This window comes from Papaver somniferum, chromosome 3, assembly GCF_003573695.1.
Source record: "Papaver somniferum cultivar HN1 chromosome 3, ASM357369v1, whole genome shotgun sequence".
NCBI lineage: Eukaryota > Viridiplantae > Streptophyta > Magnoliopsida > Ranunculales > Papaveraceae > Papaver > Papaver somniferum.
In genome coordinates, this window is record NC_039360.1 from 147,512,468 (window position 1) to 147,584,556 (window position 72,089).

The 72,089-nt window shown below is 37.1% G+C and overlaps 2 protein-coding genes and 1 pseudogene across 3 annotated transcripts; all 3 read left to right on the plus strand.

Annotated features, from left to right (window-relative positions):
- The first annotated feature begins 11,037 nt into the window (after positions 1-11,037).
- LOC113360083 lies at positions 11,038-12,992 on the plus strand (annotated as a pseudogene).
- Positions 12,993-26,332: 13,340 nt separating this feature from the next.
- Positions 26,333-29,310, plus strand: LOC113357644 (transcription initiation factor TFIID subunit 14b-like). 2 transcript variants are annotated; one of them, XR_003363745.1, is made up of 8 exons: positions 26,333-26,598; positions 26,771-26,859; positions 26,990-27,211; positions 27,294-27,484; positions 27,585-27,709; positions 27,861-27,939; positions 28,840-29,037; positions 29,126-29,310. XR_003363745.1 is itself a non-coding variant. In XM_026601085.1 (7 exons), the coding sequence occupies exons 1-7, from the start codon at positions 26,479-26,481 to the stop codon at positions 28,878-28,880; spliced, it is 867 nt and encodes a 288-aa protein (XP_026456870.1). In that variant the 5' UTR covers positions 26,333-26,478; the 3' UTR covers positions 28,881-29,310. The 2 variants fall into 2 exon arrangements, 1 of the variants encoding a protein (XP_026456870.1); XM_026601085.1 differs by having other exon boundaries at positions 28,840-29,310.
- A 2,396-nt stretch (positions 29,311-31,706) lies between these two features.
- LOC113357645 (auxin-responsive protein SAUR50-like) lies at positions 31,707-32,559 on the plus strand. The gene has a single exon (XM_026601086.1). The coding sequence runs from the start codon at positions 31,842-31,844 to the stop codon at positions 32,163-32,165; it is 324 nt and encodes a 107-aa protein (XP_026456871.1). The 5' UTR covers positions 31,707-31,841; the 3' UTR covers positions 32,166-32,559.
- Positions 32,560-72,089: the final 39,530 nt, after the last annotated feature.

The following is a 72,089-nucleotide window of genomic DNA, read 5'->3' on the forward strand; positions in this document are numbered from 1 at the left end:
TGATGTAACCCTTGTGGTTATGAGGATATCCTAAAAAAACACCAGGCTTAGCCCGCGGGTCAAATTTAGAATGAATCTTTGTGTTTCTAGCATAACAGAGACGACCAATAACACGGAGATGACGATAATTAGGGACAGTACCAAGAAGAACTTCATGTGGAGTTTTATGTTTCAAAATAGGAGTTGGCATTTTATTAATAAGATAACATGTCGTGAGTAAACATTCGCCCCAATAAGTAAGTGGTAAATGAGATTGAAAACGAAGAGCACGAGCTACGCTGAAAAGATGACGATGTTTGCGTTCCACAACACCATTTTGTTGAGGGGTGGAAACACAACTTCGTTGGTGATGGATGCCATGGGCTTTGAACCAGGATTGCATGTCTTGAGATAAAAACTCAGAACCATTATCAGATTGTACCCTTTGCAATATGGAAAGAAAAGGAATGGAATTACCAGTTGATATGGTATCTATTTTGTGAGAATATTGGGTGATAACAAAATTAAAAAAATATTTGAGAAATTTAAAAGTTTCACTCTTGATGTGCATGAGATAAACCCACGTACAACGGGAATAGTCATCGACTATGGTTAAAAAATACTTCGCACCAGTGAGTGAAGGTGTCATAAATGGACCCCAGATATCACAATGAATAAGCTCAAAACAGCGTTTTGAAGACACTGAATTTTTATTAAAAGACAAACGACTTTGTTTAGCCAATGGACAGACATCACAAAAGGGAGTAGAACTAGATTTAATGTAATCAAAAGTACGACAAAGAAATTTAAAACGATCAAAACTAGGATGACTTAGTCTGCAGTGCCAAACATCGGCAGTTGTTTTATTACATAAGACTCTATTGAATGACTTGTGCGGATGGGCTTGTAGATGATACAAGCCAGAGATAAAATCAGCCCGACCAATCACTGCTTTCGTTACACGGTCCTGAAAGAAACAAACATGTTCGAAGAAATAAGAAATGCAATTAGTTTGGCGAGTTAATTGACTCACAGAGATGAGATTGAATTTGAAATTAGGAATGTGATGTACATTCGACAGTTTTAGTGTAGGCGAAAAAACAACCTCGCCAATATGCTTAACCACGGAGAATGAGCCATCCGGGAGTTGCATGAGAATAGATGATTGAACAGGTATGTAAGATGTAAAGTAATGCAGTGAGTTGCAGATGTGGTGCGTTGCACCACTGTCCACAAACCATGGGTCAACAATGGAGGTGGATAGAATGTTACCTGCAAAATTGGCACGAGCATCAGGTTGTGCAGAGTCTGGAGCAGGGTTGATCAAGGCCAAAAGGCGAGCATACTGATCAGCAGACAGGGAGGGAAGAGCATGTGGTGCAGCAGATGTGTCAGGTGACAGAGATGCAGCAGCAGCAATCATGTGCAGATTTGCATTAGCCAAAGGTTGCTGTGGAGAACTGTTGGCAGGGGGAAAACCATGGAGCCTGTAGCACTTGTCCCGAACATGGCCTAGTCTGTTACAATAGTCGCAAAAAGGAAGCTGGCGCTTGTTCTGATTGGATGGCGGACGAGAGCTGGACTGGAAATTTCGAGTCGAAGCAAGAGCAGCAGCATCAACAGTTGGCAGAGGAGTATGAGTTATATGCTGCTGTTCCTCCTCCTGCTGGACAAGATTGAAGATACGAAGTGCACTGGGGAAGGGATCCATAGTGAGTATCTGACTACGAAGGTTGGAAAACCTGTCGTGTAATCCCTGCAGAAACTCCATGGCACGTTCTCTTTCGAGTCTTTCAAGCATGTGCTTGCCAGCACCACAGATACATGCTTCCGTAGAAGCAACCAGGGAGTCATATTGATCCCAAAGAGTTTTTATTTTGGTATAGTAAAGAGACACAGGCATTGATTCCTGTTTGATTGAAGCAATTGAAGATTTTAAACGAAACAGAATAGGGGCATTAGAGACACAAAACCTGATTTGCAGATCTTTCCAGATAGCATGAGAGTTGGCAGCATACAGGCAGCTAGCCCTGATATCTGGTTGACAAGAGTTTAGAAGCCAACTTCCCACGAGATCATCACATCTCTTCCAGCATTGAAACTGCAGCGGATCTGTTGGAGGAGGAAGGGAGCCATCAACAAAACCAAGCTTTCCCTTGGCATTCAGAGACTTGGTGATTCCCCTAACCCATGAACCGTAGTTGTCTCCTTGTAAAAGAGGAGAGGATAGCACAGTTGCAGGGTTATCACTGGGATGAATGATATAAGGGTCTAGAGTTCTAGGAAGAGCTGAAGAATTGAGTAGAGGTTCAGTGTTTTGGGAAGAGATGTTATCATGCACAGGAGAGTTGGGAGAAGATGGATTAGATCCAGACATGATGAAAAAAAAAATATGAAGGATAAAAGGAGACGGCAGCAGAGATGAAGCGGAAGAGAAGATATGTTTCTTAGGATCTACAAGGATACCATCTTAAAGTTTGAAAGATCTCTGTGAAGAATATATTTAGAATAGATATCTTGTTTTTGTTCTTTACATGTGATATATATATAGAGAATTATGAATACAGAATATCTCAAAGATATGTTTCCTAATCTAAACAAACTCTAACTAGAATACAGGGAAGTTTTAACAACAACATAAGACTCGGATTGTGAGTTGAAGACTTGTTCTGGTGGTTGTGTTGCCACTGCCGTGGCACACAATGTGTACACGTCCAATAGCACTTTCATTTTGGTTTCGTTTCATCATCTTGGTCATGGTGTCGACTGTTAGTGTTGAAGAGAAATCAAAGAACTGGAATAATTGAAGGTGGCATCGATGGGCAGTTGGTTGGAGAACAAGAAGGTGCCAACGGTGGTTGCATGGAACTTCAGATGCAAACTGGGTACATTTGAAGCGTTCTTGATGACTGAAATAACAATCAGTGATATGGTGCTTGGCCGGACTTGAGAACGAGCTTGGCAGTAAGCATTTTGAGATCGAGATGGAGTTTATCTTCTCATCGGTTCAGGGAAGCAAGGAATTCAGTCGAAGGTCAGTTGAAGAAGGTATATATGGCGAGAACACAGCAAGCAACAGTAGATGGAAGATTGGCTGTCGAATGGAGACCCGAATGAAGAAAGATCAAGAGTTATGAAATGTCAAGGAGCTGGTGATGCAAGGATAACAAGTGGTGATTGTTGGGTGTCGAATTCTTGAACTGGTGGTAAGTTCTGTTGTTCGATGGAGCAAGTGCAGGTGTGGACGGAGTCAGGTGCAGATGTATGCGAACACAGAGAAATAAGATGAACTGGGATTTGTATGGTGCAGTGAGTTAAGGCATGGACTCTGTGATGCATTCAAATGGATTTTATATGGGATTTTCCATCGAGAAGATGTGGTTCGAGCATCTGCAGTTGAGACAAAATTTCAGTTGACAGCAGAAGCAAAAGGATGGATTATTATCGAGTTGCCAAATCAGTGGAAGTGCCATCGTATCATGGCTGTAGGAGAACTGAAATGGTGTTGGTAGTGGTGATTGAACTGGTGATAGTCGGGCAGCTTGGGTTTGCTGGTGTTGTCTCGAGTGTGTTACAAAGGAAGGTGAAGGTGCTAGTGAGATCGACCAAAGCTGGCCGTGATTCAGAAGACTTGAGGGGAATAGAAAGAAGCGTTTGCAGTTGGAGACTTGGAGTTTCGTAGTTGACTGAGTTTGGAAAATGGGTTCTGTTTGCCGGACTGGGCCGTGTCTTGCTAGGCCCAATGTGAACTTCTTCGCATCACTCGTATAAAAACTACGAGAAGAACATAAGAGGGGGGAGGCCGGCTAGAGAGCCGAAACCAGTGAGAAGAAAAGAGTGGAGGCGCAGAGCAGACAAAACAAGAGAAGGGGAAGAAGAACCGCACCGGGGTGACAACGGTGATATCGGTTTATTATTTCTTACTTTTATAATTTATTTTCATGGATTTTGAGAAATTCATTTTCATATTTCGCTAAGATTTGTAATTAGAATTTATGGAGAAAACTACTTGGAGCATTAAACTATTTGATATCTTTTGAAATTATTTTGGTATTAGGCTATGAGAAATGAATAGAAAATTCTTTAATTATGTTTATTGATTATTTTAGAACATCTGTTGTTACTCCACTGGCTTTGTACGACACAATATCCTAAGTTCATTAATTCATGTAGGTTGCAATTTTATGTGTTAGTATTTGATAATCCATGCTTAGGTTGAATCATTTGATGGGTTACGCTTAGACGAAGCAAATAACAATTGTGAATCTATAAATTATGTTTTTGATAATACTCTCGTCATTATAATTTGATAGGTCATGCTTAGCGAATTTGATGGGCTATACTTAGGAGATGCGAGTTTATGATCGAAAATCATATCGATAATAGGTGTTGCAACAGAACTGAGATATATACATAATTGGAATTTAAATTCTTTTTGGTGCAGAATTATAAGTAGTGGAATCTGTAAACTCTGGTTACTCTCTTTGTGCATTTATATTACTCATTTAGTTTATTTTATGTTATTGTTCTTTCAAAAATCCAAAAACATCTTTATTGGTCAGTAAATTAGATATATTGATTATGTATTTTCACCGCTCCCTGTGGGTTCGAACCGTACTTGCCTCTGTCTACTAGTTAGACACCGTGCGATTGCGGTTATTATATATAGGGTTCTTCTAGAATCCCATCAAGAAGTGTGTGTGAGATCAATGGTGATCGAAGATTTATGGATGTGTTTAAGATTTCTGCAAGTGAACTGTTGAGTTCGAGTAAGTTCTGATTGATTGATTGACTGATTGATTGATTGATTGAATTCTGCTCTGTTGAGATTTCTTGTTCATATGAGAATTCATATTGCAAGAATAGTAGACACATTGATCCCAGTAAGTGTGACGGTTGCTTGAGTGAAAGAGTGGGAAAGTGGGAAATCGTGATCAAACCAGTTCCATGTGCGTGGGAGAATTGGTTGATTGTCCATCCACTACTTTGCTGACTCCTTAAACTGCTTGCACGACTTACTCACATTTCTCATTGTGGGTGTACACATGTGTCATAGACGGCCAGACCAAAACCCTAATGAATATCCCCCCATATGACATGATTAATGTCTCATGAATGTGGAGTCTGCGAGGCAGACATGTATTTAATTGGTCAATTGTTGACTAGACATGAGTCTTAGCCTTGATGAATAGAGCATATATAAGGTGTCTGCTGAAACAGAATAATGGAAAGATATTGAGTCTTGATGAATTGTGATATATCATTTTACCAGTTGAGGTAAAATAATGTACAGACGCTGAGTGTTAATGGATTGTGATACATCATTTTACCAGCTGAGGTAATAATGATGTTTTTATAAGTTGAATCGACGAGCGTCCAATGAGATTGCTCGATCATGGTCTTGTTGATAGGAAATGTTGTTGAGCATTCGTTTGTGTTATGAGTTGTCGAAGAAGAAAGATTATAATGGTCGACTGACGAACCAAATATTGGTTGATGAAATAATGAAATATTAATATCTGGACAGTGGAATTCTCGAATGTTGATAGTTGAATCAACATGAGGAATATTGATCGGTCGAGCAATTAAATATTGATAGTTGAATCAATATTGCTAGAAGTGAGTTCTGAACCCAGTTGATTGTATATTTTGCTAACTTAAGCAATTTAGTGTTGATAGATGAGCAAAGCAAATATTACTAGTTTAAACAAATATTGCTCGTTGGAGCAAATATTGCTCAATTAATGAATTATTGGTAGCGGGACCAAATGAAATATTAATTAAAAATACTGGTAGCTGGCCTGAATATTGTATAATTAATTAGAATGTTGATTACTGGATGAACATAAAAATATTAGTGTTTGAACCTGTTTAGAATTATGCCTTGTAGAGCATTTGGTTCGAAACCCTAATTTTGATTAATTGTTGATCAATGGATGATTTACTGAAAATAAACCATGAGTGAGATAGGGACCGACTGCATGAGATGGTGGGACGACCATGTAGTACCCAGATGCTTGAATGAGCATGCACCAAAGTACTTTGTAGACTAGTTGGTGAAAGGATGATTAAATGTTGGTTTAATCATTATTAAAAAATAGTGCTTTTCTGAGCATCAGGTAATAAAACCTAATTATGGAGAGATGAGGGACCGACTAAGTGGTAGAAAACCGTCCCTTGGTGGTCGTGGGACCAGTTGATGGTTAATTGATCAAATTTCAAGTTGTTTGGAAAGAGTTTGAACCCAATATGAACTGTAGAAGATTAATTAGGTCAAAATCATAAAAGGTATGGGATCGTCTTTTGCAAGCCAAATGACCGACCTTGGTCGATCAAGGTAGCATGCCCGTGTCACCATGTAGCTCGTGGCTCAATTCTAAGAATTTTGATATTTTTTGGTGCGCGTTCGAGCAATATTTTGGATTTTCAGAAGAGTCTGATCTTGACTGAAACTCTCGATTTTGCTTGAATGAGCAAGTAGGACTTTGCTTGTGCGACCAACATTTTAAGAATATTAAAATAATGATATTTTAATAGTTACAGTGAGAAGCCGGGACGTTCATGTGACCATTTGACTTTTTGGCTTTTTTGGGTAGTTTGAGCAATATTTGAAAAATATGGAAAAATTATGTTTTTTGCTCAAACGAGAGAATTTCATGAGATGAGAGAAGAAATAATAAAATATGTAATTGGAGAAGCATGGGACCGACCAAGGCATGGCCATCCGGCCAGTGTGCCCGGTGCCGTGACGCTCTTTCCTATTTTGTGTTATTATTTTTCATCTTTGGTGAGAAAATATGGAGAAACTAGGAGTTTTGCTCAAACAAGGGAGTTTTCATGAGATGAGGAAAATAATAAAATAAGATAAAAAAATAAAAGGGGGAGGCCGTGGGACCGGCCACGGCGGCATGACCGGCCCGCCGGTGGGACCGGTCCCGTGCACGCATCTCTTTATTTTTTATTTTATTATTTTCCTTTTCTATTTTGCATAGGTTTTCTCGTTCGTCCATATTTTTTGAATGCTGATTTATGCATTTGAGTGCTAGTTCGTGCATTATTGTTAAGTACGCACGCACCATTTTCTCGGGGCTTACTCGGTGCTGGCCTAAATGCCCGAAAAGTGAATATCTATTACTAATTCATGGAATTCAGCTGGGAAAAGCCATGAAACGGAGTGATGAGATAAAATATATTATTTTCTGGGAATTCAATCGATGAATGTTGCGTTAGAATTAATCTATGAATGGCTCTATACTAGCATGCAATATGTTTAGGAGCGTTATGTTTATTCGAGAATCGAGGTATGAGATGGTAGAGACATCATACTCGTTCTGAATATTAATTCTGTATAGTCAGGGAACACTGAGACATCCTGAAGACGTTAACGCTCTATAATAGCATGCATATGTCTAGGAACCATCCAATCACCATCGATTCTATACAGAAGTGTTGATGAAATATGCAAAGTATTGAAAGCTCAGTTGAGAGCCTTTAAGGATCAAATATTCATGCATGCTCTGAGAGGTTGTTCAGTAAGTCAGAGATTGTGAAATGAGCTTTCACGAATCCTAAGAAATGAGTTTGACATACGTGTCTGAAGCCACATCAGGAATATGCAAGATCATGATTTTACGATTTTAGCCTATGTCCAAAATCCACCATCAACAACTATGTATCTTTTATATTCCGTGTACAAAAAGGAATATCTATTGAAATTGTTTATATATAAATATCAAAGAAGATAGCTTGCCTGTGCTTTACGATCCCCAAGTAAAATCTTCAAAAACTCAATCTTATTTGTGAAGAACAAAGATGTGGAAAACAATCTTATGCAACTCATTTTCCAAGGGATTGTATGTGGGGTTACATGAAACATTTATTTACGGTGAATGATCAAGGTTAGGTTGCTTGGAAACAAAGATACCATGTCTAGGTTATGAAACACCAAGTACTTGACTAAAATAAGCATTTAGTCACATATTTAGGGTTTTAGATCGCGAACTATTGCTAAAATTTCTTGTACAATTTCTTATTCACGAATTCAAACTTAGTCTGCTTTAATAAATCACTCATAACTTCTTCAGTATAACTAAGAATCGAGTGATTCTTAGCTCGTTGGATTCATATTTTCATTCACTAAAATATGAGGACCTTTCCAAGGATAAAGGTCATCCTCACGAAATTCTTGGTATCCAATACCCTCGAGTTTATACATAAATGTATATTTACCGTCACAAGAATTATTCTATGTAGTGAGTACTTGTTTTGATAAATATAGAGATAGATTAAAAAAAGAGAATCAAGTATTTGTTACTAAACTTTAATGAAGTTATCCCTATATTTCTTCGGGAGTCTTTAATCTTCAGTCCTCAAGTATAACTTTGATTCTATACTCTACTTCTTAAACCTAATCTAGTCTGAAACTGACTTAGGAGACTAAATCAAGAATGTGTTTTGTCATCTAAAATTGACAACTAACTTAACATACCAACGTCAGTGTGTTCACCCGAGCAATACTCTAACAACTTTTTTTCCAATAAATTGCCCACGACAACATTCTCTCAAGTACATACACTATGTTCTACATTTATATCATACACCACTTTACGATTTTATGAAGTATATATAACAATTACGGTCTTTGCCTCAAATCTGTGATTACTTTTCTCCCACGACACCCATGTTTTTTCATGAATGGTAGTGTTATCTATTTGGTTACAAGAAATAACAAGTGAATTTTACCTCTATCTAGTTGTTTACCTATTTCTTTCTCATTTTGACTATCATCGTACATCTGAACGCTCGGCCATGGATCGTTCTCATCTGGGGTGAGTTTACTTTATGTTGGGAAATGTAGACTGAAAGTACGCCCAAGACCAAAGCTGCAAAATAACTGTCTCTTCTATGTTAGAAGTTCGGTGTGCTGGATATTTGGGAGACCTTACGAAACCATACTTTTGTAAGGAAAGATGTTATTCCTATCCTTACTTAGAATAACAAGAAAACAAACATATTATGACGGTTATCTTGGAGATAATCCAACCTAGGATGGGATACTAAAGGTGTTTAAGAAATTTTGGAGAGTGAGAAATATTCATCCCAAGATACTTATGTGGAGGTTGCTCAAGAATGGCTAGTTGTAGCTAGTAGGTGAATGATGATCTCAGACTATGCTACAAAGATGTTGAAACTGCAAAACACTTATTTATCTGTTGTCAAGAAATTCAAGTTGCTCTCTTTGCATCATCGTTGTGTCTTAGAACTGGTAAAGTGTCGGCTGATACAACACATTACTACGCCGCTAGATGGTTGGATGAAGGAGGTGGCTTTGCAAGACTGAAAACGAGAGCGTGTATGTTTTGGGATATATGAAAATCCAGGAATAATATAATATTGTTTTTGAGAATGGGAAGTTTAATGTCCGGTTTATCATCCAAGAGGCAATGTACTGGTTCAATATGAAGGTAAGTGTTTGAGAGAATGAAGACAGTCTCACTGAAAATAAGTTATTGGAGGGCCATATGGATAATTAGGAGCCACCTAGTGCAGATAACATCAAGATCAATTTTGATAGAGTCGTTGGACCAAATGGTTATGCATGCAGTGTCATTGCTAGGGATAGATGTGCTCATTTCTAGGAATGTCAAAATAAGATACTAAACTTGAATTTTGTAGTATAGGCAGAAGTTTATGGAGTTTTGCTTGTTATGGGGTTGGCCACGGGTAAAGGGTTTAGGGATATTGTGTTTTTAAGGGAAATCTCTTATCATCAATTAACACACTCAAATAGAGATGTAAAACGACCCGGCACAGCCCAGCACAGCCTATTAAGAGGCGAGCCCATCGTGCTACGTGTCGTGCTTTGTTGTGCCAGAATTAAGACGTGTTGTGTTGTGCCATGTTCGAGGGTGTGTGTCGTGATGTGTTGTGCCTGACACATTATTTTACATTTTTCGAAGTATATATTTTCAACATATTTAGATATTATATGTGTTGTTATTATTCGACATAACAAAGATAGAATGTCAAAAACCTGGTTAGAATAAACAATCTTTTGTGAAATATACAAAAGAAAATGTGTCGTATTATACCGTATTGTGTAGTGTTTTATATATGTTATGACGTGCTTTGTTAGCATAATATGTCATGTTGTGCCACGTGCTTATCCGTGCCATATGATGTGATGTGCCACTATGCCGATTAGCCCGCCTTAGCACAACACATTAAGCTAACATGTGGAGCCGTGTTGGGCTAACTCATATGCTGGAATAGACTGTGCTCGTGCTGGCGTTCTGAGAACACAATATCAGAATTAGGGATAATCTGAAAAAATTCTGTGGAGTTCCAACAACGTGGCTCATACTTAAGCAGCCTATGATGTAAGCTGTAACTACAAGGTGTGGTTGGTCCAAGAGCATAGCTCAGTGGTATCCCATCAACTCCAATAAGGAGAAAGTCAGGGGTTCAATCCCCGTCGCCATAAAAATTTGTAGTTGATTAATTGTATAGTGGGTTGAGCGGTGTTGGGTCTGGCAGTGGGGCCAGTCCAACTAACTGGATTCGGGTAGGGGTGTGGGTCCGGCTTTCGTCGTATTAAAAAAAAGTGTGGTTAATACCCCTCCTTGTATTTCTCAGCTCATTCCGAGTGAGAACTCTGCCCCGAAGAATTGGAAAAAGAACTCTAGCTCATATAATCTCCTTCGATGTCCACTCAAAAATCAAACGAACGAGTACTCTCCTTGTACTGCAATTCAAACGCGCCAAATTTGCTCACACGGCTTTTGCACTACTGTTTCCACACCAAAAATCTCAAAACTACTAAAATTCTTCATTCTCAGTTAGTCATCTCAGGCTTGCTATTTACTTCCCCAAATCTTTACAACAACCTCATCTTAACCTATGCTCCACACCTAGATAACAACCTCCAAACCCTAACAAATCTTCTTAATTCCATTAAGTCCACGAATCCTATACCCTTCAATTCAATTATATCCAATCTCTCTCAGCATGGTTTCCCTTTTTTCTCAATTTTGACAACTTCGTTTATGCAAGCCAAAAATGTTCCTTTTGATAATTACACTCTCTGTAGTTCTTTTAACTGCTTCATCTTCAATCAGGACATTAAATATAGGCAAGCAGTTACACACCCATGTCGTGAAGTCGGGTTGGATATCAAATGTGTATGTTGGCAGTTCTCTGGTTGATTTCTACGTGAAATTATCCATCATCAATGATGCGGTGATTCGGTGAATGCGTTTGATGAAATTCCTCTTAAGAATATTGTGTGTGTTAACGCCCTTCTTTCAGGTTTAGCTGATGCTAAAATGTGGGCTCAAGGTCTAGATTTGGTTCAGAAGTTATATGCGTTAGGACTTGATTATGATCGGTTCACACTGTCAGCCATACTACGTGTATGTGCAGGATTATCTGCAATTGAATTGGGTAAACAAGTGCTCGTTTAATCCGTAAAAATGTTGATATCAAATATGATGTGTTTTTACAGAGTTCACTGATTGAGATGTATGGGAAATGTGGCCTTGTAGAGAAAGCTAAGAATGTTTTTGATTTAACGGAAACTGCTAGAGTCGGAGAAAGAAACAGAGATGTTGTTGTTTGGACTTCAATGTTAAGCTGTTATGGTAGAAACGGTCAGTTCAAAGATGTTATCCGAGCGTATGAACTGATGGTAGCAAATGAGGTAACACCAGATGCAGTTGTCTTTGTTGCAGTCATATCAGCTTGTAGACACACTGGAAATGTGAGTCTTGGGTTAAAGTATTTTGAGTCTATGGTTCATGATTTTGGACTACAGCCAGATTATGAACATTATGGTTGTTTGGTTGATTTGCTTTGTAAAGCTGGTGAATTGGAGAAGGCATGGAAATTGATGAGTGTGAGTAACAGTAGGGCTAGTGTTTCAGTATGGGGAGCTTTACTTAGTGCTTGCGTTGACTATGGTAATGTTGAAATGGGAAAACTGGCTGCTAACAAGGTACTTGAATTGGATCCAAAGAACGTAGGCATCTATGTTTTGTTGTCAAATTTGTATGCTAATGTTGGTATGTGGAACGAGATTGGGGAGTTGAGAGAGTTAATGAAGGAAAAAGGTTTGAAGAAAGATGTTGGATGTAGCTGGGTTGATGTCAATAGTTAGACTTGACATGCTATACAATCAATATATGAAAATTTCAACCTGTACTCTAGTAGTCCAGCAATAAAAGTTGCTTGGTAATGTTTCATTAGCTGCGGTTATGAGTATCATCTGGAAGACCAGGTATACTGCATGTTTGAGGATGATGTTCCAAGGAAGGACATGGTGTTTTAAACAATTATGTTTGTTCACACAAGGATGCTCAGAGAAGAAGCAAATCTGATGAGAATTTTGGGTTAGTAGCTTCACAGGTTACAAAAGATCGCATATGGAACCCAATCTTAGGAAACCAAGTCAAGTTGAACCTTGATGGCTCATCGAGGGGGAGGAATCATATACAAAGACTACACTGGTGACATCATTGGTTGCCTTGGTGTGGGTAATGGGCATTGGCATTAACTTTGCAGATGAAGTTGCTGTCATCAATTTAGGCTTAAAATAGGAAGTTATTAATGGTTTGCTCGACATTTAGGCTTAGAATGGGCAGTTAGTAATGGTTTGCTTCTGGCACTCTGGCTGAAGTTACAATTCTAAAAGATCAAATCAAACTTGGAGTTCAAGAGAAAATTGGTGTCGGAGTAATTTAAATGCGAACAACTTAATTCTCACTTGAGTTGCAGAGAAGTTAACTTAGATGCTGACTGCATAGCTAACGGAAGCAATTCGTAGGAGAAAGGTGAAAAGAGAAGCTTTAAATGGAACACCCTCTTCTCCCCTGACCATCGAATTTTCCCGTCGGAAGCTACCATGGTCCAATAGATATTATAGTTAAATGATCTTTCATTTCCTATTATTTTGCCTTTAGCTTTGAGGTCTCTTCGTTAATCAGTCTTGCTTTTCTTTTGTATTCTCTCACACTTTTTTTTTGGAGGTCGAAACTCGATCGCCGACTGTGTAATCCAAACCCGTTCGGTAGAGAAATCACTTACTAGATAATGACGTAACATCTATTTCCCTCTACATCTCCCTATAAATCACCCCACTAAATTCAATTTAATCACACTCATTTTTTTCAACAACACTGTTATCCTAGTGGTCGAAACTCGATCGTTGATGGCATAATCTAGACAGTTCGGTGGAGACTCGATCACTTACTAGATAATGATGTAACAACTATTTCCCCCCACACCCCCCTATAAATTCACCCCATTATATTCAACTTAATCACACTCATTTTTTCATTAACATTGTCATCCTACTGTTTTGTACCTTAATTCTCTATTTAATTTTTAGTTTCTAATCAATGGATTCTTCTGACGAAGAGGTGCGCATATATATTAATCAATTTGAAGAATAACAACGAACGTTCGTTCAGGCATTGCGACAAATCGATGATGAGTCAAATGAAGATAGAGAACTAAGCAACACTTTGCTGCAGCTATATTCATCAGGATATATACCTAGAGCTCCAGAGCCAAAAATAGTATTCACAAGAAGGTATACGTACCGGCATCGGGATGAATGGCACGAGAAGTTGATGCACGATTATTTTCTTCCCGACCGTGTGCTCTCTGATAAATATTTCCAACGCCGATTCTGCATGCCCCAGCATTTGTTGTTAAAGATTATTGGTGAGCTTTGTCAGGTAGAACCCCAATTTAATTATCAGTATGATGCACTGAATATTAGAGGTCATACCCCTCAACAAAAGGTTACTTCAGCCTTAAGGATTCTAGGATATGGAAAACCTCCAGATTTTAGTGATGAGTACCTTCGTATGGGAAAAACAACTGCATACAAGGATCTTGCATGGTATTCCGAAGCAATGATTAATCATTTTGGTCAAACCTATTTACGAAAACCAACTGACGCGGATGTTAGAGAAATATTAAAGGAAAATCAGAAAAGGGGATTTCCAGGAATGCTGGGTAGTTTTGACTGCATGCATTGGGTATGGACCGGATGCCCTACTTACTAGGTCGGTCAGTATAAGGGTCACTACACAAAACCAACGATTATCCTTGAGGTTGTTGCTTGATTGTCGGATATGGTACGCTTTTTTTGGTCTTCCGGGATCTCAGAACGATATAAATGTTTTACACAAGTCGCCTTTGTTTGAAGATTTAAATTATGGAATTAGTCCTCAGGTAAATTTCAATATCAACAGTAATCATTACACTCATGGTTATTATCTTGCAGATGGAATTTATCCAAAATGGTCAACTTTAGTTCAATGTTACCGTCATCCACCTTTCGGCGAAATCGGTCGTCCATACACGTATTTAATTTAATAGTAAACAAATGAAATTGATGAAGGATGTGGAACGGGCTTTTGGAATTCTGAAGCGGAAGTTCGTCATCATTTGTAGGCCTTATCGTGGTCTAAGTGCTCGTGAAATGCATAAAACTATGTTGACTTGTATTATTATGCATAACATGGTAATTCAGGAAACCCGTCGTGTTAGAGCATTACTCGGTCGAAATCGCAAGTGTTGCTATCTCAAGCTTGTTTGTCAAGTTTAGTTGCCAAAACTATAAGTCTTGATTTCTAGTCTACTTATAGCCAAGTCTCGGATTAGGATAGAAAGTGTCGTAGAGCTCTAGACTCCACGGCATTTATCATGCAAAGAAGAAGAACTACTCAAGGAACTGGTGGAACTTCATCGACTAAAAGGTATGTGGATACTTGAACTTATCTATCACTCAAAAGTCTATCTACTCTATCTCCTATCTTGAGACAAAAGTCGTATTGCTATATAGACTTCGATTATACACATTTTCTATTTCGAGCCGAATTTATCTCGCTTATCTAATTCTCGAAATATGTGTTGGTAAGCTTTCGATTTGGCCAAGTTCATCTTTACAAGTGACGAAAGTCATGTTAATTATTTCAATATCTTGAAGATCGCTTTGATGAAAAATAGTGTGTGAATAACCTCTATTTAACATCCTCTAAGAATGTTTCAATAACTGAAATGAGAGTTTAGAATATATAACCGTGAATGGATATAAACATTGTAAGTGAACTCATACTTGTGTAAGTCCAAAATCCTTGAACTAAAGTATGCGTACTTTATTGGTTCAGGATGTCCAGAAGCTAAGTCCGCGTACCCTACGCTTACTGCCGGAAGTTTACATCCCGTGAGTTTCTACTGGAGTTTGTAAACTGAAAACAAACTCAATCCGGGTACTTAAGTGTGGGTACCGGTATGCATACTTGAGTGGGTTATTTTCTAAAAACGGTTTATTCGTGAACTAAGACATATATAAACTAAGGAATGCATATTTGCAAACCGTGGATATAATGTTCATGAATCGATTCGGGTGAATCAAAATCATTTCTGTTTCGATTGTGTCTTACATTCTTCTATGAGATCTAAGCAATTGAACAACTCTCTAACTAGTTATTATGAGTCATTTGAACTAGTTATGGTGAAGATGAATAAAGTTGATATGAAAGTGCTCATATGGCTAACCATTGGTTAACTATTGTTGAACCAACTAGGTGTGCACGTTTAGGTACGGTTACACAAACCTAAATGAACGTGCATTTCATTCGTGTATAACAAGCTAACATTTTATCTAACGGTTGAAAGATATTAGCTTGAATCTAATCAGGTTTTCATCTAACGGTAAATATTGGATGCTTTGTTACCAAGGTAGCATTGATTGCAAACCCTGATTTGAAGACTATATAAAGGAGAACTCTAGCAACTGGGAAACCTAATCCTCACACCTCCTATGTGATACTAGTTGTATAATCTAGAGTCGATTCTCCTTTAACCTTAGGTTTCTACCGAGACCCTGTAGGTTAACGACTTGAAGACTTCATTGGGATTGTGAAGCCAGACCCAACTATTTTCTCTGTAGTTGTGTGATATGATCTTGTTGTTTCTATCATATTGAGTATAGTTGTAAAATTGGCTCGAGCTTAATTTCTCCGATAGGCAAGATATAAAAGTAGTCACAAACATCTTCGTCTCATCGTTTGTGATTCCACAATATCTTGTTTCGCTAGTCGATTAAGATTATTGTGAGGTGATTGATATTTCTAGGATGTTCTTCGGGAATATAAGTCCAGTATATCAATTGGTTCCTGTTCACCTTGATTTATCAAAATACGGAACAAAACTCGTAGGTATTTTTGTGGGAGACATATTTATCTATTCTTGTAGACTTTTCTGTGTGATACAGATTTGTTTATTAAAGTGTTCGACTTTGGGTCATAACAACTCTTAGTTGTGGGTGAGATCAACTAAGGGAATCAAGTGCGTAGTATCCTGCTGGGATCAGAGACGTAAGGAGCGCAACTGTACCTTGGATCAGTGTGAGATTGATTGGGGTTCAACTACAGTCCAGCCCGAAGTTAGCTTGTGTTAGTGTCTGTAGAAGCTTAATACAGTGTGTGTTCAATCTGGACTAGGTCCCGGGGTTTTTATGCATTTGCGGTTTCCTCGTTAACAAAACTTCTGGTGTTTGCATTTTTTCTTTTCCGTATTATATTTTGTTATATAATTAAAATATCACAGGTTGTGTGTTGAATCGATCAATTGGTAAATCCAACCTTTGGTTATTGATTGAAATTGAAGTAAACGGTTCTCCAGAGATAAATCCAGGTAATCAGTTAAACCCCATAATAGTGTTCCTCCTAAAAACATGGATAATGATGATACTAATGACGAGGATATGCCTCAGTACTTTAAGTGTAAAGGTTTTGGTCATTTGCAAATTAGTGTTCAAATCGAAAGAAATACACTAGGAACAAAGGTCTTGCTGCAACTCGTGATGAAATGTATGACAATTATGATTCTAATGAAGACGAAAAATCAAGTGTTGCACTTCTTTTTGAAAATATTGATTTTGATAATTGTAGCAATACATATATCATCTTGATATTCTTTCAGAAGAGAACTCAACCAATCTGGAAAAAAAAATTGACCTTTCCGTTGGAAACTCTCTGTCTAATTTTTCGGGTCCTACTATGTGTCTAGCAGCTTGCACATCTCGGATACCTGAATCATATTCCAGGTTGACATGCTCATATTGTTCGCTCAAGGGTCATGAACTATCAAAGTGTTACAAGTACAAACACAAATTGAGACATGTCAACAAACTTCAACAAAGAGCAAATCGATTAGCAAACAAGCTTAAACTTGTTCAGAAGACCGCAGAGGTATGTAAGATTTTATCTTCGTCAAAGAAGTTAGTTTCCACGGAAAAGACAAGACCATTGGAAAGAAAGTTATGGTCTAAAAACTATGAGAAACAAGGTTCTATGCATTCTGATCGAAAAGGATGTGATGGACAGATTATTATTCATCCCAGCACAACCTAAATTGTGTTGGTTAGTGCATCTTGTCTCATGTTCCTGATTAAAAGAGACAAGATTTTGCACATCTCAGGCTTTACGAAAAACAAAAGTCTTTGGTTGTTTTGATTTTCTTTGTTTGTTTTTTCTCTGAGAGCATTGTAAAGTATGGAATTCATGCCGCCTTTTCATATCTAATTGTTATTGGAAAAGGCTTCCCTGGTTAGTCAATAAAAGAGGGTTAAAATAGACAATTCTTCCTTTTATAGGGTTGAGAGTTGTGTATACACGAACCTGTGTTAAAGGTTTCGTAACTCTATATATCTTTTTCCTTCCCTGAAACTCGTTTTAATCAAAGACTGCTTGTTGAGCTTATTTTGTGACTTCCACTCACAAACCCATAGGCATATGGATACTCCAAGCATCATGTCATCTGATGGAAAAGTTGTTATGATTGTTAAGCCATCAATCATGAAGGAAAAAGAAAAATCTCTGATACTTTGAAAAGAAAAAGAAGGAATGTGAGGAAGCCAAGAAAGTTCCTTCAAATTCTCAGAAGTTTTCTAATGTTCTTGAAGAGTTGAAGGAGACAAGAAAGGAGATTCAACAAATAAATGCTTTTGTTATGAGAACTCTTGAAATTCAGAAGGCCCTGGTTCGACATCATCAACCTAGAAGGTTTGTTGGAATTGACTCCTTTCTTCACGAACCATATGTTCCCATGGTTGTTGACGACAAGGAGTTCGGGGACGATAAAGAATTTTTCAGAGGTCTCAATGTCTAGGAAATCTTCTTATGAGAATTTTGTTCTTTTGTTTTTTTAAGAAGAATAACTAGAGTTTGGAATAACCATTATTGTGATTACACATAGCTATGTCCGACGATTTTCATCTTCAATGTTTTTAGATTTATTTTTTTAAATTCTAAAGTTTGTTTGGAAGATGATTTTTGCAGTATTAATCTTCATGGTTTTATATATTGCAATTTGTTATTGGATATGTGTGTTTACGTCCGTGAACTATGATTGTCCCATATATGGTCAAAAGTTAAGTCTGTCGTATGTCGATATGCAAGTATTGATAAAAGATTGAATGAACTTTTGACAAACAAAAGTTAAGCCTTTTATGTCATTATGCAAATATTGATGGAACAAAGGATGAGATTTTGTTTACAAAGATTAATTCTATTATATGTCATTGTGCAAATAGTGATGAAAGATAGAATGAATCTTTGTGTATTCCGCAGTATTGATCTTCCCTGATCCTATGTATATATTGTGCGGCTCCGTAAGTTCTCTTATGTTGAGCATTTCCGATTAAATTGATCATGGGTTCTCTTGTGGTTAAATTTCATTGAGTATTTTTGATACAAATTCATGTTTCGTGTGATTTGTAATGTCCAAAGAAATCCTTCTTTTCTTGTGAAAGAAAGGTCGATCTTGTTGTTCTTTCGAGAATGACATTTTATGGGGGAGCGTTCTTAATTGAACATGTGCTTAATTGCCAAATCTTTGTGGGGAGTGTGCTTGTGGAATATTGCAGGGGTTATCTTGTATCTGTATAAACTCCTTGATGAATGCATTTAGTTTCGGCTATATGATTGCATCTAAAAATTTGATATGTGCTTTCTTTTGGTCATTAAGTGTCTCTATGGAAATTTAATTAGGATCCCACTAGTTTTCGTACATTTGCCAATTTTATTGACAAAAAGGGGGAGAATTAATGTGTAGTTCACACTACACATACATACGGTTTTCAGATTATTACATAATGGGGAGTGGTTTTCATGTGAGATGAAGTATTGACTAAGGGGGAGTGATACATATCACCATAGTATTGTTGTCGAAGTTGTGATATAATTGAACTTTGATGATGTGTAATAATACTATGACACTGTGTAACAATGATTGAGCGCTTTTGTTTTCTCATTGTTTTAGCTACGGATCTTCAAAAACGATGACGTTGATTTTGATTATCTTTGGAATCATTAGAGTACTTGGAAGTGACGAAGATTTCGAGTAGCGTTGAAGAACCAAGGAGATCATGCATGTGGAAGAGAAGCTGCAAAGTTTATTTATTTTGTATTCCATATGTATTGATAGTTTTGTCACTAAACTTGACAAAGGGCGAGATTGTTAGAGCACTGCTCGGTCGAACTCGCAAGAGTTGCTATCTCAAGCTTGTTTGTCAAGTTTAGTTGCCAAAACTATAAGTATTGATTTCTAGTCTACTTATAGCTAAGTCTCAGACTAGGATAGAAAGTGTAGTAGAGCTCTAGACTCCACGGTGTTCATCATGCAAAGACGAAGAACTACTCAAGGAACTGGTGGAACTTCATAGACTGAAAGGTATGTGGAGACTTGAACTTATCTATCACTCAAAAGTCTATCTACTATATCTCTTACCTTGAGACAAAAGTCGTATTGCTATATAGACTTCGATTATACACATGTGCTATTTCGATCCGAGTTTATCTCGCTTATCTATTTCTCGAAATATGTGTGGTAAGCTTTTGCTTTGGCCAAGTTAATCTTTACAAGTGACGAAAGTCATGTTGATTATTTCAATATCTTGAAAATCGCTTTGATGAAAAATAGTGTATGAATAACCTCTATTTAACATCCTCTAAGAATGTTTCAGTGATTGAAATGAGATTTTAGAATATATAACCTTGAATGGATATAAACATTGTATGTGAACATACTTGTGTAAGTCCAAAATCCTTGAACTAAAGAATGCGTACTTTACTGGTTCAGGAAGTCCGGAAGCTAAGTTCGCGTACCCGTACGCGTACTGCCGGAAGTTCACATCCCGTGAATTTCTGCTGGAGTTTGTAAACTGAAAACAAACTCAATCCGGGTACTTAAGTATGTGTATCGGTATGCATACTAGAGTGGGTTATTTTCTAAAAACGGTTTATTCGTGAACTAAGACATTTATAAACTAAGGAATGCATATTTGCAAACCGTGGCTATAATGTTCATAATCGATTCGAGTAAATCAAAATCGTTTTTGTTTCGATTGTGTCTTATATTCTTCTATAAGATCTAAGCAATTGAAAACTCTCTAACTAGTTCTTATGAGTCATTTGAACTAGCTATGGTGAAGATGAATAAGGTTGATATGAAAGTGCTCATATGGCTAACCGTTGGTTAACTAATGTTGAACCAACTAGGTGTGCACATTTAGGTACGGTTACACAAACCTAAATGCACGTGCATTTAATTCGTGTATAACAAGCTAAGATTCTATCTAACGGTTGAAAGATATTAGATTGAATCTAATCAGGTTTTCATCTAACGGTAAATATTGGATGCTTTGTTACCAAGGTAGCATTGATTGCAAACCCTGATTTGAAGACTATATAAAGGAGAACTCTAGCAACTGGGAAACCTAATCCCCACACCTCCTATGTGATACTAGTTGTATAAGCTAGAGTCGATTCTCCTTTAACCTTAGGTTTCTACCGAGACCCTGTAGGTTAACGACTTGAAGACTTCGTTGGGATTGTGAAGCCAGACCCAACTATGTTCTCTGTAGTTGCGTGATCTGATCTTGTTGTTTCTATAGTATTGAGTACAATTTTAAAATTGGCTCGAGATTAATTTCTCCGATAGGCATGATAGAAAAGTAGTCACAAACATCTTCGTCTCATCGTTTGTGATTCCACAATATCTTGTTTCGCTAGTAGATTAAGATTATTGTGAGGTGATTGATATTTCTAGGGTGTTCTTCGGGAATATAAGTCTGGTATATCAATTGGTTCTTGTTCACCTTGATTTATCAAAAGAAGGAACAAAACTTATAGGTCTTTCTGTGGGAGACAGATTTATCTATTCTTGTAGACTTTTCTGTGTGATACAGATTTGTTTATTAAAGTCTTCGACTTTGGGTCATAGCAACTCTTAGTTGTGGGTGAGATCAGCTAAGGGAATCAAGTGTGTAGTATCCTTGCTGGGATCAGAGACGTAAGGAGTGCAACTGTACCTTGGATCAGTGTGAGATTGATTGGGTTTCAACTACAGTCCAGACCGAAGTTAGCTTGTAGTAGGCTAGTGTCTGTAGCGGCTTAATAAAGTGTGTGTTGAATTTGGACTAGGTCCCGGGGGTTTTCTGCATTTGTGGTTTCCTCGTTAACAAAACTTCTGGTGTTTGTGTTATTTCTTTTCCGCATTATATTTTGTCATATAATTGAAATAGCACAGGTTGTGCATTGAATCGATCAATTGGTAAATCCAACCTTTGGTCGTTGATTGAAATGGATTGATACTTGGGCATTGGTCTTCGCTACCTTTCACGTTAATTTCCCTTGTATTCAATTAGACTCGCAAATTGCTATTTGTTTGATTAAGTATTGAATCAAGAAATTAAGATATAACTCCTTGATATACTTTTCTTAAGATTGAGTCTGATTGTCTAGTTGATTCTCTTGAAAGTATATTGGAGTTAGTCCATACATATTTCTAAGCGAAATATTTGGTGAGGTTGTTAGTCCCCCACTTTTCACGTCGAAATAAGGATTGGATTAATAATGTGGATGTTGACTTAAGGCGTGAGATTGAACCAGAAAGAAGATTACCTGCAAGGAACTATGCACAGATGACTAGTCACATTGAGAACAGAGCTTTTATGACAGGTTAAGGGAAGATCTCATAGCGAATATGTGGGATGAGTTTGGAAGAAATAAAGGGCGTATTGATTAATGTTAGACCATTTTATTTTTAAAATTGTTTGTTATAAGTTTAGTTGATTAGGTTGAATTGCTTGTTCGAATCATTCTAAATTTTCAAGTTTATGGTTATTGTTTGAAAGTTCTAAAATTTACATTTTTCACTAGAAGTAGCGGTCTAATATACACCGAGCGACCTAGAATGCATCGCTAGCGGCCTAGACTCAATCGCCAACAATCCTTATATGTACATACAATTTCATCCATTTTAAAATCACACCTTCACTCAAACATTTCTCTACTTTCTGGGTAATCTATGGACGATCCTAGCTTTACTGAAGATGAAGATTTATCTCTTTGTAGAAACTATATATTATACTACCCAAAGAAAGGTTAAGAATGATGGATGAATGGTTTACCCATTATGAGTTATTGGGGTAAAATTCATGAAACCTTCTGCACAGAGACATGTAATCCTCATAACCGAGATCGGGCAGCGTTGTTTTGTCGATTCATTACTATAAAAAAGATCTTGTGGATTTTATAGCTATGAGACGGATTGTCAATCTATATCGTCTTAGAGGTGACACCAATGTTTAATTGGGAATACGAACTCGAGGCGAATGGTGGAGGTGGAAAGGAAAAAATAATTTGAATACGAAGCGCATTTCCAAATTCTTGAGGAGTTTCTCATAACTCGTATGGGATTTAGTTTTAATTGGATGATTTTCTTGTTAAATGGGTAGGATGTGGAGTTTTAAATTAATGTTTAATTCAACGGATGATGCCAAGTTTTAAGGTAATGTTTAATTTCAATGGATGTTGTCAAGTTTTAATGTAATTCAAAAATCCAATTAATGAAAAACTATTATAAATTCATTCATCTTAACCGAACTATTATATTTTCATAGAAATTAAATTTGATACATTAGTTAAGTGGCACTACTTCATCGTGGTCTGATTCATCATCTTCATGTTGACCTTCAAATTGTTTTTCCAAATTTCTCTTGTTATGTTTTTCTTCCAACTCCTTTCCTAACCTATCCATCTCCATCTCTCATACCGTTAATTGTCTGAGGGTCATTGTTGAGGTGTTTGCATTTAAAATCTTATTCTTGTCATAGTCTGAAACAAATTTCTTTTGAGTTTGACAATGTTTTTCATCTCTCTAGTCATGAATTGTCGGTCTAATGCTCTTTGTTTTTCGACGGTCTTCTGATGATCAATTAAAGTTTCCAAAAAACCTTCACTTGCTTCTCCTTCTTGTGCATCTTTTCTCATTTCTCTTGCTTTGTTTCTTCCTAATTGTTTTCTCTTAATCGCAGCATTGAGATTCAAGGTCGAATTTTTGTTTGTTAGTGAAGAAAATGGAATCTCTGAAGGGGGTTGAGATAATTGAGATGGTTGTGAAGATGGTGGTGAACTTGCGGGTACACTCTGCAAAATTGCTAATAAATCTGAATTATATTTGGGCAACACTTTCAAAATATGATAACAACTTTCCTAACCAAAATTTTTCTCATGCTTGTGGTGTCAATCATTTCAACACTTTCGTTCAACATCGACAAGACCGCTCGCTCGAGCACGAGCAGCTTGTATTATAGCATCAACATACAAAGCAACTTGGGCATTGATTGTAATGAAGCGACCGGAAAATCCATTTGCATCACGACCGTTGATGTTCATAGTTTCTTCACGAATTTTAACAAATATTTTATCCCACAACTTGGTACATTGTTGTTGGGCACCATCGATACTATTTCGTGTAAAGAACACATAGTTTCTGCAAATGCTTTCATCTTCGACTATGGTAAATTTTGCACCCCTAATCTTCTTTTGATTAGTCAATTGAGAATTAGATTGAGACGTATTAAAGAAATTACACAATATGAGTGAATTGTAGAGAAAATGGAAGAGTTAGATGATGAAATTTGTTTTAGATTGTACAAATGTGAGAAGTGTCAAGAATAGAGAAGGTGTGAGTTAAAATGAAAGTGGAATTGGGTATTTATTGAGGAGGGAATTTATGGATGTTGGATCAGATTCTACTGAGCGATGGAGACTACAACGAGTGGTCTTGTCTACACCTGGACTTATAACCCCCTACACGGTCGAGACTCGGAAGCTCGGTAGAAACTAGACCTGGCCGGGCTAAGTGAAAAATTTGCCACTTTGCCATGCCCACAGGAACCAGCCTTATAACTCCCTACATATGCAAAAATAAGAGTGGCGGGGCTTGGGTTTCAAAAATAAGACACCCTTATGGACCAACAAACCTCATTTTGTATAATCAGGAAGGATTGGTGGTTACATTTAAATGGTACATATAGCATATCTGAATGCCATTTTTTCCAAGAAATTCAAACCTCTGCCAGTAGGTCATTTTCCCTTATTCTCATCGTCCATTCCAGTGCCATGGCAATGTCATAGTGACATGATGCACGAGTGCATTGTTACATCTTAATGGCCATGGAAGTTGTCACACCCGCAAATGAACCTTGCAAATTTTCTGCGCAAGTGTAACCCAGCAGCACAGTGGTTCAATGAATCAAGCTTCACCCACTCATACTTCATCCTTATGAGTTTGCACCAAAGTAAACAACCAACTCTACAGTGCTACAGTGGAAGTCCTTAGCCTTCTTTCTTCTTCTCTTTTCTTCTCAAATGCCTACCATACATCATTCAAACATTGTCATACATTCACTGACACAATCATCCAACCAAGAAAACTTAGAACATGACACAATCAATCCATTTTATTTCATCAAAGGGAAGATATACAAAACTTGCCCACTTAGGGACTTACACGGACTTATTCCTCATGAACCAAGCCTTAACCTTACAAAAATATTTCAATTTGAGTCTCACAATCTCCTATATAAGCCAACTGAATTTCTAATGCCTTTGCACTATTTATACAACAGATTTAATGTCAAAAAATCGTGCACAACACTTGCACACGCATGGGACAACCATCTGTCCTATAGGGCAGTTCCATAACCGCCAGTAACTGTGTCAACTTGGCCAGTTTCTGTTTAAACTCGAGCCAACATCCAACACCTGTTCTAAAGCAGTTATGAACACTCTCCCACGATTATAAACTTCCTTTATAACAATTCTATCTTGTCTCACACCTTTGGCATGCTTGTGAAGCCAATAACCAACTCCTAACCGTCACTTGAGTCATAACGTGCAACCTTTGCGTATTACTGAACTTGGCCTTCCTTCAATACTCAGCCAACATGGCCCTGAACTCTTTTTGGCCTAAGCCAATGTACGGCCAACATCGCACCACAATCATCTTGGCTATTTACTTAGCTCATTCAGGTTATTCTTAAGGTGTATGCTTCACTTAGCCAATTTGCTCGACAATAACAATGCCTACTCTTGCATTACTAGCTTGTTTGCATTGTCCAAGCTTTGGCCATCCTTGAACTAATGTATAGGCCAACTCTCGGCCTATTCTACACTCTTGCATCATCCTTGAGTTTGGGCCAACTCAATTCCATGGATATGCCTTAATCCCAACAACGCATGTTGCATATGTTAACTTGGCCTTGTCTTTCCTTTCCCTCAATGAAGCTTTATTGTGTCGGCCAATAAGCTTCATTACTTGTCCAATATGTTTACAGTGTAGCGCCATCTTTGCACTTCACTGGCCCTGCAGGGTCCCGTTATCTTAGCGCTTAACAGTCTATGTTGTGTTGCGCCATCTTGGCTGAGCACTGACTTGGCCGGCTATGCTGTATCGCACCATCTTGGTGCTTCACTAGCCTGACCGGTTATAAGAGCAAGTCTTATGGTGGAATCCAACCTATTCCAAGTGTGGAAAAACCATGGAATGTCAAGTCTAATGGCTTCCAAGTTTGGGTTTTCCACAGAAAATCCAAGCAAGGTTCCACCATTTTGTGGAAGGGTTCGTGAATCCATGTGAACGCCAATAAGAATAGTGTTAAACGCTATTAAGAATAGCGTTTTTTTTTGTCCGTAGATTTAGGATGAGTTGTTGAAATCTAACGGCTGAGAAAAAAACGCTATTCTTAATAGCGTTTTTTTAGCGCTATTAAGAATAGCGTTTTTACTATTCCACCACTACACTTGCACTTTCATCCACGGTTCCAAGTGCTGAGGTGGCGTGGAAGATGGAAGATGGAACTCTTCCACCATAAGACTTGCTCTAACATTGCAGAACCCATAAAATTTGGTTCCAGTGCTCTTCACACGTGTATACTTATCCTGGTTTGCTTAAAACATAGATGCGCCTCAAAAGTAGTCAGTGACTCGGGGATACAAAAAACCTTAGAAACAACTGAATAAACCGTTCGCAAAACCCTAATCCCCGATCCTTAAATTCGACTCGTCTTCGTCAATTTTGTAGAGGAAATACCTAGATTTTTTATTTTGATTTGTCTTGGAACTCGAACAATCCGAAATGCCACATAACTTGGCTGGAAGAAAACAGAGCGGAGGAGATCAATCTGATGGGAGCGGATCCGCCGCAAAAACTCATCGCCCAAAATCTGGTAAAACCTCTGAAGAGAACGACAAAAAGGTAAACATTTTATCATTTCTTTGCGATCCGCCATAACTTGGTTTGCCTCAATTAACATATTAGTGCCAACCCTAGTTTATAATTTCAAACCACGAACTGAAATTAAAAAAGAAAAAACACCTAAATTCTTCAAGTTTGGTGATTATCAAGTTATTTGTTGTTGTTGTTGTAGATCTTGAACAAGAAACTCAAAGATGTCGAAATTAGTGTTCCTATAGTTTATGGAACTATTGCGTTCTGGCTTGGTAAAAAGGCGACTGAGTGAGTATAAGATGGTTACTTACTGAAACTTCTTCATTCTTTTTAATGCAATTGTCTTACTTGGAACTTTTATATGGGTTTGTGGACTTTGTTTTCAAAATGTTTCCTCATTTGAAGTTGCTTCAATTAGGTATCATTCGCACAAATGGACCGTCTATGTTAGAAGTGCAACAAATGAGGATCTTGGGGCTGTGATAAAGCGTGTTGTTTTTCAATTGCATGCGAGTTTCAATAACCCAACTAGGATTGTGGATTCACCGCCATTTGAGCTATCAGAATCTGGTTGGGGTGAATTTGAAATTGCCATTTCTATATTTTTTCATGCCGATGTTTCTGATAAGCAATTGGACTTGTGAGTGATCCATTTCTTTGTTATGTTATGTTGTATTGAATGTTAGGGACTAGTGTGTTGATGGTTGTTTTCCAATTTTCAGACTTCACCATTTGAGGTTATACCCTGAGGATGATTCTTCAGCTCCGCAGTCAACCAAAAAACCTGTTGTTATAGAGTCTTATGATGAGATTGTTTTCTGTGAACCTTCAGAGGCTTTCTTTTCTCGTGTCCAGAATCATCCTGCTGTTTCTGTGCCTAGACTACCCGCTAGTTTTAACTTCCCTCCTTCTGGTATGTTTAATCCCTTAACCTTATGGCTGTTTTCTAACGGTGGAAAACAAAACTTACTAAATAGGTGTGAGAGGTGAAACGTTCTACTGAATCTATGTAGGACTGCTGATTGAAAATGTGCATGAAAGGAAAAGAGGTGATACGAAGGACCACCCGTTAAGTCAGTGGTTCTTGAACTTTTCAGAGGCAGATGAATTATTAAAACTTGCTGCGGCGCGTCAACAGGTTAGAAATATATGTACACATTTGAGTTCATCTTCATAGTGATGAATGGCTATTACTATTTTAAGATACAGTAGCTACAGCTAATATTTGTGTAACGAGATTGCTTTTTGTTGTTGTTGATGTCTGTAAATCTCTATGTTTGCTTTCGTAGGTACAAGCTCATATTGGTAAGCTCAGAAGACAGTTAACTCTGACGGATGGGCAACCACAACACTCAAAACCCTCACCTGGTCAGTGAATATGTACTTAAGCTCACTAGAATTTAGGTGGTTTCCCTTTCAGATTGGTTTGTAGAGATGCTAAAGTGCCAAGTAGTTTGAATTAGTGATAATGTTGATCCTAACACAAGGAATTATGGAACCTTCGTTTCCCTGTATGTCCTTCAATTGTATTAAAAGACAGATAGAAAAAGGGATTTATCAGTTAATTTAGAACTCAAGAAGAAGATAGATTTTGAATCTGTCTATACAACAACTACCTTGCCTGAAATTAGACATTATGCGTGAGAATATATGCCTACTTAATCATGGAAGTTAAATCATGAAAGTGAGTACAGTACGTACTCGGGATTCTGGGAATACTTGCGTCTGCAGTACAGTGGCAGTTGTTGTGCCGTTCTGATGCACAAAACTCAAGGTGTCTGTGGAGGATATTAGTATGTATTAGTGGCTACATTTTCAAATCTGGCCAATCAGGTTAAATTTATCTGTTGTTGTGCCGTTCTGAAACAACCCAGTCCCCTTTAGACCCTTTCTAGACTTGAATAATTTGCTCTATGTTTACTTACTGCAACATTGTAAGGCTATGATCTGTGAGGCTGCCTATTAAGAAATTATTCTTAGAACCTTTTCATGGTTCTGTGATAAAGGAGAAACAATTTATTTGGTTTTGCTTTTTAGTGGACATTGCTTAGGTATTGGTCATAAGATCGGTATAAAGCTGTGCAGGACAATGTAGGTAGGATGTTTATGCAACTTTTTAGTGTCAAAAAATGTAGGTAGGATCATTTCATATCAACTTGATTCTAGGGATTGCAGATAACTAGTGATGATGTGGATGTCCATTGTCCTCCTGATGGTGTTTTTACCTGTCACATCATCTCTTATACACATTTTTCCTGCATTTATCAGATCAGTTTCATCTTAAGCCAACTGGAAGCTTGTCGCAATGACCCTCACAGTCCTCAGGGATTGTTAGGGTTGTTTTTGCTGTTCAATCTAATATAAGGAAACTTCCTTTGAGCTTTCTGCGAAGACCTCTAGTGGGCCGGACTTTCCTCGATGTTTCCTTTAGTTGTTTTAATGCTGCAGATACATGAAATGTACCTGGTAATTTCATTGTCATGTTAGCATTAACTGATGGTGGTCTACATCCTGTTAAGGTAATTTCATTGATCCTATTTTTGTGGTGTTACAGTTGGTGCAACTCCTCATCTTTCATTAGATACTCTTGGTTACACTTTATCAGGGTTGGGTTTACATCAGTACTATATTTTCCTCGATATTTCCTTGTATCATTGTCGCCATTTCTAGTCGTCAGAAAACTTGGCTCCACAGCCTATTTTCGTATTAGTGATTCAACTACAACATCTTTCGGTGTCACTTGGTTTCTCTACCGTTAATTTAATCTTAATTAATAATTTTGTGTTCTTGTTTATTCATGGTCATTAGTTGCTCATCTCTATAATTAGGTATAAAATCAGAAATGAAGAAATTTCTTTTTCTTATAGAGAGAAAGAGATAAACCAGTTTTAGTAATGGAAAACGGTTGTTAAGAAAAAGAGTTTACAAAGGAAAAGGGGGATTAGAGCGATTAGGTTGGTGATTGGGTAAAGACAGGAAGTGGCGAGTGATAGCCGTTTCAAGCAGTTGAGATGACTTCACTCTCAGGTACTTGCTATGTTATCTTGGGAGGCAAGAGTAACATGGCCTTCATGTGGTGTAACTAAAAAGGCTATTGTCACCTTCAATCCTAGAGAGAGAGAGACACAGAGAGAAAGAGAGGGAGGTGGTTAGCCAAGTAAAATGATAGCTGGTCGGTGCAACTGCTGATGGAGTCTGTTTTTATCTTGAAACGCATCAACCAATCTCCTTCACAGAACATGGCCTGCAGCTTATAAGGCAAAAGTACGACTGACTAAGGTCCTGCAAGCCTGAAACACTGAACCAGTCTCTCTAAACATGCTTCCAAAAATATTTACCAAGTTAAACCAATCCAATGGAAAAGCTTTACTTTCCCGAATTATGTATGTTGTTGTCTTGTTTAGTCTTGCGACTCCTGATTCAAATCCTTTGAAATGCAAGAAGAGAAGAGTCAGCTGCAGTGTTGCACTTGCACTCCATTGTTGGTTGGTCCCACGGAAATTCCTTAACTCCCTCTAAACACAATACAGTTGTTATATATATAACATGTACGGTTGTTGGTGCAGAGAGAGAAGAGAAGGGACATATAGAAGTAGACAAGAGTTAATAATACTACTAGACTGTAGGGTTTAGTTGATAGTTGTTGTTGCTCTTGTGGGCCTTGTGTAGAACATGGGTAATAAATTTCTACCGCATCATAGCCAGGCATGTAAGTAAGTATGCACTATGCAATGAGAAGAAACGGGTATGAGTTATATCTCCATCCCAACAACTCCTTCCTCTTTTTAGTGGTGTTGGTGGTTTTGTCATTCATTGAGGACCACCTTCAGACTCCCTCTTTCATGTTTTTAGTGAGAGAGGATAAGTCATCCTTTTTAGCAAGGAACAGGATATACGTAGAGAAAGTAAGGCCAGAATAAGTTATAGGAAGTCAAGCTCAATTAACCCTCCTACTTTACTTTGCTATATAAAAAATAAAAAATAAAAAAATCTTTGGTTGATGGGTGGAGATCAGTATCTAAATGAAATCTTTAATTCACTACACGCAGCACTTCGTGGTTTGCTCAAAAATTACGTCCGCTCTGTCTAGATGTGACCCGAATTCGCACTAACCCGGTTTGAATGATTTCCCATGATCCATAGAATAAGGATTGAGCATTATAAAACTACAACATTTTGATTATTCGTTTTTTTTTAATGATTCTAAGGTACTGCAGTACATATACGGTAGGTATATAAGGTATAAAAAACCCAAGTCCTAACAACCTCCCAGAAATCAAGATAAATGAAATCTTAAGTCCCCAAATACGTGTAAGTTTTTAGATACTTACGATTTAGGTTTTCTTGTGACTCCATTAAACGACAAAGATATTGAAGACCGGACTGAACTATGGCGTTTGATTTGATTCAGAGAGAACATAAAATCTTTGAGAGGAGTCAAAAGTCGAGATATTGATTACTGCTAAAGGATAACTAATGTTGCCGTGCTTTAAGTCGTATGGAACCCTTCTCTCCATAATGGACACCTGGTTCATATATGACTTTTATCCTTTGGATTTATACTGATGATACTCCAAAGAAGGAATCAATGGTTGGGATGTGGGAAGGTCTAGGGGATCACTGAATGTTCAATAATCATAACAGTGTACACCCTTTACTGTTTATGGTTATAATAATTGAAAAATTAGACCCACAGTCACAGGCAGCTAGCAGGGTACACTTCACAGTACAGTATTTGTGTTCCTTAAACATGATGAGAGAGGTAGTAAAAAATGCTTATAAAATTCAGAATATAGTTGGACCAAGTTCCTCAAAAAGGAAAGCATCGCTCAACTAAACAGCCAATAGGAATTGAACAAATGACAATCATGGGTCATGTTGCAACTTGGCAAAAGAAATTAAGAACCTTTTGAATGACTTTTAAATCCAACCCGAACCCTAAAACAGAGAGATATAGGACCATGTTGTCCTAAAGAGGAGAAGCAACAAGTATACGTTTGAACTCCACGGGGTTTGGTTCCAGCATGTCCTTTGTACCCACACAGACCCAAATAAACCCGTGGTCTGTCCTTTGCTCCCACACCCCACATGACTGACTTGGTCTCTCACTCTCTCCCTAGCTCACTCTTGTAACTCTCACTCTCTATACTCCTTGTCTTTATAAACAGACCACATTCCAACCATTTCATTCACCCCACTCCATCAACATCTTCAAACTATCTCTTCTTCGTCTTAAGCTTTCTTTGTGCATCTTGATCTTTGTTTGCTCAATGGCTTTAGGAAAAACCCAGAAATTCCCACAGAGAGCAGTTTTGTCAAAGATACTGAAGAGATGTTCAAGTTTAGGTAAAAAACAAGGGTATAATAACGATGAAGAACAAGGTTTACCAGTTGATGTACCTAAAGGTCACTTTGCTGTTTATGTTGGTGAGAAAAGAAGTAGATTTATTGTTCCTATTTCATTCTTGACTCATCCTGAGTTTCAAATCTTACTTCAAAGAGCTGAGGAAGAATTTGGTTTTGATCATAATATGGGTCTCACTATTCCATGTGAAGAAGTTATCTTTCGTTCTCTAACATCAATGCTCTGTTGAAAAAATGAAGGTTTTTTTTTTTGGGTTGAAGATGAGGATCAAGATATGATGAAGCTGCTTACTTTGCTTCTCACTCTAGTCTCTAATTACTTATTTTTCCTTTTTTGTGTGTTTTATGGGTTGTTCTCTGTTTACAAAAAGACTAAACCCTAGAACATCATAACCATTTTTATATGGTCTTTTGTAGTATATAAATTAGTTTAGAGTTGGACATATATTTTCCTTACTGGTGGTGCTTTTTTGGGTACCCTGTAAGAGACTACTACTACTACTACTAATTTTGTGCTTTCGTTTTGCACAATATTCTTGTATGAGACTTATTGTCCTACTGATGTTCGATGATGATTATATATGTTTATGAAATATGATCAGGAAATGGATTAGTTATCTTTTACATCTTCCTTTTTTCAGTTCATTCTTCACATCTCTTACCTTCTTCTTATAATAACAAGGTACAGAGAGCATATGGAGAGCAAGAAAAGAAAAGAAAAAAAAAACAGTGAGAAATAGTGAAGTAACAGTAAACCTATAAACTGTGAGAAAAGAAAACAACCAACAAACGACAACCCTAGTAGTAATTGGAATACTTGTCTGATGAAGAAATAATGCAGCAAACTGTGTTTGTTGTCTAAGAATTATATTCATTCTCCAAACTCCTAGATTTTGATTCCTTCTCAACGGTTGTTTGTTGAGATACTAAAAATCAACCAACTACTGCAAACCAAAATCAACGGTTTTGGTTCCTTCTCAATCAATCTTGTTACTGCTCAACTGGCTTCCAATGGGGTTACAAGAAAAAGTTGATATCTTGAAAATCTTCGGGCTGACGATGTTAATGGGACCTACAAGCATGTGCTACGCTCTGTGTAGTGAAATGTCATATATTGGGAGTACTATACTATGATGAACCCGACATACATGATCAAAAGTCCTTTAACGTACAATGTGGTCCCCGAAGTCTTTTTACGTTAGGGTACCCCTAAAGAGTACGTGAAGTGATTGTTGTTAGTAAATGCGGTACTATTGATATAGACCGTTGATGTTTATTTCTGTGGTCCATTGATAAACGGTTAGGATGTAATAAAGTCGTACGGTAGATGTACTGATAAAAGGTCCGTGGTTGAACAACTTGGGTTCAATCACATTGGGAAACGATTGCACGTCCCGCATGTACCTCTCACGTTCTTTCTTGTACTCTCCTTTTTTATTACTTTTCGATTTTATGAAAAATCCTAATTTCTTTAATTTGTTAATGTCATTTGACTCTAATTATTTATAAATAAATAAATGAATAATAACGTAATGGTCAGAAAATCTATTTTGATGATTTTTCTGGCTCTTAACCCATGCCAAGAGACCAGTTTTGAACATTGGATAAAACTTTTGCAGGACTAGGGCTGCACATGGGTCGGGTTGGGTCGGGTTTGGCCTCACCCACCACCCGACCCACTGCTGATGGGTAATTGAACTTTTCACCCGCAACCGACCCACCATAACAATGGGTCGTTTTTCACCCGACCCACAATAAGGCGGGTTGGGTCGGGTCGGGTGGTGGGTTTTCACGTGCCTACCAACATCGTTACCAAGTTTTTCTTCCACAAAATATCCAACAACCTCCTCCGCCTTCATTTTCAATGGCGATGGCAAAACCAAAACCAAAACCTTCATCAACAGCCTCTTCTTCATCAAAACAATCCATCCGTAGAAGCTATAAGAATTCTGGTTTCAGAAAAAGATTATTATGGGTTTTGAAGCAACAAAAAACTCGATTTTATATTCTTCGTTGATGCATCACTATGCTCCTATGTTGGCATGAACACGCTTTACCAGATGATTGATTTTCAATTCAAGTTTTTTTTTTTTAGATTTAAGTTTGGAATCTAAACATGGGTTCACTGTAAAATTGAAGATCAAATTTAGTGGAGATCGAAAAAATTCCTAAACAGTTTGCAGTTTGAATTTCAGAGAGAGATCAAAAAAGTTATGGAGAAAATCAAGATTGGTTGAAGAACTATATGTATGTACATAGTACTCGTTTGGGGTTTTAAAGAGAGAGAATTTCAATTTGTAAGTAATGAATAAGAATTTCTTTCTCTAATAAAGCTCTTTAATTTTCAAGCAAAAACTTGGTAACGAGGAGGTTAGATTTATTGGGCGGGTTGGTGGGTCGGTTCGGGTGAAGGAAATTCCTACCCGCAACCGACCCAACATACGGTGGGTTTTCACGTGCCTCACCCATAGTCGACCCATACCTAGGTGGGTCGGTTCGGGTACGGGTATTTTTCGACGGGTGTGGGTCGGGTCGGCGGGTCGAGTCGGTTATGTGCAGCCCTATGCAGGATCATAATGGGTTACATAGTCCACCCACAAAAGTAATTTTCAAAAAGTGAAGTAAATTTTAAATTGTTTAAACATCCATTAAAAAGAAATAGTACTGTTTTGTGTTGTGTTGTTTTTACCAGGATGGTGGGATTAATCTTTTTTTATTACATGCTAAATTTGGTGGGAATCTGGGAGCTTGTTTGTTTTAACTAGTTGAGTAATTAGTTAATCACTTCTTAACGGAGAGTCAAAGCGTGCAGCATAGAGACAGTAAACGAACCAAGCTTAGATATTAAATTCTAGTGACGGACCTACAGCGGGGTAAAGGGGGCTTTAGTCCGGGTAGTCCTCTCAGTCCACAAATCAAAAAAAAATAAAATCTACTCCACCAAGGCTTCTAGTCCGGGCCTTACAAGGAAATTTAGCCTTCCTGGAATTCTACGCACAAAGAGAGTTGCTGCCGCATATAGGCTGAAGCTGATGTCCATGCGCCGTGCCCAGTTATTCACTTATGTTTCAAGACAAAATGTTGTAAAAGATTTGGCAAGAGGTTAGCAGTTTAACTGATCTATATATCATTGGTCATTTTGAGTCTTTGACTGCCCATAATCGGCCAGCAGAGAGAATATCTTCTGGCGCTGCTCTATATATCTTCCTGCAAAAATCCAATCCAAAATCCCATCTCTTCTTCCATGCATCCACAGATTATCTATCTCTCGACCCACCGTCCACCGCACCCTTTTGCCCAATACCTAACACATTTCTTATTTCTCTCTCTCACTCACTGGTATTGATTTTTCAAGAAGTTCTTGGTGGTTTTCTTTAATGTTGTCTTTTGGGCAGATATATACAAGACTATGGACATAAATGAATAATAGGATATGGCTTATCTGATCTAGTGATTTTTATGCAGTTTGAACTTGAAGAACCATCCCCTATATTTGTAAATTCACCCCCGTTTTTGCCATGAATGTACTTTTTGTCTGTTTTTAAAAAAAATTATCTGTTTTTGAAAATCTAAGTGTAAAAAAGAAGATGCGTTTTCAGCCATCCAACGGGAAATTACCAGAATACCTCCGGGATTTTTATATTTCGCCATTTCGATCAGACATGCGTGTGTTAAACATGATTTATAAGGGCTGATACCATTTAGTCGATCCAACGGCCATGATCGCTTAAGATCTTGAGATGGTATCAACCCCTAGTAATGTTGGTATCAACCTTTATAAATCGTGGTGTTAAATGGGTGAATAAAATCTATATAGTATAAATGGTGTTTTTTTTTCCCAAATCGAACGACACTGATTTTGTCCAGTGGTTTAATAGATTCCGTATTCTTTTAATTGAATTTTGCACAACCAGAACTCCAACTTTTCAATTAAATTTTTTTCAATCAACCCCAAATTCAACTCATAAGAATTTTTAAGCTCTATATTTTAATTTTTCTGACCTAAATTGACATCGACTTCAATTTGTAATAAGATCCACATTGTCACTGAATAAGATTTATAGAGCCAAGGATACAAGGTTGAGGTAGGGATTGTGTTCATCAATAATATTAGTCGACTTTAATTTTTTGAAATAAAATTTTGAATGTTTTTCATGAAATCTAGTCTTTAACATTTAAATGGGTTCAGATTCAACGGTTTCCAAGAAATGATGCTTCAATTAGACTGTCAATTTTGACTGATTGTTGAACCTTAACTATGTAAATACAACTTACTCAACATGAACTTGACTTGTTTGAGAAAATACTCTAGTGAAAACTTAGTTTGAGTGTCTCATTTAGTACCTTGCTTTCACTGTCAAGTTCAACAACTGACAATACAACGCATTGAAAACTCGGCTTACAAAATTACCTATCATGGTGTATTGACTTGAATATGAGCTTATGGGAACTTCGTGTATCGTTCTATATGAGCTTATTCACTTAACCTATTGCGGACTCTCTTCTGGCGGTGGTACCGGTGACCTTAACCTATATAATGAATTTTTATGTTTTTTTTGCATGTATATAATGTTTCACACTAATTAATTAAATATTATATTATGTCTGGCATTACCGAATGAGTATGAAAATTTGTAAGATAAAGCTAAACAAATTAGAAAATGAGAAGTAAGTGCTACTCTGCAGTATCAAAATCAAACTGCTAATCTGCTTCTACCAACAGATACCATGTGCAAAACCAAGCAAGCTAAAGAGAAACTTTCTCTTCACTTTCATAAATCAACACAATAGATCCCTCCAAAGGAACTGCACCCTAGCTAACAATGTTTAACTTACCATCCTGCGGAGGAAGTTCACATGTGTCGGAACTTTTGAAATTTTTGCTTTAGCTTTATAAGGATGGTTTGATCTGGATGCTTACAGTCATAATTTTATTAAAGCAGTATACAAAGACTTATATTTGCATAGCAAATATTTTCCATAAAACACCATTAATGGATGCCTTTTGAACGTGTCTGTTGAAGATGAAGAGACCTCTCCAATTGACATGAAAACCTCTATAAATTCTGAAGGCTTTCTCCCATTTCAACACATCAAAATTTCTAATTTCTTTGCTCTTTTAACATCATCAGATTCTAATTACCGTGTATTCTTAGTTGGGTCAAGGGAGTACAACTCTTGAGTCCAACTTCATTGTTAAGGAGAAAACTCGAGAAATTGAAATCAGATCCAGGATTAAAACTAAAACTAAAAATTGATTCGAGAATTAACATAAACTCTTTTGATTTTCTTCCTATGTTGCACAGACACGGATACGTGACTCGGTTACGAAACGACACGGTTACGGTGACACGTCAATCCTCAAAAAAACAGGTTACGGGGACACGTTATATGTACTACAGACACCCCTAAAATGGGATCCTACAACAATCAACATAACAAAAATTATACTTATTTTTTAAATACTTAATTATTAATTAAATAATATTAATAATAATGAAACAATGATCAAGTTTTTCAAATATAATGCTTGAATTTAACTAAAAAAAGAATAATGTGGCTTCACATTTAGTTTAGTTTGATTTTCCAAACAAAAATAAATCATTTTTGGTTTGTCCGGAAGTGTCCGCAAAGTGTCCAATATCGATTTTTACGGGACATATGATGTGGCGCGTCCATCGAGTGTCGGGAAGTGTCGTAACTGAAAAAGCGGGGGTCTAACAACCACACCCAATATTTCGATTAGCAATCTATATGGACTAACTCCAATATACTTTCTAGAGAATCAACTAGACATTCAGACTCAATCTAGAGAAAAGTATATCGAGGAGTTAATATCTCTCTCTTGATTTGATTTTACTCGAGCAAATATAAATCTGCGAGTCTTTATCAAATACAAGGATAATAAACTTGGATGGTACCAAAGACCAATATCCAATGATCAATCAATTTCTAATCAACAACCAAAGGTTGGATTTCACAATTGATCGATACAAACGCACAACCTGTGATATTTCAATTATATAAAAAAATATAATGTGGAATAGAAATAACACAGTCACCAGAAATTTTGTTAACGAGGAAACTGCAAATGCAGAAAACCCCCGGGACCTAGTCCAGATTGAACACCGCACTGTATTAAGCCGCTACAGACACTAGCCTACTACAAACTAACTTCGGTCTGGACTGTAGTTGAACCCTAATCAATATCACACTGATTCAAGGTACAGTTTCGCTCCTTACGTCTCTGATCCCAGCAGGATACTACGTAATTGAATCCCTTAGCTGATCTCACCCACAACCAAGAGTTGCTACGACCCGAAGTCGAAGACTTTAACAAACAAATATGTATCACACAGAAAAGTCTACGATGATAGATAAATCTGTCTCCCACAGATAAACCTAAAAGTTTTGTTCAGTTTTTTGATAAAATCAAGGTGAACAGGAACCAATCGATAACCCGGACTTATATTCCCGAAGAACAGCCTGGAATTATCAATCACCTCACAATAATCTAAATCGTATGGTAGCGAAACTAGATATTGCGGAATCACAAACGATGAGACGAAGATGTTTGTGATTTCTTTTTATCTTGCCCTATCGGAGATATAATCTCAAGCCAATCTTACAATTGAACTCGTACGATAGAAGATGGCAAGATCAGATCGCTCAACTACAAGAGAAGTAGTTTCGTCTGGCTTCACAATCCCAATGAAGTCTTCAAGTCGTTAACCGACAGGGTCTCGAGAAGAAACCCACGGTTAAAGGAGAATCGACTCTAGCAAACCAACTAGTATCACACAGGAGGTGTGGGGATTAGTTTTTCCAATTGCTAGATGTCTCCTTTATATAGTTTTCAAATCAGGGTTCGAATCCAAGTTACCTTGGTAACAAAGCATTCAATATTCACCGTTAGATGAAAAACCTGATTTATCCAAGCTTATATCTTTTAACCGTTAGATCGAAACTTAGCTCGTCACACACAAATGAAATATATTCATTTAGGTTTGTGTGACCGTACCTAAACGTGTACACTTAGTTGGTTCACAAATAGTTAACCAGTGGTTAGCCATATGGGCACTTTCATATTAACCGTATTCATCTTTCTCATAACTAGTTCAAATGACTATAAGAACTAGTTCAAGAGTTGTTCAATTGCTTAGATATTTATACATAGACACAATTGAAACAAAATCGGTTTGATCCATTTGAATCAATTCATGAACAATATAGCCACGGTTTGCAAAGGTTGCATTCCTTATTGATTTATTGTTTAAGTTCATGAAACTACCGATTTGAGAAGTATAACCAGCTTGGGTACGCGTACGGGTATGCGTATCTTAGCTACCGGATTTGAGTTGGCTTTTGGTTTCCAAACTCAGCAGAATTTTTCGGGTAGAAAACTTCCGCCAGTACGCATACGAGTACGTGGACCTAAGGTGAATGGTTCATCAGTTCGTAAACTCTAAACTCAGCAGAATTTTCCGGGAGGAAAAGTTCCTCCAGTACGCGTACCTAACCCGTCTCCTTCACCAATACCGTATGCACACATATGCACACACTTGGTTTCCGGTACATGGATTTATACACTAATGTAAGAACACACTATATATGCTTATATCCATAGTTGGTTACGTAATCTCAACTCTACATTTAAATCATTGAAACATTCTTCTATAATGTTATAATAGTCGTTAGACATAAAGAATCGACTGTCGTCATCAAAGCTGTTTTCAAGATTGAAACGTCATCATGACTTTCGTCACGGGTAAAGATGAAAATGGTTAAAGCAAAATCTTACCAACACTTATTTCGAGAAAAAGATAGGCGAGTAAACTCGGCTCGAAATAGCAAATGTGTATGTACGAAAACTATCATACTTATACGACTTTTGTCTCAAGAGTAGGAGATAGAGTGAAAAAGCAGGGGTACAACAACCACACCAAACAATTCGATTAGCAATCTGTATGGACAAACTCCAATATACTTTCTAGAGAATCAACTAGACATTCAGACTCAATCTAGATAAAAGTATATCAAAGAGTTTATATCTTAATCCTTCGATTTGATATATACTCAAGCAAATATAAATCTGCGAGTCTTTATCAAAGAGATATAACTTGGATGGTACCAAAGACCAATATCCAAGTGTCAATCAATTTAAATAAACAACCAAAAGGTCTGATATTCTAATTGATCGATTCAACGCACAACCAGTGATATTTCAATTTATATAAACAAATATAATGCAGAAAAGAAATAACACAGACACCAGAAGTTTTGTTAACGAGGAAACCGCAAATGCAGTAAAACCCCGGGACCTAGTCCAGATTGAACACACACAGTATTAAGCCGCTACAGACACTAGCCTACTCCAAATTAACTTCGTTCTGGACTGTAGTTGAACCCCAATCAATGTCACACTGATCCAAGGTACAGTTATGCTCCTATGCCTCTGATCCCAGTAGGATACTGCGCACTTGATTCCCTTAGATGATCTCACCCACAACTAAGAGTTTCTACGACCCAAAGTCGAAGAATTTAATAAACAAATCTGTATCACACAGAAAAGTCTACGATAATAGAGAAATCCGTCTCCCACGAATATACCTATGAGTTTTGTTCCGTCTTTTGATAAATCAAGGTGAATAGGAACCAATCAATAATACCAGACTTATATTCCCGAAGAACAGCTTAGTATTATCAATCACCTCACAATAATCTTAATCGAGGCAGCGAAAAAAGATATTGCGAAATCACAAACGATGAGACGAAGTTTGTTTGTGATTACTTTTTATCTTACCTATCGGAGATAGAAATCTCAAGCCAATTATTACAATTGTACTCGTACGATAGAAACATCAAGATCATATCACACAACTATGATAAAAGTAGTATCGGTCTGGCTTCATGATCGCTGTTGTATGCGTCAAAAATAAATTACACTTTCTCACTACTCAAAATATATTAAATAGCAAGGGTAAGAAAGGATCGTTCCCACAGAGTGGTCTAGGTTGTCGTTTGTTTCGATTTCTTATATAAACAGGGGGGGTTCTAATTTTATGTAAAGGAAATTAAACTAAAAGCAAACAATACAAAGCAAGCACGCAAATATGTGAAGATATTGGTCACGGATTTCATCTTCATTCACAGACATGTTTTCTACACAATAACTAGCATTGGTATTTTAATCTCAACTTTTATCAAAGGCCCTAGGATACCTTGATCGCAAGAATATCCCGTTAATTTCCTCTTATCATCAACAAACACATTAAAAGATGCGCATATGAATTCTACCTAAGAGAACAACCTAACGTGTAAAAGCACTAATCAAGTTTAATTCCCTAGATGCGTTAAGTTTTATGAAATCAGGCCAATCAAAGCAATTGAACGTGTAAAAGCAATAATCAGATTTAACAAAGGTTATGACTCACATGTGACTACTAGGATGTATCACTACAAGCAATAATCACAATCATGCTACTTGTAATCAGGAATCTATCACTTTTGCGTATAATAAATCCTAATTTAGCAATGGAGATGAACACAAACTCAACCGATTAGCGCCTCGATCAAACTAGCATTCAAACCATATCACAATATCAATGGTGAATCATAAACGATAAAGCATGGAGACAAAACTAAATTATCATATCAAAAAGCATATTATGTGAAATCCAATTATTCCATAACCAATAATAATAATCTAGCTCAAGTTCATGGAGTTCATCCAAAGAAGAAATAAATCTATCATGTTCACCAACCCTAGAACAAAAGTAGAGAAGAAGATAAGGTGATATCCCCTCAGTAAAGGTTTCTCTTTCTCTTTTATAGTCCCACCTGATTTCTCAAATCTAAGCCGTACCCAACATTTGTTTTTCGTCCGCTTAGAATCAGCCCAGAATGTCAAGCCCACGAGTCAGAGCCCATCAGTAGGTTCATTACTTGATATGCCTGTCAGTTTTGTGAAACTGACAAGCAACTCCAGTCCAATAGCAACATCACTGCTTCAAGCACACACCAATTTCAGTTCAACTCAATTCCTAGCTGCAACTACACAGCCTTCCCTTGACCAGCATCAGTACATCTCCACATCCTTGCAACTGAGTTCGATTCAACCACTACAACTTCAATAACTCAGCAACAGTGCCACAGTAACCACCAGATCCAGTTAGCCATCTTCTCGAACCATGCTCAGGTCTCCATTGCAATCCAGACATTTAACACAATTACGCACTTCAGAAGACCACAGCAGCTTCACCTCTACATGAACTCATAAACCGACTCCCATTTCAGCACCAATTACATATCCTGCTCAATTCATTGCACCTGCAATTACCAATGTCCAACCAACAACTCATTTTCCTGTAATTTACGCACACACATCACCATTGCAGCTCATTTTCTGCAGCTCGAACAACTGCAATAACCTGTACTCTCTGTTCCATCAACATCAGACCGCAAGAGTCACTACAATCAAGTCGATCTCCACTGTAAAACCTTCTACAGCCCTGTAATACCATTGCAACTGCATTTGTTCACTGCCACCAACACCTTTGAGCCAAACACACAACATTACTAGCTTCAGTTCAAGTACTCATATGCAGCTCTATAACCTCAAACCATCCAACCACTAACAGCGTATTCCGTACCTCAGCTCAAAGAAAGCAGCAACACCATGAGCTCAATCTTCTCAATGCCAGCATCAATCCCATGAGCTCAAGCATTCTCAATTGAACCCAAAGACTGCCAAAAATCTGTAGCTTCTCGAACTCCATTTCTTCCATTCATCACTATACAGCAGCAGCAATCATTCACACTCCCTGCAAACTTGAATACTCATCATAGTGCCATCAACTCCATTTCCTGCAAAGTTCCTAGCATGCATCTAAGTTCAATATGCTGCACCAACTCCAGACCATTTCAGTTGCACACCAAGTCCATCTTCTCTGCAGTCCTAACACCATTCTTCCCTGTAATGTCAACAATTCTGCAACAGCAACTGCGCTTCTGTAGCTTCTTTAGGCAAGACAAATCCTGCAGTCTTCAAATCACCAGCAATGCCTTCATCTCACCTTGTATAACAGCACAACCACCACCTGCAGATCCATCTTAGCTCCAACTGTGGCTGTAATCATTCTTCTTCTCTAATTCTTCCAAATCTTCCCTGGAATCCTACCTTCTTAACCTCCATCTCCTCAGCCATCTGTTACATCAAAACCCATCTCTGCAACTGCAACAGCATCTCCATTTACATCACCATAGCAACAAATTCATCTCTTTTCCCTTCTTATTCATGAAGCAACAGATACATCTTCAGTACCACCAAAACCCATTACAGTTAACCCACAAACTCAGTAATTCATTCATCCTGTGCATCTGTTCAATTGAGATCAGAACCCTAATTTCATAAACTATCACAGGCCCTTCTATTATACCCAATTAGGTGATTCAACTCAAATCTCTATTGTTTGTTGTCTCAATTTGATAACCCATTCTTAACTTCTTCACAAAATCATCAGATTCACGGCATACCTTCTCAGTCTCTCTCAACAACATCATCACGACCCAAATCTTCACCATCTTCTTCTTCACTGCCATACCAACATTCCCTGAATCTGTTCTTCAACGTCCACCAAATCATATCTCAGTTCGAGCAACACTAATCGAACCCAGGTTATCTTCCAGTCTTCTCAAATCATCAATTCCTATAGCGTCTCGATTCCATCTCCCTTCTCAGTGTTCGTCAACCTCAAACAGAGAGGTCACAGACAACCGCCTCTCTCGATTTCAGGTGATAGTGATAAGAGAAAATAATTCTCTCTGAAATCCAGGGCTAAGTAATAACAAGTAGTGTTATACGCTCCCAGTCAAATAGATAGGGGACACCTTGACTTATTTGGCCTGTCAGTTCCAGATAACTGACGACCTAATTATTTTTTCAGCTCAACTGTCAGTTATAGGGAATTGACAGTTCATTCTTCACCTTTCTCCTGCATAACCTTAGCCGGCTCCAAATATAACTCCCACGTGTATCGATTTTTTTTTTTGTCTTTTTCGCTCCAAATGAATGATTTCTCCTTCTTTTGCTCCAAACAACTCCTTTGCACCTAATAAACTCAAAAACAATCATAAGATACATATTTTATAAGAAAACTCGCAAAGAAAACATAAATACTAGATATAAAATTAGGTGTTTTAGACACCTATCAAATTCGCCCACACTTAGACTTTGCTAGTCCTCGAGCAAATCAAACAAAACTTATTCTAAAAGATACATACTACTCCGTGTCGTCGAGGCTACGGTCACACTTAGCATGTATAACAAGCTTTTAAACCCCTTGGTGTCCCTAGTGGACGAGTTATAGTCTCGTGAGGGTTTACTAGAGATATACCCACAAAATCTACTTTTCCAACTTACTAGTTCTCCGTATTGATAACATCCAATGCGCTAAGAAGACATAGAGATTCTGCACACTAGTCAGTTAGACACATAAATGAACACAATCTCATCCTTAAAAGTTGAGAGAGAAATAACCATCCCTTATCGAAAGAAATTCGGGTTCAAAGTGATCAAAAGTCTCGACTCTGCCTCACAAGAAAGGGTTTTATGAAGTTGCTCTCAATAATAAATAGATTTTTATGGGTCACACATGTGTCCAGGTAGGAATGAAGAGAGAATCATGCGACACCTTGAATGGTAGGAAGGCCAAACCCTCCGAATTGTTTTGAAAACCCACATCTTTTATTCATTTTGAAAACCCCTTTTTTCTGACGATCTCTAAGAAAGGAAATCAACCACTTAACGAAGGTGGGAATATGCTTACTTACCTCGTTATCCGTTCGGCGTGCAGTTAACACCACTCTCACAGCATCCATAGAAACGTCTTCGGTCTTCAATCCTTGTCTTCATCTTCGTCTTCGGTCTTCAACTCTTGATGATGAAATCTTGAACTTCGTAGAATCTTGACAATGAGATTCTTTCCTCTAATTCCTTGTTGCTTGAAACTTCATTGTGGATATTCCTTCTTTCCATTGGCTTTATTGAAAGAATACAAAACTAAAAACGAACTATACAAACCCAAAATATGATACAAAGGATTTTTCTTATCTCTTTTTTTTTTCTTTTTTTTTCTTTTTTTTCTTTTCTTTATGTTTTTTTATTTTTTTATATTGAGACAAGAAAAATAAAACAAATACAAAATAAAAACAAAACAAAATAATAAAACTAATAATAAACCTAACAAAATTTTCTCTTTTTTTTTCCTTTTTTTTTTCATTTTTTTTTTGACAAGGGACTTAGCATAACAATGACCATGTCCCATTTTTTTTTTTTTGGAACAAGAGAAAATAATATACAAATATGATAAAGAAAAAATGCAAGTACAAAGGCCATGGTGTAAGTACTTTACCGTTTGATTCTTCACAACTTGTATGTTTCGATATCATAAACTTCTTGAACTCTCATCTTGATAATCTTCGCTCTTGTACATAAAGTCTTCAACTTGTAAAAATTCTGCTCCTTATCTTGTTGCTTTACTTGAATCTGAAATATGCTCATTTCTGTACCGTTGCTTGTTGTAGATGGTGGATTTTCGACAAAGGCTAAATTCATAAACTCATAATTATACGAAGCTCTGATTCAACAATTAGACGTGAGTATCGAGACACGGGTCTCTCATCGAATTCTCAACGGAGAGTACTTTCTCTCAGAGTACATGTAGATATGTAGTCTCACGACTGGACAACGTCATATCTCATGAATACTGAATACTTTCGGTGATTATTTCTATATAGTATCACGAGATGGACTGCTCCTAAACAACTTGCTCTGCTAGTATAGAGCGATAACGTCTTCAGGAACAAACAACGAGGTTACCCTGACTATATAAAGGATATGACTTACCGACAAGCTCATATCGGGATAATTATGCTCCTAGACAGCTTGCTCTGCTAGTATAGAGCCACAAAGTTAATTATTCCTAATTAAGATTAATTCTGCCGTGACATTCACTACTGAATTCCCAGAATAATCTATTATTGCTCCTATTCCATGGTCGAATCCACGACTGGTCCCATGGAATGGCAATAACAATTGCTCCTATTCCATGGTCGAATCCATGACTGGATCCATGGAATGGCAGTAAACAATATTCTGATTCTATGATCGAATCCACAACTTGATCTCATAGAATAGCAATAACTATATTATCTCATTACTCCGATTTCATGATCGAATCCACAACTGGTCTCATAAATGGTAATAGATAAATCTTAATTACTCCGATTCTACGGTCGAATCTACGATCCCATGGAATGGTAATGCTCACTTTATTATTCTGAATTCGTAGTCGAATCCTCAGCTGATCTTATGAATTAATAATAAACATATTATTGCTCAGTTTTGTGGATTATTCTCCACCGAATTCCACAATTAGTAATAAATAATCAACAACCGGGCGTTTGAGCTACCTCTAAGTAAGCCCCGATTCAAATGGTGAAGGTTTATTCAACGACGATACACTAACAGTCACCGCACGAACGAGTATTTCAAAAATACAACGAAACGATGAACCTATGCAAAATAGGGAAGAAAATAATAAATAATTAAAAATATTGACCAGGGTGCTGGGAGCACGGACACACGACCGACCGTTTCGTGGTCAATCCCACGCCAGTTTTATATTTTTAATGCATTTTTATTATTTTCCATGATTTGATGAAAATTCTCTCATTTTATCAAATCTCCTTCGTCTCGAGGAAACTCCTCGGTTTCATGGTACTTCCATAAATCCATAAAAAAATAATATAAAATTAAGGAAAGGAGTGTGGGGAGTGACCATTGGTCAACCGACCATGCCTTGGTCCCAACCGGCCCCACACCCCACGGTTCCTTATTATTTTATTATTTTTATTATTATTTCTCTAATTTCATGAAAAAACTCCTTGATTTCATGGTATTTTGCACAAAATCAAATTCCTTGATTTCATGGTATTTCTCTCAAATTAGGAAAAATTCCCTCAAATCATCAAAAATACCTAAAAAATATTAAAAAATTATGAAAAACTCGTGGGACCGGTCCATAGCCGGCCGACCATGCCTCCATGGTCCCACACGCCCTTGTTTTATTATTTTAATATTTTTTGCTTCCCTGAACTCATGAAAACTCCTTAAATTCATCAAATTTCTCAAAATTCATGAATTTTTCATACAATCATCAAAATATTATAAAATTAAGGAAAAGGCACCACGGGACCGTGGTCACGACCTGCCGACCATGCCTTGACCACGGCGGTCCCACGCCTCCTCATTCCTTATTTTATACTCCCTCCGTCCAGAATTATTAGTCCGCTTTGACTAAGTCAAGATATTAAGGAGACCGAAGGAATGTACAAGACTACCCCTATTAAATGAGATATTATTACTAAAATTAAAAGGAGTATATGGAGTATGTAAGAAAAATACATCGGTAATTTTAATATTTATAGAAATATTTAAATATAAGATAAAAATAAAAATCTTTATGGATTGATTTAATAAATTTGTTTCCTATTAAGGAAGATATCATTTAATATTCAGATTGGTGATATTTAAAATAATTTTATAATTGTAAAAGTTTCAAGGATATATTTTAGAGTTTGACTAAAAAATATGACTATAAACAGAAGTTGGACAGCATTTTAGGACAGACGAAAATAGAATAGAGGACATAAATTTTAGGACAGAGGGAGTAATTATTTTTCATCATCTCATGGTGTTTTCCTCAGTTTCGTCGAAACCCTAATTTTGGCACATTTTCTTGAATGGATGCTCAATTGCACGCCAGAAAATATCAAAATTCTTAGGACTGAGACGCGGACGCGTTGGGGACACGAGCACGCTATCTTGACCGACCAAGATTGTCTCTTTGGCTCACGGAAGCCGGTCCCATCAATTTTCACAGTTTTGACCTAATTTGCACAATTGCTCGTATTAGGTCCAAAACTCTCCCAAACACTTTGGATTTTCATGAAGTGATCGTCAGGCGGTCACGGAACAACCCAGGGCCGTTTTCATGACTCCATGGTCGGTCCCTCGCCTCGTCATAATTAATTAGGTTTTCTCACCTAAGGCTCAGACGAGCATTTTTGAATAAATGATTAAGCCAGCATTTAATCATTCTTCCACCAACAAATCGTCAACTCTTCAGGAGTTCTTCGTATTTGCTCACATGAGCATATGGACACTACATGGTTGATCCACGGTCCCATGTAGTCGCTCCCTCCTTCGTCCCATGGTTGAAATTCTGACGAACCATAAATTGATCATCAATTGATCAAATTAGGGCTTCTGAATCCAAGGATCATCATTCCAGATTCTAACCTTAATAATTTTACGACGACCTCATGGTCATTAATTTTATTAATTATGCTCGGTTCAACGACCAGTATTCTAATTAATATTTTTGGTACGCTGCCAATAATCCATCAGACGAGCAACACATGCTCAGACGATCAAATATTCAACCATTCATCACATGAGCAACACTTGCTCAGATGATAAATATTTGCTCAAACCATGGAATATTGGTTCAACAATAATTATTCAACGATCCACCGAATGAGCAATACTTTCTCACTTCATCGTAAGAACTGTACTTCTGTCTCATGACATGTTCAATTCATGAGTTTCAGAACATCATGTTCGACACTCAACAACTACATGGACTCTTCGTCCCGTCAAACCACGAAGTCATCAATTGACTAATAAACCACGAGACGTCAATCATGTCACTTGAGGGGATATCACTTAGGGTTTTGGTCTGGCGGTCTACGGCACGTGTGTTCAAACACACGATGGAATGTGAGCAAGTCGTGCAATCAGTTGAAGGTAGTGGGTGGAAAATCGACCAAGTCTCCACACGTTGAGAAACTGGTTTCAAACACGATCTCCACTTCCCCACTCCTTGATTCCATCAACTGTCACACTTCATGGAATCATGGTGTCTAAAATTCCAACAATATAAATAAGTCTCTGAATCATGATTGAATCATCGGCATCATTAGTATCATCAATCTCACGTCAAACTGACAACGCGAGATCATCAACTCATCAATTGAGCAACTACTCTCAATTGAGCAATTTCAATCACTCAGAGCTTATCGTATTCAGAATTCGTACACCCACAATCTTTGATTACCATTGATTCTACACATTTCTCAGCTTCCCTCCTACAGATCAACCCATCATCTCTTGTGACCGAATTTACTCCGGAACGGTCATTGTCTTGATTTAGGCCGGAGTACTACAGATTGATCTCTCGAATCTAAAGCACCCCCTTTGCAGCGGTGCATCTGTGTGAGGTTTAACATTTTGCTCGGTTCGAGGAGTCTCCTCCGTACGGTCGTCTCCTCAATCCCTTAAAAACCAACAAATCGTTTTTCTCCATATACACTTGTAAACCTTAAACGTCTTCAATTTTCCTTCGAATTTGTGATGCTCCTCTTGTTGATGATGATGGTGTTTCTATGGATCTGTTGGTGTAGAGAGAGATAAAGTGGATGGTGCTAACTGCGAAAAATATTACAAGTGATATGTAAGTTAGCAATTCGATATCACCATCATGATTGATAAAATAACACTCAAGAGATCAAAATAGTGCTTCTATTGGTGGGAAGTTGGGTAACTCACCATTCTACCCGGAATTTATGTACGGTGACACACACACTCTAAAAGCACATATTTAGACACGTACAAAGAATTGAAGGTCGGTGCCTCACATGATGTAACAATAGGTAGTCTTCACTATAAGGGATCACAACTATAATACCGAATTCAGTCTGCACCATATTTTCCACTGGCATGGTTAAATCCAACTTTAACTCTCATACAAGTAAGAAACCCTATCACGTTCTCTGTCATCTCTAAGTTCAGTCACACTTATGAGAATCTCGATGTAATCTTAGCGACATGTATACTATGTGACTCTAAACTAACTACAAGTTGGAGTTTTTTATTCACTATTCTACACAAAAGTTGAAAATTTCATGCAAATTTTTACAATGCAAATGCTTAACCACTCCCCCACACTTAAACTTTACATTGTCCTCAATGTAAATTGAATCGTCCAAACAAAGTCATGGTGGGAAATCTTATAATGATATGCGACAAGAAAAAAAATACAAGACAAGAAAAAAAAATCATAAGAGAAGAGATGCAAAACCAATGGGTGGCCTCCCATGCAGCGCTTGGTTTAAAGTCGTCATCCCGACTATATCCTTGCAAGATTCATTCCCCATATACCAACAATCTGAAAAGTTGGGGATCCTTCCACGTAACCTGTTTTGCAAATAGTAACTTCACACAAAGATTAGTATAATAAAACAAAAGTGAAGCTATAGCCCAATAGAAGTTTCCCCCACACTTATTCTTGTCCACACTTGGAAGTGTATAAAGAACATAAAATTCAGGAACTTATATGGTTTCTTCTTTGCAAACATCCATAGTATGAGAATCAAATGTTTCTAATGGTGGAAATCGAGAAACAAAGTCATTCAACAATATTCTCGAAGCACATACATTCAAACCAACAAGAGGTAAAGGAGGAGAAACAACATGCAAAGGGTTAGACAAACCTTGCAAAATCTCTTGCATCACGGTATCCTCTTCATCCTTGAAAAACTCAAGTGAATTACTCACCTCTTTTGTATCATGGTCCTCTATCAAACCTTGCAACCATTCTTCGTCTGTTTTTTCCATAACCAAAGTCTCGACATAAACATCATCATTACAATTCTTTGCAAGCTCAATTGGGTCTTCCACAATATTGGTCATATCAGTATCATTCTCAACACACTCCTCTTCGTTGTCAGACACATACTCTTTTGCGGCTCCAAATTTCGCTATAAGGAACTTTTTTAGAAGACTCAAAAATGCATCATCCTCAAGCTCCACCCTTTGAATAGGCTCTTGATCATTATAAAGATCAATGCTTGAGTAATCTACACAAGTGTCAACATATTCCTCTTCGTCTTCATTTTGATCCCAAAAAGATTTCGCTGTACACCTTTGGGAAATGTCACCATGAGTTGGTTCAAGCGATGTATCTTCATAATCATCATCACTTTCATGGTTAACATAAGATTGGTTCTCGCTGAATTTAGTGTTGCTAATCTCAATATCATCCTTTTGAATAGGTGAATGATCATTATTAAGATCAAGAGTTGAGGTAGCTACACAATTATCAACGAAAGACCCCAAAGGTTGGCCCTTTTCAACATTAGCATCAATCAAATATTCATCACAAACCATAGGCACATTAGAATAGTTATTGTTTTTAAAGCAAAGTTCTTCCTCATAACTTTCTTCTTTGATTTGATCAATACCTCTTTGTAAGTTAGCAATACCTACACGAAGTTCTTGGAGTTGCTCTTCTGTAGCCTCTTTATCTTTTTGGAACTCTTGTTGTACAAAGTTGGAAACTTTTTCTAGAAAGTCAGAGACTTTTTGTTCACGAGCATAAGAATCCTCCCATCCTTGTGGTTGTTCACACACATACCCGCCATAAGGTTGTTGAGTAAAACCATAAGGATCCATGGAATATTGGTCATAGCCAATGAATTGTTTCGAGTATACCCCTGGAATTGTTGGAAGTTGTCATGTTGTTGAGATTGTTGGAAACCGTATCCATTGTTCCAATATGCTCCATCCATGAGAAATAAGTACCTAAAACACGATTCTCAAAACAAGGTTAAAAACCAGAAAATAAAACAAAACTAAAAACAAGAAAATAAGAAACCAAAAACAAGTGACAACCGTTGCCTCCCCGGCAACGGCGCCAAAATTTGATCGATGTCGTATGCGTCAAAAATAAATTACGCTTTCTCACTACTCAAAATATATAATATAGCAAGGGTAAGAAAGAATCGTTCCCACAGAGAGGTCTAGGTTATCATTTGTTTCGATTTCTTATATAAACAAGGGGGGGTTCTGATTTTATGTAAAGGAAATTAAACTACAAGCAAACAATGCAAAGCAAGCACGCAAATATGTGAAGATATTGGTCATGAATTTCATCTTCATTCACAAACATGTTTTCTACAAAATAACTAGAATTGGTATTTTAATATCAACTTTTATCAAAGGCCCTAGGATACCTTGATCGCAAGAATATCCCGCTAATTTCCTCTTATCATTAACAAACACATTAAAAGATGCGCATATGAATTCTACCTAAGAGAACAACCTAACGTGTAAAAGCACTAATCAAGTTTAATTCCCTAGATGCGTTAAGTTTTATGAAATCAGGCCAATCAAAGCAATCGAACGTGTAAAAGCACTAATCATATTTAACAAAGGTTATGACTCACATGTGACTACTAGGATGTATCACTACAAGCAATAATCACAATCATGCTACTTGTAATCAGGAATCTATCACTTTTGCGTATAATAAATCCTAATCTAGCAATGGAGATGAACACAAACTCAACCGATTAGCGCCTCGATCAAACTAGCATTCAAATCATATCACAATATCAATGGTGAATCATAAACGATAAAGCATAGAGACAAAACTAATTTATCATATCAAAAAGCATATTATGTGAAATCCAATTATTCCATAACTAATAATAATAATCTAGCTCATGTTCATGGAGTTCATCCAAAGAAGAAATAAATCTATCATGTTCACCAACCCTAGAACAAAAGTAGAGAAGAAGATAAGATGATATCCCCTCAGTAAAGGTTTCTCTTTCTCTTTTATAGTCCCACTTGATTTGACGGTTGTTTTTAAGCATACCCAAAAATTTCTAGGCATACCAAGTGAAGACAAAAAGCGATGTCAAATAACAAAATCAGAAGGCCCTTTAACCAAATTTTTTTATAATGACAAATCTGCCTTTTATGTATTAATGTTAATAATCTGGATTAGTGATTAAAATTTTTGTTTATTGATTAAGATAATTTTCAGAATTATAAGGTTTGTTTGTGTAGATGATAAATTTTGGGGGAAAAAAAATTTATTGAGAAGGAGAGAAGGAGAAGGAGAAAGTGAGAAATTTTATTTGTTGATTCAATGGAGGATGAGGAGGGTCATTATTCATCTAAAAAACATAGGAAAATACGCATCAAGTACAACAATGATTCCCGAATGAGTAATTGAGAAAAAACTAGAACTTGTTGTGATTATAGAACGAAGTTCGGCTAATTAGCGAGATGAATTATGAGCCGAACTGTTCATTGTTCTTCGTTCTGAAAGTGCTTATGAACAGTTCGGCTGATAACGGTATTGACTTATAAGCCGAACTTTTCATAAACACTTTCAGGGTGAAAAATAATGAACAGTTCGGCTGATAACGGAGACAAATTATCAGCCGAACCATATATTTTTTCAAGTTCGGCTCAAATCGTATCAGCCGAACCATATATTTTTCCAAGTTCAGCTCATATTCAAACAATCATATGAGCCGAACATGTTTCTAATTTACAAAAAACACTTAGGTTTATACACATTTAGGGGTCCGACTACCAAGTTCCAAACTCAACCCATTAAAATCAAGTAGATTTTATCTTCATCTTCATGAGAATGAAAATACGAAGATAATGCAAAAAGAATGAGGTCAATCCGACATCGGATGAAGAAGTTATGGTCAAAACAAAATCGAAAGAATTGAGTCTACAGAGGGAAGTTCGACTGATAACTCATCAACACGAGTCAGCCGAACCTAAAGCCTATAAATCAATATTTTCGAAATGTTTAAGGGTATATAGGTCATTGCATACCCATTAGACACCCCTTATAAACACACCCTAGTTAAGAAAATAAAGTTGTATGCCTAGAAATTTTTTGGTATGCCTAAAAACATCCTTCCTTGATTTCTCAAATCTAAGTCGTATCCAACATTTGTTTTTCTTCCACTTAGAATCAGCCCAGAATGTCAAGCCCACGAGTCAGAGCCCATCAGTAGGTTCATTACTTGATATGCCTGTCAGTTTTCTGAAACTGACAAGCAACTCCAGTCCAATAGCAACATCACTGCTTCAAGCACACACCAATTTCAGTTCAACTCAATTCCTAGCTGCAACTACACAGCCTTCCCTTGACCAGCATCAGTACATCTCCACATCCTTGCAACTGAGTTCGATTCAACCACTACAACTTCAATAACTCAGCAACACTGCCACAGTAACCACCAGATCCAGTTAGCCATCTTCTCGAACTATGCTCAGGTCTCCATTGCAATCCAGACATTTAACACAATTACGCACTTCAGAAGACCACAGCAGCTTCACCTCTACATGAACTCATAAACCAACTCCCATTTCAGCACCAATTACATATCCTGCTCAATTCATTGCACCTGCAATTACCAATGTCCAACCAACAACTCATTTTCCTGTAATTTACGCACACACAGCACCATTGCAGCTCATTTTCTGCAGCTCGAACAACTGCAATAACCTGTACTCTCTTTTCCATCAACATCAGACCGCAAGAGTCACTACAATCAAGTCGATCTCCACTGTAAAACCCTCTACAACCATGTAATACCATTGCAGCTGCATTTGTTCACTGCCACCAACACCTTTGAGCCAAACACACAACATTACCACCTTCAGTTCAAGTACTCATATGCAGCTCCATAACCTCAAACCATCCAACCACTAACAGCGTATTCCGGACCTCAGCTCAAAGAAAGAAGCAACACCATGAGCTCAATCTTCTCAATGCCAGCATCAATCCCACGAGCTCAACCATTTTCAATTGAACCCAAAGACTGCCAACAATCTGTAGCTTCTCGAACTCCATTTCTTCCATTCATCACTATACAGCAGCAGCAATCATTCACACTCCCTGCAAACTTGAATACTCATCATAGTGCCATCAACTCCATTTCCTGCAAAGTTCCTAGCATGCATCTAAGTTTAATCTGCTGCACCAACTCCAGGCCATTTCAGTTGCACACCAAGTCCATCTTCTCTGCAGTCCTAACACCATTCTTCCCTGTAATGTCAACAATTCTGCAACAACAACTGCGCTTCTGTAGCTTCTTTAGGCAAGACAAAGAACAACACAACCACCACCTGCAGATCCATCTTAGCTCCAACTGTGGCTGTAATCATTCTTCTTCTCTAATTTTTCCAAATCTTCCCTGGAATCCTACCTTCTTAACCTCCATCTCCTCAGCCATCTGTTACATCAAAACCCATCTCTGCAACTGCAACAGCATCTCCATTTACATCACCATAGCAACAAATTCATCTCTTTTCCCTTCTTATTCATGAAGCAACAGATACATCTTCAGTACCACCAAAACCCATTACAGTTAACCCACAAACTCAGTAATTCATTCATCCTGTGCATCTGTTCAATTGAGATCAGAACCCTAATTTCATAAACTATCACAGGCCCTTCTATTATACCCAATTAGGTGAATCAACTCAAATCTCTACTGTTTGTTGTCTCAATTTGATACCCTTTCTTAAATTCCTCACAAGATCATCAGATTCACGGCATACCTTCTCAGTCTCTCTCAACAACATCATCACGACCCAAATCTTCACCATCTTCTTCTTCACTGCCATACCAACATTCCCTGAATCTGTTCTTCAACGTCCACCAAATCATATCTCAGTTCGAGCAACACTAATCGAACCCAGGTTATCTTCCAGTCTTCTCAAATCATCAATTCCTTTAGCGTCTCGATTCCATCTCCCTTCTTAGTGTTCGTCGACCTCAAACAGAGAGGTCACAGACAACCGCCTCTCTCGATTTCAGGTGATAGTGATAAGAGAAAATAATTCTCTCTGAAATTCAGGGCTAGGTAATAACAAGTAGTGTTATACGCTCCCAGTCAAAATAGATAGGGGACACCTTGACTTATTTGGCCCGTCAGTTCCAGATAACTGACGGCTTAATTATTTGTTCAGCTCAACTGTCAGTTATAGGGAACTGACAGTTCATTCTTCACCTTTCTCTTGCATAACCTTAGCCGGCTCCAAATATAACTCGCACGTGAATCGATTTTTTTTTATCTTTTTCGCTCCAAATGAATGATTTCTCCTTCTTTTGCTCCGAATAACTCCTTTGCACCTAATAAACTCAAAAACAATCATAAGATACATATTTCACAAGAAAACTCGCAAAGAAAGCATAAATACTAGATATAAAATTAGGTGTTTTAGACACCTATCACTTCACAATCCAAATTGCTAGAAGAAGAAGAAACCAAAGGTTAAAGGAGAATCGACTCTAGCTATGCAACTAGTATCAAACGTAAGGTGTGGGGATTAGGTTTCCCAGTTGCTAGAGTTCTCCCTTATATACACTTTCAAATCAGGGTTTGCAATCAATGTTAGCTTAGTAACAAAGCATTCAATATTCACCGTTAGATGAAAACCTGATTAGATTCAAGCTAATATTTCTCAACTGTTAGATCGAAAACCTAGCTTGTCACACACAAATAAAATGTCCAATTTTGGGTTTATGAACCGTACCCAAACATTAACATTTGTTAGTTCAACAAGTCAACCAAATGGTTAGCCATATGATTACTTTCATATCAACCTTATTCTTCTTCACCATAACTAGTTCAAATGACTCAAATGAACTAGTTAGAGAGTTGTTCAATTGCAAGGAAATCTTATGTAACTATACAAGACACAATTGAAGCAAAATCGGTTTGATTCACTCGAATCGGTTCATGAACTTTATAGCCACGGTTTGCAAAAGCATTCCTTAGTTTATTTAAACATTAGTTCAAGAACAACCGACTTTAGATATAACCTGCTCAAGTTCGCAGACTGGGTACGCAGACTTAAGCTCATGGAAGGAGTACACAAACTCCAGCAGAAAATCTCGGGCCGAGAAGTTCCGCAAGTTCGCGGACTGAGTTTGCGGACTTGTCTCACACCACTTCCATTTCTCTTGATCAACAAAGTTCGCAAACTTTGGTTCAAGGAATAAGAACTTATACATATATGTGTTTCCACAACAATGCTTATATCCTACCAATGGTTATGTAATCTAAACTCTCATTTCAATCATTGAAACATTCTCAGAGAACGTTATATAGCCGTTATTCACAGATCATTTTTCGTCAGAGCAATTTTCAAAGTGATTGAAACATAACATGACTTTCGTCACTTTTCGAGAAATAGATAGGCGAGATAAATTCGGCTCGAAATAGCAAATGTGCGTAATAAAAGTCTATATATCAAAACGACTTTTGTATCAAGATTAGGAGATAGAATAGATAGACTTTTGAGTGACAAATAAGTTCAAGTCTCCGCATACCTTTTAGTCGATGAAGATTCACCAGTTCCTTGAGTAGTCCTTCGTCTTTTATGATGATTGCCTTGGAGTTCTTGAGCTCAACTACACTTTCTATCCTAGTCCGAGACCTTTAGCTATGTAGGCTATAAATGAAGACTTATATTTTTGATCACTAACATTGACAAACATGCTTGAGATAGAAACGCATGCGAGTTCGACCGAGCAATGCTCTAACATAGAGTAGATAGACTTTTGATTGACATATGAGTTAAAGTCTCCACATACCTTTTGGTCGGATAAAGTTCTACTGGTTCCTTGAGTAGTTCTTCGTCTTCGTAAGATAATCGCCATGGAGTCTGGATCTCAATTATTCCTAACTATCCTAGACCGAGACTTAGTCATAAGTATACTAGAAATCAAGACATATAGTTCTGATCACTAACATTGACAAACATGCTTGAGATAGCAACACATGCGAGTTCGACCGAGTAATGCTCTAACAGTAACCGTGTCGTGTCTGGTCATGTGTCAGACACGGTTACGTCATCTTTCTAGGCGTGCCCGTGCAACATAGTTTTCTTCCTATGTTAACTGCAGATTCGGATTCATGTTCGTTTCCTTCTTCTTCCAGTTTTTCTGTTTCAGATTCAAATGCAGATTCACATTCAATGAAAACCTAGAAGACCAAATCATTTCAGGTATATTTTCTTCTGTGTTGATGTTGTTTTGATGTTCTTGTGCGAATAATCGAGAATCAACTGTGACTTCTGTTGTATTTGATTTTTCGCTTGGATTCAATTTTTTCAGAAGATGAAAAGTAAAAATCGCTGAAGAAGATCCAACATGAACATGTATTAATATTTACGATTGGAGTATATTTTTGTGATGATCTCATCTTATTTTTTGTACTGAGATAAAAGATTTTGAAAATATTACATAAAAAAAAGTTAGGGTTCGAGATGGAGATTTGATTGATCTCTGAATCTTCTTTCCTGATTGAAGATCGAACTTCAAATTAGTGATTAGAGCATCTTAGTCTTTATTACCCTTTTTTTCGAATTTGAGTTACTTTCAATTTATCCTTAAAATTGTGTGTAATCACTAGTGGAATGATTGTTATTTTAATTCTGAAATGATTGTTATAGCTTCATGCAATGATTGTATCTTATTGTTTTATGTATCTATTTTGCATGTTGGTTGTGCTCTGTAACTGATGTCTAACTAACTTCTAACGAAGTGTGTATCTAGAAGTTACATGTGCAAATGAGATTTTTCACTATCAGTTATACATGCAAATATCTCCACTGACTTATAATGAAGTGTGTATTTAGCTTGTGTAACTATAAGTTACACATGCAAATCTCACCATTGACTTCTATTGAAATGTGTATTTAGCTTGTGTAACTATAAGTTACACATGCAAACCAGATGCCAAGAATAGGTTATGTAGATTGAAGTTACACCTTCATATGTAAGTTAAATTTACAGATTCATATGCATCTGTAACGTTAAATATCACACCACATTATGACATGGTTCAGCTTGTGTACTTAGAAGATACACATTCTTTGTAACATGATTTTGATTTTGCAATTAAAGAGTGTATTTGATAAGTACACAACATACTGATCATGTTGTTTTGTTGTGTGATGTGAACAGGAAAATTAAGACATTCATTCAATGCAATTTTGGATTTGGTGAAGGAAATAAAACAAATTGGGCTATCTAAAAGAGAAGAAAAGTATCTTAGGAAAGCACCTTATGGTAAGCTATTAATATTGTATTATAATGCAGATGATGTTGTTGTGCCTAAGAAATCGAAACAAATCACTACAAACAAGCATGGGGTTGCAAAGATGTTAAATTGCTTTGACCGAGATGGTGAGACACCCAATTCATTCAAATTTGGAGATAACTTGATACACTCTACACTGGATAAGTGTGCTTGCATACTTGGCATGCAAAGTATTGGAGGTGAAAAAGGTCAGAAGATGTTACAACGGTTTGATCTAATTAAAATATATGATAGTGTGTTGTACAATAATTATTTTTCTGATACTAGAGAAATGGCTCATGGGACGGCAATGAACAAGAAGAAATTGTAGACACGACAAAATAAGTGATGAAAAAAAAAAGAAACCAATAAAACTTGATGACGAACATGTAGTGTGTTTGATAGGGTTATATCTTTGTTGTGTCCTCTTTTTCAGCGACAAAAATGCTAGCGTAGTGAATGTTTGCTATCTTGTTCTTGTCGAAACTTATGAAACTGTGCTCAAGGTCTCGTGGCCTAATTTAGTAACGACCATTTGTTTGACCAAATTCTAGAAAATGTTAATTGTGTATCAAATGTAAAAGCTACTGTCCCATATCTACTGGTAAGTATGATATTTTTAATGGATTGTTGTTCAAGTAGTTTTCCTGGTACGTTGCAGATATGTTTTTTGATCGACTAATTAAATTGATTGATGGTTGTATGCTGCAGATCTTGTTTGCGGAGCACACAGAAGCAGACTTTATCCCAAAAGTTCTGTACAACGAACATAAGTTACCAAGGGTTGTAAACAAATATCAGATTTCATATATGAGGCAAACATGTCATATTTTTCAGTAACCGGTAACATGCAAATCTCACCACTGAATTCTATTGAAGTGTGTATTTAGCTTGTGTAACTATATATATAGTCACATATGCAAATCTCACCACTGAATTCTATTGAAGTGTGTATTTAGCTTACACATGCATATGTGTAAGAAAAAAGAATGTCTATCTGGAAGTTACACATGCATTTTTGCTCTTTTTTTGAGAAAAATATGATGTAACCTCTCTATCTCTTAAATGCAGCCAACTGCCATCTTGTTAGAGGAGTTTTCACATCTTGAAAAACAACTTGGAATACCATTTCTAGAACCAAGTAAAGAATATCTTAAAGCATGGTTGTGAGACAAAACAATTGAGAATGAAACTCTGAAAGAGCAACTTCTAACAAACAAGAAATTTTTTGATAAAGTCCGAGCAATTTTCATGGAGGGGATGAGAAAAGGGGACATTTCCAGTACACCAGATTTTAACATGCATGTTTTTGTTGCCATATTATTAAAGAAACTGGTATTGAACCTTACATAGAGTCCGAGGATCAGACTCAACAACACGAAGATGATGGAGAAGAACATGAAGTGACTAAGTATCAAGCAACTGGTATAGATTCTAATAAAGAGTCCGCGGAACAGAATGAGCAAGACGAAGATGATAGGGAAACTTCCTTCTAACAAGAATGTGAGTGTTTGTTCATAGTGTATATTTTTTAACCTTAACAACTTCTTTAACAACTGAAAATAGTTGTTATATTGCTAATCCTTTAGATCGCTATGCAGTTCCATATATCAGTCTCGAAGGTGGAAATACTCCCACACTTTTTCCAGGTCCAACAACTGGAAAGGATGGAAAAACACGTCGCAGAACATACAGTTGCAGTAAGAAGAGTGTTACACATAACAAGAACAAGCTAATTCCAAAGAAACCTGCAGATGAAGACAAACTTTTAAGTGAAGAAGGTGTTTTTGTGGATGAGTTGCAGAAGAAAGCCGCAGGTGAAGACAAACTTGCAAATGTAGAAGGTGTTGTTTTGAATGAGTTGCATAAGACAACGACAGATGAAGAGATACCTGCAAGCGTTGATGACTCGTTGCCATAGAAACCCACAGGTGAAGAGATACCTGAATGTGTTAAAGACTGGTTTCCGAAGAAACCCGCAAATGAAGAGATACCTACAAGTTTTGATGACTCGTGGGTAATGACTGGTACAACTCAGCCAACGCAGGGTGACAATCCAGAGAACTACAGGTTGGTGAGAATATGACCTAACCTTGAAATGACAGATGTTGAAGTACATGACATACTAGATAAGGTTGTCAGTGACATAAACGAAAGCAAAGGAAATTGTGAACATGGACCTGCAGAGAAAAATAATCCAGAACCTAGCTCCAGTGGTAACCATATTTGACACCTTATTCCTTGTGTAACTTCTTATGTATTTTTCTTCTCCTGATTCTAATTTGTTTGTTGTATTAATGCAAGTGTAACCTCTGGTTACACATTCTATAGGCATGTGTAACTTAAGGTTACATATAGCATAAAGTATAAAACTTTCTTGTGTAGCTTTCTGTTACACATGCTATGTAATGCAAATATGACTTCTTGTTACACAAGTTGAGCATGTGCAACTTTTGTTGATTCTCCTTATTTTTGTTATTGCATAGCTCAAATTCAGCAGAACCTTGGTAATGATTCGCCAACTTTTAGCCTTGGTATGGATAAAACTCCAAAACCTATCAGACAAATTGTCACAGAACTTGGCAATAAACAAAACCATCCAGAATTCATACAACAACGCGTTTTAAGGAGGAGAAATCCTGAAAAACAAGATCTTAAACGGTTTGAAAGAAGGTCCGCGAAGAATAAGGGTACTTCTAATGACGAAACAATGGCTGAAGTTCTGGAAAAAGATGATGGAACAATGAGTAAGGATGTGAAAGTTTCCATAGTAATTGAAAATCTGAATGCCGCACAAGAGGAGAAAATAATTAAATATTTCAATACAGATCCCAAAACGTAAGTAAGTATAACAGAAACTGAATAACTTATGCTTGATTCTGTTATGGTATTTAAATGTAGATTTTAATATTAAGTGTTGTATCTTATTGCTTGATTCTATTTGCTTAAATTTTTCTTATTTCTGATGTAGACACATTGGTTGGATGAAAACCAAAAGTGATGGTGGCCCATTTGTTAATATAACTGAAGAACTTATGCTTCAGCTTACCAAACAAGAAGAGAACTTGGAGCCAGAATTCATAGATTTCCACATTAGCAGGTTAGGGACAAAGATGAGCACATGCACCAAGTACGAAAAAGTGTTATTCCTCACGCCGAAAGTATATGTAAGTACTTCAAAAAATAATTTTAGAATGTTCCGATTTACATGAGTCAATTAAAAAAAAATCTTATGATATATAACTTCCGATTACATATGTAGAATACATGTGCAACTTCCGGATACGAATTCAATACTGCATTTGTAACTTTTGGTTATACATTTATAGTGCATATATATGCAACTTCAGGTTACACATAGTCTATGCTTTGAAAAAAAATGTGTGTTCGATAAAAAGATGGTGTATGCAGCAAATTTTATTGTGTAGCTTCTGATTACACATGGTTTATGCATGAATCTTTTTTGAAAGATGATGATCTCAAGACATTCTGGATTCCAAAGCTTACTAAGGAATTTGTTGATTGCTCCCCAGTCAGATTGTTCGCACCAATGGATAACAACAAGACACATTATATACTACTGGAGTATGAGTTGAACAACACTAACGGTTGGTCCCATATGAACTCGTCAAGCATAGCGAAGAACAAGAAAGAATATTTAGGGAAAGCTAGGTTATATGAAGATGCAATTAATAACTAAATTATTGAATTATAAAATTCCTCTCGGATTAAATCCAAAGACCAAAAATCTAGCTTCGCCTAAACAAGGTTCATATCCCGATTGTCTTGTATTTGTATGACGTTACAGGAAGTGGAGGATGAAGAAATCCCCATTTGACCATCCAGGTTACATAGCTAAACCAATGGTGAAGGTAATGGCTGAAAAAGTGAATGACATGAGAGAAAGCATGCTTTACAAGATTCTTTCAGATACAGACAGTTCGGCTCATTGAACATTATTGTAAAACAGTTCCTTGTATTAAAAAAATTATGTACTTTTATTAGCTACAAGTTGTTATTAGACTTGCAAACATGTTGTTAAAACTTCTATAGTTCGATAATTACTAGATATTTTATGAAAATAAAATTATAATATTTTTTTGTTAGAAAAAGTTTAATCATACTTGTTATAAAGTAGTTTAAAATTAATCAAACATGTTGATGTATATTGTGCCTGAACACATAGTTAGGAAAAAAAAGGTTATGTAACTTAAAGTTACATATGATAGTAGAATGTGTAACTCGAATTTACAGAAGATTCGAACAGGTTAAGTAACCTGAAGGTATAAATCAAATTTGATGTGTACTCAGATTTACAGATCAAACTACAACAAATTCTAAGTTACACATGCATATAACAGGGTTAAAATGCTGAATAATAAGTTACGTAACTCAAAGTTACACATGAAGTTAAGATATGTAACTTGAAGTTACAGTTGCTAAATAAAAATTACAATGTGTGGTCAATAAGTACTTGGAAAAATTATAGAAACAAAAAAAATGTGTAACCAAAGGTTACATATGCAGTTATAATGTGTATTTTATAGTTACACATGCATATTTACAAGTGTAATCTTCAGTTACACATGTATTTCCCCTCTGTGCTCAGAAGATACAATACATTTCACCTGTGTGCTCATAAAATAAAATCTGAATAAATTATCCTTGCACACAGTCAATCGTTGCAGAAATAAAAGTTTAGGCCATGCAAACCGGAAAGAATAAAACTAAAAACAAATAATCCAAAACAAATAAAAAGACACACATAATCAATCCTTGCAAAAAAAAGCTAGGGAGTACTTCGAGTACTTCTTGTAACCTGTCCTGTTGTGCCCCTCTTCCTCGCAATTACTGCAACGAACTTTCCTCTTTCCTTTCCTTTCACCTTCACTTTCAATCATTTTCCCTTGGGGTCTACCTGGTTGTTTCTTCACAATAGGTGGGTCAATCGTGTTTTAAAAGACGACGGTACCCAAATACACCATAATATTTAATTCAACCTATAAGTCTGATACCAAGTGTGATCGTCTATGGACAATAGTCGAGACAATACGACAATAATGTATACACTTGATAATAGCTACAGTATAAAACCGATTGATTATAGGATCACTTATTAAGTGTCTAAGATTAACAAACAAGTGTATTTAATTTATTATAATAAACAATTATAATGCGGAAGTAAAGTAAATGACACAAACAAGATTTTGTTAACGGGGAAACTGCAAATGCAAAAAGAAAACCCCGAGACTTAGTCCAGTTTTGAATACTCTCATAATTAAGCCGCTATACAAAGAAAAAACCCAACTTCATATGTTGGGACCAAGTAACTACCCCTAATTACATAGTTTCCTCAGTATCCCTGCGTCTTCGACCTTTTGGTCACACACGTGAATCTCAAGATAGAAATCACTATCTCAAGTTGCTTTACTCCTTTTAATTGTATTCCAAACAGTAAAGGAATTAAATCTGTTTGGTATATTCAATCTTTGGTAAAAGATATGTTGAGTTGTTGACAAGGGCTCTTATGTTTAATCTAATAAACTCCTTTGTCTGGTTAGATCAATCTAAATCTTAATTACTGCAATAATCAATTTCCGGATTTGCAATCAAACAATACAGAATTCAAAGAGTAACTGTAAAGTGATGTCGATATTATCAACTAGATAATCACAAGTCTACCAAAGATAAACAAGATCTAGTTGGATCCCAGCCGATCAAGATGTGTGCACAAAATTAAAAAGATATGAAAACTAATTAGATAAATTTTCTTCGTCTTCAAATCTTCGATTATCTTTAAAGTACCTGCATACAAAAACTTGAGCCCTCTTGTGATCAATCGCGCACAGAACGGAGTCTATTAACAATGGATTATCACAAGATGTATTTAGATCTAACAACAGTTTTAAAGACTCGTCGATATTTTGTACTAGTTTGAGTGACCCTTATGTCAGAAGAGAAGGCTTTCAAGAATAATCAAACTAGGTGCAATCAAAGTTTCAACAACCATTAGTCAATTAAATTAGTAATCGAAAACTAAAATAACAATGCAATTATCTAGTGTCCCACCAACGGTACTCGTAGAGCTTCTTGACCCCACAGAAGTCTTTAAACGAGCGGTCGTAAGAGATTTCTCCTAATTAGTTTTTTTCTTCTCCGGATAGACAACTCCACCAGAAACAACACGAATGAAGTTTGTCTGGCTCTTAGGATAGTTTGCAAGAACTGCAAACTCAAGTATTTATAGACCAAGGTTGTTTGGATAACAAGGAAATTCCAAAACCGAAAATATTCTCAAGATTAAAGTACCTAATTACGGTTTTCCTATTTCCAATTAATGTCAAACAATATTTCTGAAATCTCTCTTAGAAAATTTCTATTATTAGTTTAACACATTAACTAATAATCTTTTCTAGAGTATATGCTTTAATTGCTAGTAATTAAAACATATAAAATTGAAAATCATCATTAAATGATTTTCAATATTTCGATTTGGGATCACCTTGAGTGTGACAGACCAGAAAATTACGCCAGGCACGCCTGGGCGCGCAGGCCATAACTCCCCCCATGCACCATTATTATGCTACTCATCGGGCCTAAAAGCTACGCAAAATGCATGTCAATTTTTCCTTGCAAGCATACTCGTGGAGCATGATGCAGTCAACTTAGCTTACACACCGTTCCAACTTACCTCCTATTCCATAAAGGGTTTAAAGCCATTGAGGCTATGGACGATGCATGTTTATGTGCATCACTGGCCTTTGAGTCCTTTCTAGGAATAGAACATGCCTTGAACTTGCGCGTAGGCCATTGTGACCTAATTTCCCTCTTTATTTAGCTTAGGCATTACTGAGAGCATGCACTTGTATTGCTCGTTCCAAGGGTGCATCAATCAGGCTCATGTCGTACTCTCTTTAGGCTTATATAAGCTCTGCTAACTTGCATATTGATGTAGCTTACTTTCTTGGCCATGCCCAATTCGCAATTGGTGCATATGCCAACACCGTGTAGCTTGATAGGCAGTATGAGCATCCAGTGAATGACATGCACCTAGCCTCATCAAGTATGGACACAATCATCTCTTGCATCACAGTACCGATCCAGATGATATGAGAGGCCAATATGCCGCAATCATCTCACTATTAGATGACATTAGCGAGAAAGTGCTAGACTGGCAATGCTGCAACTCAATGCGGCTGCCTACGTACCCTTCCCTACTCTAAAGGGATCAAGCACTGACCGTAGTTCATCTTTGAAGGGACCGCAACTTAAGCCAACTCGTTTGCAAGGACGTGGCCTAGTCCGTATATGTCGTTCCGTCAAAATGCACAAAAGTTGCGCATTATCGAGTCCGCGACATGGCATAGTGATGCTTATGCATCAAATTCCCTATTTGCAAGGCTCTGCAGCTATAAATGAGGCTTACTTATCATTTATACTCTTTCGGCTAAGCTATGAAGCTTACTTGGTGCATGGTCTGCATATGCACCTTCAACCAACCACCCCTCCCGTATATATGTTTACTTGACATTTCTACAACTTTGGAAAGAAAAGAGGATTGACATGCCTGCTTCATTATTCATGGACGTTTCCATGTACTTCTAAATATCCGGCAATGATTGCTGAGTTTACTTCAATGTTGCATAATTATTGCACAACATTTTGTGACGCCCAAAACTCTTATACTTGTTTAGCTAAAAGGATTACAACCTAATGGAGGCATCCAATCTAGATATCGATCTTTAAGAACCGTATTCACATAAAGTGCTAACAAATAAACCCAAACTCTCTGATACAGTATACTTGAAAAGTCTCTCATGTTATATGATTAAATAAATGTGTTGTTTTACAAAAAAAATGAAAGAGTACATATAATAGAAGATACACGACGACACTAGATCGGTTACAACACTAAGCTGCTAAAACTGAAGTCGGAACGAGTGAGCACATCAACCCAAATGGGTACCCAATGGAAACAAATAACTTTCATTTAATCACTAACATGTTTCACAGTTCTAAAATAACAGTAATTGAAAGAAAGAGTAATAAATCCAAGCATTCAGCAAAACATGAATCAAGAAGCAAGTATTATTCTAACCTCGCCAAACTCATTGGAGAAGACGACGCGAGAACAACCCTAATCAATAATAATAACATCGTACACACAGAGTGCCCATATAAACCATGATTCAGAATATTACCATCAAGATCAGAAAGTTAGACAAACAAGTATAATATGCACACGAGTGATTCCCCCCAAATAAAATAATATATATAATATTAAAATGGAAGGGCATCCGCCACACTATGTAATATTCAAACGGAAGAGCATCCGCCCTACTATCTTAAGACAATAAAATTAAGAGATAATAATATCAAATGGAAGAGCATCCGCCTTACTAAGTAATATTTATACGGAAGAGCATCCGCCTTACTAAATAATGACAACAAAATTAAAGGATGATAATATTCAAACGGAAGTGCATCCGCCCTACTAGATAATATTGTCGACGGAAGAGCATACACCTTACTTAACTTAGCAAGGAGCCATGGGGAAACACAGTCACTCCTCGCAGGGAAATCTCACAATACATATCACACAAAAACACATCATAACAAACAATCGTACATACAGATACAACATAAACATCATACTCCAAGATATAGGAATAGTACATTAAAGCACATGCAATCATGCACAAAGAAGGTAAAGTCTCATCATGCCCGCAGATAAAGGAAAGCTTAATGATTACAAGAAGGTTACAAGGTTCCCACCTGATTTGATCACAAGCCATGCCTACCTCGAGATCCACGATCCACTAGTTCATCCTTTGAATCGATCGTTGTTAATAAAGAGTAACTGTTAATCACACAAGCACTCTAAGAAATTAGCCTAAAGGCTCATACAAGGTTCATAAGAAGTCTATCTAATGGTTCTAAACCCATTTACAGTTCTACACCTTTTCATTTTCTACCTTTAGCACTTCTAAAGGTTTACTAATCCAATTGGATTGGTTCTATAGTCCATTTGATAAGTCTTATGAGGGCCTACAACCTTGTAGAAGGAACCAAAGGTTAATTCAGACCATAAGGTCCAATTCATGTTCAATGGAAAAACTACCTCTAAGTCCAAGTCCATCAAACCATCATATTAACACAAGGCCCAGTTCATCTGAGTCAATTAACGGTCAATAAAAGTCTCTGTCATGTCAGAGAGGTCAACTAACAGTCAACATTTAGTTAAGGTAAAGGCGAGTCAATTGGTCCAAGGTCAGGTCAACGAGTTAAGTCATTGAGTCAAATCGGGTCAAGTCTGGTTACAGGGTCAACTTAGTCAGAAGACTGATTTAGGCAGATAAACTGACTCAGGCGAGTCAGACTAGACTATCAACTGGCCATGCTAAGACACAAGACCTGAGCCATAAGCTCATGCCACAAACTAAAGCATTAAAACACACACACACACAACTCATACTAATACTACATTCCTTCCTTGATTCAGTTCAATTGATTCTATACACATCCCATATTTTCCGCTGAAACCAACCCTCATTACAACTCACAGCTCCACCTGCAACTAATACAGTTCTCCACTAACTCAATCCCTAACCCCTGCAACAGTTCAACCTTACCCATAAAAACTATATATAACTATAATCACATCCTATGTAGCTCATTTACACAATTCTGACCTCCTCCTTGCATTCTACAACACCACCAGGTTCAGTTTCAATACCATCAGTTGGAGTTCAAATCCAAACTATAACAACTTCCTATAATGCTACATCAGTTAGAATCTCTCCACTAGTTCCATTAGCTGCAGCTACATTTCATTTCAGCACAATCAAACAAACAACATCATCATCTTCCAGTCATTGAGCTAACCATCCAGCATCTGAACAATATTAACATTATTCTCATATTGTCTCCATGCCAGCAACATCATATCTTCATGACAGAAAGAACACTACCACTAACTTATCAGCTCAGCTTCAACTCCATTAATAACGGTTACTAACAACCCTAGAATCAGGTTCATCTCCTCTGCCTCTGCTTCATTCAGAAATTATATAACTCAAATCTACCAACATCAAGCCTACTCCAACTCTAAACGCTATCACACAGCCACAACCATACTAATTCAACATCATCACTGCCAATGATTCAATCTCCATCTCCATCGGCATCAGTTACACCACCTTACTACCAGAATCCCAATACCACTATTAAACTTACCTTCTTCATCTGTAATTCAAAATCAGGAACCCTAAATCCAATTTGGGGAAGAACAGTACAAACCCTAATTCTCTATGAAATTAAAATTAACCCTATACATAATCCAAACTTCAATTGAACACAAAACCATCACTAATCGATCAAACTATAAATCAATTTCATACAAAAAATAGAGTTAATTAAAGAAACCCTAAATTGAATTCTTTAGTTTACCTTTTCCCTTCGATTCACCTTCAGAACAGCTTCACTTCATCAATTAGGTAATAACCCCTTTTTTCTTCATCTATCAGCACTCGATTTACTTATCAATTTCATTCAATTTCCAACTCAAATATAAAAACCTTAACTTTCTTCCTCTGATTAACCTTATGTTTAGAATCTAACTCATATGCACAACCATCTTCACCACTGGTACTCGATCCTTTATATTTCCCCTCTTATTACGAACTCAAAAACTCGAATTTGATTCACAAACTCTCATCAGCAGGCAAGAACAGGAAAAAGGACGACAATAAGAAGAAAGATGAAAAAAAGAATAGAATAGATTCTTCTCGATCCGTTGTAGAGTTTATCCAAGAAATTTTACTTAGGCACACAACATTTTTTATAAGGCAGCCAAGGCGGCTAAAATATAAATGACTATTTTGCCCTTCAAACAAAACTGATGATATCTTCTTCATCTGATATCCGAATGACACGTTCGAGTAGTCCATTCCACATAACTTTTCAAGATCTATCCAGCGGTACTATTTTCCTATCAGGATCGTTGTTAGATTAATTTCTATTAATTAAAGTCTATATTAACTAATCGAGTTATTAGTGGCTAAATCGTATCCTGACTGGTCTAATAACGTTAACGAGCTTGAGGGTCCTTACACATTTATTCTGGCGTATTGCACAATGATTGTGCATCATTTACTCTGGCGTATTGCACAATGATTGTGCAATATTCACTCGGCCATCCCTCTCTGGCCTGATGCACAATGATTGTGCAATATTGGCCCTAGGCCAATCGTCTGCATAATGCGCGATGTTTGCGCTGCAATGTCTAAGGCCATTTACCCAACTGGCCTAATGCATCATGATGATACAACAAAAACTTGAGATGAAGCTTCATCCCATGCCGTGGCGCATCTTTGCGCATGCGCCATGCTAAAATTTCGGGGTGTTACATCATTCAACCTTTTAAAAAATTTCGTCCCCGAAATTCAAAACAAAAACTATTGTGGACAATCTCTTCGGTTTGGATTCTTGAGCAAAAGTCCCGTACCAGATGCTCAAAAGTCACAAGGTTTCTTTAGTTTGTCATGGAACATCAATTAGGACCTTCTGAGAAAACGTCCCTTACCGCATACTCCGGAAGCCAAAAAGAGTTCACAACGTTACCAAGAATCTCAATTGGCCGGTTTCCAAAAGGATATCTCAACAAGGTATCCTGAATGCGCATCTCATACTACACACTCAAGAGTCCCTAAAGTTCACAAAGCTGAAGATGTCATCGAAATGACAAGCTCTTAGTGAGGTATTGTGCGAAACATAATCTAGTTGCCCCACCGTCCCTGACGGTTTTCCGAGTTGCCACTAGTAAGTGAGGTGCTAGCCATCCTGGCAACACACACCGTGCCGCACGGGTGAGGGGGTGATCAGTCTCAATGTATGCCTACCATTCCGAATGGTGTTCCAGATATCCACTCGTAAGTGGGGCACCACAGAGGCCTGGCAAACTCACTGTACTCAAAACAAGCTCAACTCGATTCGCAAAGTAACTGGCCTGGCAGTTACTAACTCTTTCCTGTGCAAAAGTTGGCATACTCTCCAACTTTATTTTCTTTTTATAGAAAAATACTCGTTGACGAGTCCACTCCGCACATTCCCTAGAGTTATCTCGGAACTTTCTCTGATCACTACAAGAAAACCAATTTTTTCGTTGCAAAAAGAATTCAGTGGCACAAAAAATTTCGTCACCTATAGTGAGTCGTTGAAAGAGTTCTGTGACGTCCTTAAGAAATCGCCACTGAATTTTTTAATTAGCGACATAAGTCTTTTTGCCACCAAAACTATCTTTTCGTGAGCAAATAAAATTGACAATGTTTACTAATTTTTGTGACGAAGAATTTTGTCACTCAAGGTATTTTTGGTGAGGAAAATACTTTATCACTTGAAATAGTTTTAGCCGCAAAATTCTTTCGTCTCAAAATATATTTATAATGAAGAAACAAATTCGTCACATAAAATAGTTTTAGCCGCGAAATTTGTTCGTCTCAAAATATATTTATAGTGAAGAAACAAATTCGTCACCTAAATAGTTTTAGCCACAAAAATTTTCATCTCACAAAAATAATAATTTAGCAGCGAAATAACTTTTGTCTCAAAAAAAAAAATCTATAACAAAATTTAGTCGTCTCTAAAATTACGTATAATGACCAATTTGGATTGTCTCTGTATGGCCATTTCAATAACGAATATCATCGTCTCCAAAACAACTTTACTTATAAATATAGTTGTCTCCGAATCAATTTTTCCGACGAAATCATTTGTCTCAAAAATTATTAGAGACACAATACTGCCCTCACCTTAACTATTCTCAACATGCCAAACTCGTCACCATATTTGCTTTAGTGACTTGCCAATATTACTACTGATGATTCCAAAGAGATTTATTGCACAAAAAATAAATATAAATAACTAGGCATTTAAATAAAAAATATTAGTTGAATAAAAAATAATTAGCCATTAAACTAAATTGTTTACACAAGATCCAAACCAAAAACAAATCTGATAAATAAACTCTACCAATAAATAAATAATCACTGCTAATAGTTAAAAAAAAAATACTAACTATGACAGACCGGAAATTACGCCAGACACGTCTGGGAGCGCATGTC

Bases quoted from the DNA above. Each gene is read 5' to 3' on its own strand.
- LOC113357645 (XM_026601086.1), top strand. From the start codon at position 31,842: ATGGCTTTAGGAAAAACCCAGAAATTCCCACAGAGAGCAGTTTTGTCA.
- LOC113357644 (XM_026601085.1), top strand. From the start codon at position 26,479: ATGCCACATAACTTGGCTGGAAGAAAACAGAGCGGAGGAGATCAATCT. The intron at 26,860-26,989 runs GTGAGTATAAGA...TGCTTCAATTAG, and splicing joins CTTGGTAAAAAGGCGACTGA to GTATCATTCGCACAAATGGA. The intron at 27,940-28,839 runs GTCAGTGAATAT...TGCATTTATCAG, and splicing joins ACACTCAAAACCCTCACCTG to ATCAGTTTCATCTTAAGCCA.